The sequence below is a fragment of the Glycine max genome, chromosome 2 (assembly GCF_000004515.6).
Source record: "Glycine max cultivar Williams 82 chromosome 2, Glycine_max_v4.0, whole genome shotgun sequence".
Taxonomy (NCBI): Eukaryota; Viridiplantae; Streptophyta; class Magnoliopsida; order Fabales; family Fabaceae; genus Glycine; species Glycine max.
Window position 1 is genome coordinate 13,029,352 of NC_016089.4, and position 71,817 is coordinate 13,101,168.

General features: G+C 34.5%; 6 protein-coding genes across 9 annotated transcripts in view; 3 read left to right on the plus strand and 3 right to left on the minus strand.

The window, feature by feature from the left end:
- LOC106794138 (uncharacterized) overlaps window positions 1-1,640 on the minus strand; it is a 1,736-nt gene extending 96 nt beyond the window's left edge. Inside the window, exons 1-2 of the mRNA NM_001370696.1 lie at window positions 1,320-1,640; window positions 1-814 (exon numbers count right to left, since the gene is read on the minus strand). The exon at window positions 1-814 is cut by the window's left edge and continues 96 nt beyond it. Of these exons, the coding sequence (NP_001357625.1) occupies window positions 1-814; window positions 1,320-1,612 (1,107 nt within the window). The 5' untranslated portion in view covers window positions 1,613-1,640. The remainder of the gene's footprint in view (window positions 815-1,319) is intronic.
- A 5,598-nt stretch (window positions 1,641-7,238) lies between these two features.
- On the plus strand, window positions 7,239-15,396 carry LOC100795980 (tRNA(adenine(34)) deaminase, chloroplastic). 3 transcript variants are annotated; one of them, XM_006574941.4, is made up of 6 exons: window positions 7,240-7,524; window positions 8,467-8,519; window positions 8,695-12,241; window positions 12,350-12,437; window positions 14,026-14,153; window positions 14,991-15,396. In XM_006574941.4, the coding sequence occupies exons 3-6, from the start codon at window positions 8,733-8,735 to the stop codon at window positions 15,253-15,255; spliced, it is 3,990 nt and encodes a 1,329-aa protein (XP_006575004.1). In that variant the 5' UTR covers window positions 7,240-7,524; window positions 8,467-8,519; window positions 8,695-8,732; the 3' UTR covers window positions 15,256-15,396. The 3 variants fall into 3 exon arrangements, with proteins under 3 accessions (XP_014622358.1, XP_006575004.1, XP_003520156.1); XM_003520108.5 differs by lacking the exon at window positions 8,467-8,519; XM_014766872.3 differs by lacking the exons at window positions 14,026-14,153; window positions 14,991-15,396 and having other exon boundaries at window positions 7,239-7,524; window positions 8,467-12,268.
- Window positions 15,397-16,084: 688 nt separating this feature from the next.
- Window positions 16,085-17,280, plus strand: LOC100785574 (uncharacterized). The gene is made up of 2 exons (NM_001254216.2): window positions 16,085-16,823; window positions 16,932-17,280. The coding sequence occupies exons 1-2, from the start codon at window positions 16,110-16,112 to the stop codon at window positions 17,025-17,027; spliced, it is 810 nt and encodes a 269-aa protein (NP_001241145.1). The 5' UTR covers window positions 16,085-16,109; the 3' UTR covers window positions 17,028-17,280.
- Window positions 17,281-22,571: 5,291 nt separating this feature from the next.
- Window positions 22,572-24,182, plus strand: LOC100786101 (lysine-rich arabinogalactan protein 19). The gene is made up of 2 exons (XM_003518776.5): window positions 22,572-23,794; window positions 23,885-24,182. The coding sequence occupies exons 1-2, from the start codon at window positions 23,021-23,023 to the stop codon at window positions 23,981-23,983; spliced, it is 873 nt and encodes a 290-aa protein (XP_003518824.1). The 5' UTR covers window positions 22,572-23,020; the 3' UTR covers window positions 23,984-24,182.
- On the minus strand, window positions 24,131-27,491 carry LOC100786613 (DNL-type zinc finger protein). Of its 2 annotated transcripts, none has more exons than XM_003518777.3 (4): window positions 27,251-27,491; window positions 27,045-27,168; window positions 25,993-26,121; window positions 24,131-24,313 (listed from the first exon to the last, which is right to left on the minus strand). In XM_003518777.3, exons 1-4 carry the CDS (start codon window positions 27,373-27,375, stop codon window positions 24,206-24,208), a joined length of 486 nt encoding a protein of 161 aa, XP_003518825.1. In that variant the 5' UTR covers window positions 27,376-27,491; the 3' UTR covers window positions 24,131-24,205. The 2 variants fall into 2 exon arrangements, with proteins under 2 accessions (XP_003518825.1, XP_014622361.1); XM_014766875.3 differs by having other exon boundaries at window positions 24,131-24,306; window positions 27,251-27,490.
- A 3,755-nt stretch (window positions 27,492-31,246) lies between these two features.
- PHO1-H14 (PHO1 family protein) lies at window positions 31,247-37,817 on the minus strand. The gene is made up of 14 exons (XM_003518778.5): window positions 37,286-37,817; window positions 36,876-37,176; window positions 35,678-36,092; window positions 35,522-35,570; window positions 35,352-35,423; window positions 34,961-35,090; window positions 34,214-34,334; window positions 33,878-34,127; window positions 33,657-33,761; window positions 33,449-33,493; window positions 33,182-33,334; window positions 32,431-32,709; window positions 31,850-31,986; window positions 31,247-31,568 (listed from the first exon to the last, which is right to left on the minus strand). The coding sequence occupies exons 1-14, from the start codon at window positions 37,505-37,507 to the stop codon at window positions 31,478-31,480; spliced, it is 2,370 nt and encodes a 789-aa protein (XP_003518826.1). The 5' UTR covers window positions 37,508-37,817; the 3' UTR covers window positions 31,247-31,477.
- Between the last annotated feature and the right edge of the window lie 34,000 nt (window positions 37,818-71,817).

Sequence of the window (71,817 nt, forward strand, 5' to 3'; positions counted from 1 at the left end):
ACAAGTTAGCACCAATTTTCTATCCATTCTCTTCAATACAAAACTTTCCACCAATGCATAACAACTAAATTTCCTCCACCTGTTTGTTCCTCCAAACTCCTCAACTCTTTCCACTCTCACTTGCCTTTGATTCCCAGCAATCCATCCAACTCTTTCTTGCTCCCATCTCATTCTATCAACAATTTTCAAACTCAGCCCAACACTTGTAATTTCCAACCCCTCATCGTCAAAACTCTTAAACCACACCACCCTCTCACCATTCTCATTCCAAACAGCTTCCCTTCCTGCAATCTTTGCAACTTCTGTTTGAACAACAACATCCACAAACACAGCCAGATTTTCTCCATCATTATTTTCCTTTGAAAATATCTTCTCCCATCTTTGCTTAAGTGTCAACTCATAGAACACTGTCTTTTTCATCTGCTCCTTCAATTTCATTAATCTTTCCTTAACAAACATAAAAGGGCAGTACCACTTTCCAACATCCACTGATTCAGACCTATCATTGGACAGTGGGAATACGTTGAAATCAGGAAGCTTGGCACGCAAGGAATCATCAGAGCCTAAAGCTTCACCTAAATGATAATCTGTGGGAGTATGAGCATAAACACGCCACCCTTTTCTTCTCAACAGACCAGGAAGAATTCCATCTGGGGCAACGGATTTTGCTTTGAAATCATTATTCACCCTCTTGATGATTTCAACCTGCTGATAATCGTCAGAGGGATCCAAAGGTCTTGGTTTAACATCTTGGACAAAGCTACAACATAAAAACGTCTCCATGTCCTCTTCTTTTGAACTTGTGCTAGCTTGACTGAAATCAATTCAAGTTTCAAAAATATTAATGTTTGGACTAAAGTAGTAATTATATTGCATGTTTTGATAAACCTCAATAAACATTTACAGGGAAGAAAAGTACAAAGGTATTGGGCTTCTTAAGCAAAAATCAATTCATGTATGTACCTTAAATTTTGGAGAAGTTAAATGAAAATCTATAAAAGTTAAGAATCAATCGATTTTACTTGTCAAAATATTTAATGTATTTTATATCAATTTATATGTCTTATATTCTTCTCCTATAAATACTTATCGATAAGTTTATATATAAACATGTGTAACATTATCTCTTCCACAAATTATGTATAAACTGAACAAAATGTGAAAAAAACATGTGATGCCTTCTTGTGTACTAATGTGTGTTTGGTTAGCTTATGTTAAAAATATGATTGCTTATTTATATAAGCTTCTCGAGAGAGCTTAAAATAAAAGTATTAAGTTTAATTGATCATAAAGAAAAGTGATTATAATTCATACTATACCCTTTATGCTTCCCCTTCCTTTTTATCACATAGTAGCGGTTCGAAGACAAGGGTTGATTCAATACTGGAACAAACAAGTCTTCTTCACCATCGCTTCCATAGTTGATTGATAAGTTTTTGTTCTGAGGAAAAGGAAGATCCCTTATAGCTCTGTCCTTGAACAAACCAAAGAAAGAGTAAGCCTGGGCTTCTTTATCAAGGATTACAAGGTAACCTGAATTTGGCCCTAGTGGAGGGTCTGAAACAGCACTAGGGTTCCTTTTGTACATAGAAAGGGGTCTTGTCACATACATTGTCTAACCTTAACAATTAATCTTCGATTGTTTTTGTTTCACATATATATATGCACGCATTCCAGGGAAATATAAAATACTTTGTCTTCTTATCCATATGTAATGTATGTGTTTATCAGTTGATATTGACAAAAGGGTCAATTTCACACATTGTTTTTCGGTATATTCTTATTAGGGTATATATGATACACGCTCCTTGGTTCTTTGGAAAAATCAATCTCATGGTATAATTCTCTTGTCTATATTGACTTGGTTGGTCCATTCTATATTTCAATGATGATTTTTTTTAATCAGTCAAATTAAATTCATTAATGAAGGACACAAATCACACCGATAATTTCAAGAAATTACAAAGGGAATTACTCAACTGTCCATATGTTGGTTACTCAATATTAAAAGATAATCAATCAAATAATTAAGCTTTGACAGAAATAATTCTTAATTAATAAAATATTACTTGTTATTTTTGGATTAGTGAAGACATCTTCTCCTTATGAATAAAAGGGTTAAGACAAAAAAAAAATACTAAAAAGCAGTCAATCTTTTAATATGCTGTGACTCACGTGCACATGCAGTATCATAACACTAATAACTGCACAAGTATATCCCCTCCCAAAATCACGCTAATCTCTACGTACGTGCATATATTAACAAACAATTCAGTTTCCCTCTTAATTAGAGACAATTGATATATACAAGCTTCAGGATTGATTACCCACTATGAGAAAGAGTAGCAGAATCCCTCGATTTATAATTTATATAAGATAACTTTGGCGAATCTATCAATTTATAATTTATATAAAAATCCTTTATTGATTTATAATCTATGAATCCTGAAGTAGGAACTGAGGCTTTGGGATTTGATCTCACACACAAAAGCTACATGTATTTGTATATTTTATTTTTCATGGCGCATTACCATGTCTATTAAGAGCTTTATTGATGGACCTGACAGCCTTGACCGATTTTATATGTTTTTTACAAGAACAAATGATCAATTTATTGGTAATGGACCAGGCTAGCTGTTTTTTGATGTAGAGACACAAACATAATTTTTTTTTCCTAGAACACAATTTCCTCTTTAAATAAATCATTCTCACTCATATGAACGCAATAAAATTTTACATCACTGTGTCAATCCTTTGGGTTAAAAACAAACATTTGAGGAAGTATCAATTACTTAGGAGATTCACTCATTACCCTCAATCCCTCACTAATATTTATTTTCATAAGATCTAATTATAACTAATAACTAATTTTAATCATTAGATTTCAAGAAAATAAATCATCAATTCTCAACTTTTTTTTCTTTCAAATTCGACTGCTTTAGTCTCAATCTTCTTGTCTTATTTTTGTCTTTCTAATTTATAAATACTTCAGTTTTTGTCCTTAAGGTCCAAGTCATTGACCCTCTTTTCTTTTTCTTTGGGAAAGCCTTCATCTCTAATGTTATCACAATTAAGCGTGTTGAAGGCCTTTGAACTCATATGGGTCTTAAGGTCAATTACCACAAAAGCTTTATTGGAGCTATTGGGGTTAAACTAATGTCTTGGAAAGGTTCGCCACTATCATGAATTGCAATCTTAATATTACTAAACTACCATTTGTGTATCTTGACATTCCCATTGATGTCAATCTTAGAAGGAAAAATACTTGGAAGTCGGTTGTTGATAAAGTGACTAGAAGATTGAGCTAAAGGAAACATTGATCCTTATCCATGGCGAGTAGAATTTGCTTAATTAATTTGACAATCTCTTCCCTCCCTCTCCTTTATATTTCTTTCTTTAAGATGCCCTTGGGCGTGGGGAAGAAAATTGAGAGACCCCGAAACTTCTTTGGGGGTTAATAAGAGCTCAAATTCTCATATTTTATGATGGTGATGAGTGTAGAGTGTTTTTTTTTTAAAGACACAAACAATTCATATATAAAAGAACAATAGACAACCACAAGTAGTGGCAATCCCAAGCAAGAGTTACAGAAAATAATAACAAAGTTGGGTGACAACACCCCAATAAAACCCCCTATTTACAAAAACAAGACAATGAAGCAAAACAAGAAGACACGACACCCAAAAACCACTCCCACGGATTCCTATTTAGCATAGCCAATGAACTTGAGCCTTCCCAAAATGAATGCTATCGATAACATAATACTGATGACTCAAATAAAGTATCTAGTGTGACACCCTCTACTCCATACATATATGTATTAATAATAAAAGAAATAAAAATTCAAATATTAATTAAAAGTATTTAAAACATTTTTTTAAATATAAGTCTTTCAAAAGGGTAAAAGGCTCACATTCACCTTTCTAATATCATAATAAAATTTGTCTAAATAAATAATAAATTCACTTTGTCTCAAAACAAGACCGTCCAAAACTTTATACAATTAATATAAAACATATACCCTAATGTCATATCCTATCAGAGCATTGTGTTCCCGTGTCCTCTAGTATGAGATTCTTCATAGTCATCCACCTATTCATCTGCTCCCACGAATATAAGGTTCGAGATCATCATAGGATTCAAACACAAATAGCACACTGGGAGTGAGTTATCATATTCCTAACTAATGAAGAGTAACGATACAACATGTAGGTATAAATATCATAAAAACAAAATAAAACTTACTTAAACATAGCTTACATCATTTCACCACTTTGTCATCCAACATCATATCATCACACAACACATTTCATTCATTTTCACAACATTCACGTACTCAAAGATCAAAACACAATGTCATCAAGTCAATCAATATCGATCAATATACAAGTGTTATGCAACATATACACTAAGACTCAATCCTATATGGAATGTGGTACTATGTCAGTGAAAAATCACGTCGAGCGCCTAGGAGTACATGACAAGACAAACCACACACTAGCAAGTTAGGTCACTCTCACTAGGTAAGATCATAGGGAGACCAATCAGGGTCACGGTGTTTTGCGAGAATGCTTCAACCATATGGGATCAACATAGGCTTAAAAGAGCACTCAAACCGGGTGACCCCCAAGGCCTATACTCCAAAGAGTCCGTCAGGGCCTCTCCCTCCTGATTCAGGTTCAACCTAGAAAACATTTTAGCACACAGACTCTATCTATGAACTATACAAAACACACGACTTCTCAATTGTTCTCAAATAGTTTATCTCGTTGCCCTTAAGGGTCTTAGCATTAACTCGTCGTCCTTAAAGGGACTTAGTATTAACTTGTCGCCCTTAAAGGGACTTAGCATTAACTCGTCGCCCTTAAAGGGATTTAGCATTAACTCGTCGCCCTTAAAGGGAGTTAGCATTAACTCGTCGCCCTTAAAGGGAGTTAGCATTAACTCGTCGCCCTTAAATGGACTTATAGTCGTGTGATTGTACAATTCATAGTTCACAACTCAATGCACACAACATCTCAATCACATACATACATAATTTATCACATACACTCGATCTCAATCACAATGGTATAATCTCAATTAACATGTTATCACACCTCATGAATCATATATACTTTACCTATGAACTATGCAATACACATAACTACTCAATTGTTTTCAAAATCATTTTAAATTGTCGGGTTCCCACAGTGAATCCCATCACAATACTCGTCGCCTTAAAGGGTCTTACAATTGTGTGATTGCACAGTTCATAGCTCACAGTTCGATACACACATCTCAATACACATCTATTTCACCATTAATCACAGGTTCAAATTATCACATACTCAAATTTGAATCACCATTTCATAATCTCAATATAACAATTTATACAAAAAGTTTATCACAACATAGGGAGTAAAACCCCTCAAATAATTTCACACAATTATACCAAAATTAATTAATCAAAATCATAGATATAAAAAAATAAAAACACCAAGATCACTCTATTTTATCAACCAATTTTTATCAGGACATCAATAATGTATTTATAATAATAAAGGGAAAATTATAATTTAATAAACATCCCAAAATAAACTCAATTTAGTTTTCTAAGGATCCCTACACTTGTTCATTCTAACCCCAATTGCGATAAACTCATCCTTTACCTCTAAGCGGGCTCACGTGTCTTCCAACAGCAATAGAGGCATCTCTAGCAAGTTCCTGAGATTCTTTAATTTTTTTCTCTGATTGCTTTGATAGGATTCCTAAACGTCAAAGAGAAAAAGAGATCGAAGCCTCCATTTTTTACTGTCTTCATGCGATTCTGTTTTCTCTCTCCATGGATATTATTTCCCAAATCCCAACGGTAAAGTTGTACCAAATTGAATCATGAACCAAATATTAAAAGTTTAAGACAATCCAGCGGTTAAAAAATCCGGGTTCGTAGTTTTACCGAGACAGTTTTGGGTTTTTGCGGGAAAAGAAAAAGGCTATGATGCGAAATGTATTTCTCTCAGTTCCAACATGATTTCAAATTCTCAATGGTGAAAAGGCTCAAACCTGGTGCTTAAATTTCACAACAATCCAACGGTGAATGAGTTTGAGATTGTCTTTTTTTAAGATAGGTTTGGTGGTCGGTGACAAAAAGAAAGAATTTTGGAAAGAGAAGAGAGAAAAATGAAAATGAGGGAAAGAGGAGACATAATATATGACTATTTATACCTAAATACTCATAACTTATTATTTACTCTATTTATTTATTTTTATTATTTTATATAAAGAAATTCTATTTTATTTTCTATCAAATGAATAAATCAAATATATATATATATATATATATATATACAAACAACAAACAATTATTTTCAAAGTATTATTTCATTACAATTATTATTTTTATTTATTTAATTATAAAAATCTCACTATTCTCTCTTAAACTTTATTTATTTATTTATACTAAAAAATCTTTTTAATTTACTTTAAAAAAATGGATTGTTACAATCTAGGTCCAAAGATACTCATTGTATTCAAAGTTAAACTAAGCTTTAGCTTCAAAGATCCCGTCACACGACCTCGAGTCCTTTGGATAACAATCAGACAATGCAAAACCACCCTCCAGAAACATGAACACCACACCCCAAACACCAGAAACCCTTCCGAACTGCAAAAATTAGATGGAATAAGACCTACTCCAGACTCAATATCCTGCTATACTACACATCATAGGATCATCAAACCAACATGCCAAAGAATACGTACTACCGCCTCTATTATTTATCCATTGCCAAGACATAATCTTCACCAAATCAAGATCTCCTCTACCTCTTGATCCTTTCCTTGAAAAATGTGTCAAATTAATTTGTTATAATAAAATTCATCAAAAATTAAAAATTTAAGAATAAAAAGTGTAATTAAACCTACAAAAAGACATCAAACAAGGGTGTAAACTCCTCATCAGACAGACATTTTATTTGGAGTATGGGGATTTCATAATGGACTAATTAAATTATTGAACATAAGTGATTGATATGTTAAAATTAAGATTAAATCTTTAAGATATTATTGAGTTTGATGTTTAACAGTAAAAATTATTAATCAGATTTTATTTATCTTTCCTTGAATTTCGAATTAATTAAGATTATTTTAAAAAAATAATAATAAAAGGGACCAAACTTTGGGAAGTAAAACTGGTATAGCTCCCGAGAAGATAGTCATTATGGACAAAAAAAGTGTTCATAAATGGGCCCATAATGGCTTAGGTTCAATGATTCTGTTCTGTCCCAAACCACGGTGTTCTGTCATCTCTGTTCTCTCTCTCACCAACGAACAAACCAAATCCAACAAGACAACTCAAACAAACCATTTTCATTTCCCTCACTCTCTCTTTGCTTTCCCAATCTCATCTCATCTCTCTCTCTCTCTCTCTGACCCATCATTCAAATCTTAACTTTCATTAATCTTCTCTTCGTGGCTTAAGCCTAAGAAAAATCACACACCCCCATCACTGTTCACGGTCTTACCTTTCCTTCTATTACTCAGGTACACCTCTTTTCTCTTTCATTAGGTTTAGTACTAAACCCTTAAATTATAATGGTTGGTTTCGTTTAATAATAATAATAATAATAATAATAATAATAATAATAATAATAATAATAATAATAATGTAAGAAGATTCTAAATTTTGAAGTGCAAAATGATTGTTCTGTGCTGGTGATAGTTTGATTACATGAAAAGTTGTAGTTTTTAGATTGAAACTTAGGCTGTTTACTTCCGTGGAATTGTGTGGTGCAATGGGGTTTCTGTGTGTTGGGTTGAAGTTTATTGCGGAATCTGAGTGCCAATTGATGAGTTTTTTAGTGATTTCATTTGGCCAATGAACTTGTGTGATGAATGAACATGAATCTGTGGAGTGTGCTTAGTTTTTTTGATGGGTTAGTTAATGGATATGACCTGAGGTGGGTGAGTTCTCTCTGTTTAGATAAGTTCTGTGTAATATTGTATGAGTCTTTTTGGTGGTTGGGATAATATTATAACTGAATTTGTTTAATGTGGTGGAATGAAAGGAATGATTGATTGATGAGACAATTTGAGGCGCTGTGACAGTGATTCTGTTAAGATCTTTTTTAAATTGTCATAATAAGATATGGCAAATATGTTGTGCATCAGTTTTTTTTTTTTAGCAAAGTTTGTGTATGCTTTTTAGTTATTCTCTAAATGAAAATATTGATAATACAGAATGGTCATATGTTTTCTCTTTAAAGTACCAGATGGATCTGCTTTATGTATTTTGGGACTATTGTGAGATTAGACAACCAGGAAGTGGGATGAATGCATCCCTTTCTGAAACATTGTGTAGTGTCATTTTCTGTTTCCATCAGTTCTGAGGTTAAATTATTTTAGATACTGAGATAAGTTGATTTAGTCGTTGAATGTTGATCTATGTCAGTCATTCTGATTTCACTGGACCATCTATTGGTACAGGTGTGAAAGGTTAAAGCAGAGTGTGAATATCAGGTCTTGTTCTTTTTTCGAAGGTGATTCACTATGTCGATTATTCTTGTGCATAGGCTAATACCAAGCTTCTATATCAGCACTTAACAGATTATGGCATACTGATTTTTGGCATTTTAATCTATGCCATCTGATCTGACATGATTTCTCTACTTGTCTAATCTCAATTGTAATTAAAAGAAATCCGCTCTTGTCAAGGTACTCTCTCCCACTCTTGTGGGAAGACACATGCAACTATGAGCAACGCATATGTTAGCTCAACAATATATGCTGTTAGGTGTAAAGAACCATTTTCATTATCTTTCAATGGCTACTCAAACTTCTGTTACGAAAGATTTGACAGAACCCCATCATACTGTTTGTCATGCTGTGGTTGTTGTGATTACTGTTCAGTCTCCACTTACAGAGTACCCATAAAGCCTTGCCTTATAAATGGCTTGAGGCAATCTGCTCTTCTTCAATTGTCAGCTTCTAGAAGGTTGATATTGGGTGGAGGAGACCATTACCTTTCTCGGCTACCAGCTTATGGTGTCCTCAGAGGTTGTCAGGAGCTTAATTCTTCTGTCAATGAGAGAACTGATTATAGTAGTAGTAGTAGATGGAGAATAAAGGGAAGATATATTCGTGCTGCCTCCCAGAAAGGGAGAGAATTTTCCCATTCATTTGGTTCTGATGGTGCTGAAGCAGTTCTCAGCTTGTTGAGTGAGGAGGCAGATAAGGATGCTATTTGTAGCAAATGTAAGAATGCGTCTTCATCAAAAAGAGTGGAAGTTGATAAAAGAAAAAATGTGAGCAGAGAGAAACATTTGAGTTCGAGTGAGAAAGTAGAAACAGAGAAAAAAGGAATTTTGAAACGGCGTGAATCATCCTCCGTAGACTTGAGAAGAGAATATGGAAAAGCCAACCAAGAAAGGGAAGCCTTTGTAAAAAGTGAAAGCCATAGGAAACGAAGAGATGCATCTAGTTGTTCATCTTATTACTCTCTCTCATCAGGAGATTTTGGGAGTGAGCTGGAAGTTCAAGATGAGATTGGTTTGGAAGAGTTGTCACTGGAATATGAGAAGGATGAAGCAAATTGTCTGGAGGAAGTGAAGGAAGAATTCAACAGGCAAGGGGATGACTCAAAGAAGCTGCAGGCTGTTTCAAATAAGGGAAGAATTGCATTTGGTGTGGATATTGATTGGAACCTAAGGAACAAATCTGAAAAGAAGCTGATTGAGGGAACTCTGCAAAACACTGAATCCATAAGAGAACAACAGGATATGCATTCAAGAGAATTTAGAACACATGATTCTGGTCATAAAAAATCATCTATTTCACAAAAGCGAGTCAATAGTGAGGAAGATAAATCTTCTTTTATTGACAATTTGGATAAGAAAGCAAACAAGGCATATATTCAAACAGTAAACAGAAGAAAGCATCAATCTATAGATGTACAAGAGTCTGGTTGTGATGAAGTTGAGACAACTTTGTTATCACAAAAGAAATTCAGTGGCAGGGAAGGGAAGCTTGAGATATCAGAAACAATGTTGAAGGAAACAACTGATGAATATAAAAAGTTTGTTGGTTCAACTTCTACCACAGGAAAGGAAACTTTGACATCGAAGAAGGCATTCAGTGGCAGGGAAGGGAACCTGGCAATATCAGAAACACTTTCACAAGAAACAAATGATAAACATAAAAAAATTGTTGGTTCTACTTCTACCTCTGGAAGGGATGTGATAGATAGAAGTTCCCAGAAATATTCTGGAAATTTAAAAATTGAAGACACTGAAAGGACCTCAAATACTAGGATGAAGGACATGGGAGTGAAAAAAGTTTCAGTTTTGAGTTCTGTTCAGGGAGTGGATAAGCAGAAACACCAAAAAGGAGAGAAGATCATTACACAGATGAAGGATAAAGAGGGGAGAAAAAAATCTGAGCAATTTTCTGAAGTATCAGAAGCTCACAAGTCTAATGTTGAAGATACATCTAGCATAAAGTCTAGAACTAGATTAAAGAACATGGAAGAAAAATCAAACATAAGCTCAGATGCAAGGGTTACGTTGCTCCAAACAGATAAAAGGACAACTCAGAGTTTCCAACACAGGAAAGGATCTGAACTTGTCAGCACTTTATCAGAAGGCTATGTCAGTGATGAAAAGCAAGTTTCAAGTTCTCAAAAAGCTTATGAGAAGGTGAGATTAATTCCAAAAAGTAAATCAACATCACTTGTTAGAACTAGAGAAAGTTCTAGCCAAACTGATGAAAGGATTGCAAAATTTGAATTGGCCAGAGACGACCAAAGATCTTGCAACCTTTCAATTTCTGATGAAACTAACTCAAGAGAGGAATCCAGCTCCCAGGGATCATTGAGTTTGATTTCTGGGGCTGGAAAACATAGTATATTAGCATCAGGTGAAAAAAGAAGGTCTGCAACAATGTTGATCCCTTCCTCTTCTGAAATGGGTGGAGACTCAGTACAATTTGAACTCACTGCAGGAATTGCAAGCCCTGAGATCTTCCTTGGAACTTCAGAAAGTGGTTCTTCTGCTTTGTATGACAATTCAGGAAGAAGTTCTGCTTTGCATCCAGATGCTATCGATTTAGCTAATCGTTTAGAGAAGTCATCTAGACAGTTTGTTGATGAGTTTGCTGAGAGGGTCATGCATGAAGTAACGACTTCAGAAGCACAAGAGATGGAAGTTACAGGAACAAAGTTGACACTTGAAGTTGGTGGTGATCAGATCTACAGCTCAAGGCAACAAGGCACTCAAAATGACGCTCAGTCAAAGAAGCATGATTCTAGTCGTTCTTCTGGGTTTCCTGGGACAAAAGGACCTTCTGATGAGATGTGGGATGTCATGGAACCATCTGTTGAGCAAGGTCAAGTAGCCAAAGAAACGGATATCAGCAAGGAAACAGGGAAAGCAGTTGTTACTAGAACTGGGAGGTCCTTATGGGGTATGATTGGTGATATTGTTCAATTACGTTGGGGTTCACGTGCTGGTTCCTCCACTTCAGCTGGAAGATCAGCTGAGAGAAACTCACCAAACAAGTCTGACAGTGACACATGGTTTTCTGGGCAGGAGCATGAGGAAACCACTAAAACTAATGTCTTAAAAAAAACAAGTGTACCACCACAAGTCATGACTTCTGATAAGTTAAAACCAGGTAAACATTATACCCAAAGTGAGGGAGAGGTGTCTGACAATACAAAACTGAAAGACAGAGGAAAACATCTCGAAGTTGGATTGTCATCCCCAAATACATTGGAAAGTGGATCAATGTCAGTAGGCGCTTCTCATACTTCTGGAGAGGAAAATGTTAGTGGGACTGAGGATAAAAAAGATTTGAAAGCCACTACTTCTGGCACACAAAACATGGAATTACCAATTTCAGTACCTGCCAGAGGGCCTTCTATTGATGGAGAAATTGTAAGCATCGGTGGATCTGACATGTCTGGAGCTGAGTCAGTGGTTCCAATCAAGGAATCTATTGCTCCTGTGCGGTCTGAATTGTCCGGCTCAGAGAGAAAGGATGGAGAGTTGAAGCAAAGAAAGTTTCAACGGAACAGGCAAGTCTTGAGAGATAGGTTTGATGACTGGGAAGAAGCCTATCAATGTGAACTTGAGCAGCGACGCATAGATGAAATGTTCATGAAGGAAGCACTTTTGGAAGCCAAGAAGGCTGCTGATACATGGGAGGTACCTGTTGGTGCTGTTCTTGTGCAGCATGGGAAAATTATTGCTCGAGGCTGCAACTTGTAAGTGAGGATATTATTTCATTCTTTGTAAGTGTAATGGAATTATTTCGTTCTTTGTAATTGCCCTAGTTTTTAATTTTTTTATTTATATCTAAATATCTGTTCCAGAGTTGAAGAGTTACGGGACTCCACTGCCCATGCAGAGATGATTTGTATACGAGAAGCTTCAAAGCTTCTTCGATCATGGAGACTATCAGTAAGTTTTCTAGTTGGAAATTTAAATCTATTTTGATATCACACCGCCCAAAGTTTAATATTCATTGTTGTGATTCTCTTGTATAATTTTTAAGCTCATATGGCTAATTTAACATGTGACAATATTCCACCACTTTTAAGTTAAAGAGTAAAGACATCTATAGCTGCAGGTCTAATATTTATTTTTACAGAACAAAGCAAGTTGCCATTGCAAAGATATTTTTAAATTTAAATAAAATTTATAAATAAAAATAAATTAAATAGTACATGTTTTCATTATTAATAATAAGTATTTTATTATATAAAATAAGAATAAATTAAAGAGATGGGGACTTTTAAAATTGAGGACATGAGAGATCTATCAAAAAAATTAAATATCATCATTCAACTGGGGAAGTTGAGGCTTTTGTTATTGTCGTCATAAGTGCCTATAATAGAGTTTGATAAACTCTGATTTATCATTGATCAGAAAAATGAAAAGGCAAATTACAAAGAAAAGAGTAATCTCTATATATAGAGAGTCTTAAAGTCTAACCGTAAACTATCCCTATAACTGACAGCTCACAGATAATGGAAAACAGAATACACAAAGTAAAAACACTTTTAGTGGAATAAGTATACTCTAATAGCCCATGATTAAATATCATTAGACATGTAGTGCCCTTCATCCTTCATCATCACTGAGTAAACTATTGACCATTCATAATTTTACTTACGAATAGTTGGTTGCTATGCAGCTTTCTTAATTCTTATGTGGACTCATTAATTCAAGAACAAGGTTTATTTGCATGCATGCAATGGTGGATATCATTATCGAAATGTCTAATGTAAAAATATATATTAGCAAGATAGATTCATGTTTAAAGAGGGTGAAATTATTGAAAGAGAAAAAAACATTAGGATCAGATTACTTTATAATCTGTCACTCCCTAGTACTTCTATCTAATGACTGATAATGTTAAAAACCCTTGCTGTGGCAATTTTTTTATTTAAAAAGAAGAAAATTCATTAAGAAAAGTGAGATATACAAAGGTAGAAGGATAAGATATCCCCCATAAGAGAACTGGAAAAGGAAAAAAAAATACAAAGAACAAGCAAAATGGAGCTCAAGAAAATCAGTGCACAATGGCAGACCAATCTTTATTGGAATCTGAAATGGCAACCCCCTTAAAAGAGCTAGTGAGCCACACTCTAAAGAGAAGCCCAAATTTTGATTACTTTATTATCTATTGCTATTTAATTTAACCAGTATTAATAAGTAATGTTACTAAAAATAATGCTCCTGTAAAAATAAAGAGAATTTGACTATAATGGCATGTTTAATAACCTAAAGCAATATTTATTTAGTACAGGGGAATGAGAATTGGAGTGATAGTGAAAGATTTTTGTATTTGGACTTACCTGTGGTCCTGGTAGATGAATCATTTCCTTCCTTTCAATTATTTCTTACCAAACATTGCTTGAAGGATCACTTAGTAATATGGTCTTTCTTGACAAATGGTTGATATCTATTAGTTGTGGTATTTGATACAACTTGATAATTAGGTTGATGGTTCATTTGTTTAAGGACAAAATTTTCCCACTTTCAGGACACTACACTTTATGTAACGCTTGAGCCATGTCCAATGTGTGCTGGTGCTATCCTTCAGGCAAGAGTAGACACTGTTGTGTGGGGTGCTCCCAATAAGCTTCTTGGAGCTGATGGTAGCTGGATTAGGTATGCAGCCAATGTGCTTCTTTTATTTGTTTATCATTATTTTGATAAGGGAGTCTTTATGGTTGTTTGTCAATGTTTCATGAAACTTCACCTATATTTGGCCGAATTGGTCTCTACCTACCTTTATTTTCCTGCTTGTTATCTTCAGTTGAATTGGCCGTGCCATAAAAACACTATGGAAAAAGAGGGATTGCACACATGTGCATTAAAATATATATTATTATAATTAGAAAAGGACCACAATGCCCTCAACCATAATGCATGTTAAACATTTGGTATTTGACTATATGGTCGCAGTTAAAATTTTATGTCTAATCCCATATTTTTTAGATTAAGAAATCATTAATAAGCCTATGAAACATGGTTTTTACTTAGAGAAAATAGTATATACATTAACATGTAAAGATTTTTTTTTACAATGTCATCTAATCACAAATTATTATGTATGATCAATTTGTTGATTTTTATAATAACTATTTTAAAAGTTATATCAAGGATACTTTGTAATTGGTTAATAACAGTTTAAAAACTTTTACACTGACCGTGCTTGTTTATTAAACTCTTTTTCTTATGTTATATAGATGTCATTTCTGTTTACAACTCCATTGTCAACATCTTTTTACTTTCCTCCTAATTTACCTTTTCAGAACCTTAATGAGTTGCATTTCTTCAAATGTACTGGGATTACAACATAATCAGGGCTGGGGTTTCCAATTGTTTTCCCAACTGAAATTGAGTCCCTTTTTGGATATTTTCTTGAAAGCTCAGCACATGAAATGTTCTTGAAAGCTCAGTACATCGAATATTACAGCTCTTTCTTGAACCTTATTTCTGCAGAATTTTCCCTGATGGAGGAGAAAATGTATCAGAACAAAGAGATATGCCACCTGCCCCAGTTCATCCATTCCATCCAAACATGAAAATAAGAAGAGGGGTCTTAGCCACTGAGTGTGCAGATGCAATGCAGCAATTCTTTCAGCTTAGAAGGAAAAAGAAGAAAGAGGAACCACCGAATGGCCCTTCTAGCCTTCCTGTTACTCACCACCCATCCAAGTTACTCAACAAGATACATGACGTCTTCCACATCATGTTCTGTTTGTAAAAGAGAATATTCACATATTTTCCCATGTTTTAAATGAGCTTCTAAATAAAATAATCAAACATGAATGAATGATCATTGTGAAAAGTACAATGCTCAATTTCTTTAAGAGTATTCAATCAGTTAAGCTGTCAAAGACAATAATTTCAGACGTTGCCTACTTTAATTTCAAGTAATGACTTCAAACGCTTAGGATGATGACTAGATTGTAATGATATAGTAAAGCCTGTCTGTCATTGTTCCCTTTCATTTTTTTTTGGAAAGGGTGATTGGGTGAGAATTTGAGATCACTTGCAAGAAACAGAAACCTAGTAGAGTATGTAGAAAGATTGAATTGCTGATGAAACATTACAATCACCATGGTAAGTTGAACCATCAAGTATTTACAGAAAGTGATAGAGACCTGGTACTTACATATAGGTATGTGTAGAAAATAGTAGGTGAAATTATGTTCTCATTAACATGAAACTTTTTTTAATTCATTACATCCCTCCTTGCCTAATCCACCCAACCTTTTGTCCTGGCAAATCTGAAAAATAATTAAGTCTACTTAAAACACAAGTTAGGCCATAACCATAATATTAACTTTGAATGAGTGAGCCTGTGATAAAATTCTAAACGACTAGGACTTATGATTTCAAGGGTCCCCCTTGATGCGAAGGAAGCTACTACTATTTGTCTGTTTCCTTTGTTAACGTTACTTGTTAGATGATTAATAATAAAATGATGTCACAATCACATGAAGGCTACATTTTTCCTTCCACAGATAGTCCAAACCATACGTTTCAACCTTGTGCTGCACATTAGTTCAAATATAAGAAGCAAACTCTTCATTCAAAACCAGATCACAACATACAATGGCTGCAGTGTTCTGGGCTTTGGCTTTAGTAAGCCTCTGCTGCCAGCTACCTTCCAATGCCCAAGCACCTGCATCTGTGCCGGCAAACTCGCCACCTACAACCCTAGCTGCAACATCCCCGTCTTCTGGCACGCCACCGGCAGTAACACAGGCAGCATCCCCTCCCACCACAAGTAATCCACCAACTATTTCCCAGCCACCTGCAATTGTAGCTCCCAAACCTGCTCCAGTGACACCACCTGCTCCAAAAGTTGCACCAGCTTCAAGCCCAAAAGCACCAACACCCCAAACTCCACCACCACAACCACCAAAAGTATCACCTGTCGCAGCTCCCACATTGCCACCCCCACTACCTCCACCACCTGTTGCTACGCCACCGCCGTTGCCACCACCAAAGATAGCTCCAACACCGGCCAAAACATCCCCTGCACCTGCACCAGCAAAGGCAACACCAGCACCTGCTCCTGCACCTACAAAGCCGGCTCCAACACCAGCTCCCATTCCTCCACCGCCAACACTGGCACCAACTCCAATAGTAGAGGTACCAGCACCTGCGCCATCGTCACATAAGCATAGAAGGCACAGGCACAGGCACAAGAGACATCAAGCACCAGCTCCAGCACCAACAGTTATTCACAAAAGTCCTCCGGCACCACCTGATTCCACAGCAGAATCAGACACAACACCAGCACCATCACCAAGTCTGAATTTGGTAATATCTTTGTCTAGTGAAATATCAAATTACATTAAAATTACACACAAATATGTCTCATCTGTTTCACATTGTTTTGATCACATTTTTTACTTCCTCATTTCACAGAATGCTGCACCATCAAACCACCAGCAAAGGAGTATACAGGCAACGGCTGCACTTGCCATCACTGTTTTGCTAGCCGTCACCAGCTACAGCTGCTAGCAGCCTCATGGAGACCATGGATTCACTTTAATGAGTTATTTGGCTTGCAAAATATATAATCATTTAATGTGTATAGATCTGAATCATGAGAATCTATACCTATGATTCTTTTTTTTTTTTTTTATTGTTGTTATCTTTGCTCAGAAATATTAATGGATATGAATTTTTGAATTATGACAATAATCTGGAGATGTTAAACAAAATGTCTCTAGTTTTATAAGTTATTTCATCAAACTTGATCAGTTTCTGAGTCTATGTTTATTTTCTCCCGAAAGTCATAAAACTCCCTGATAAGTCCAAGATTGTCAACTAATTTGTTATGCCTTAGATATCCTGCACACTAGTAAGATGAAATTCCCATCAATTACTTACAAAGAATATGTATTTGCATAACACTAACTTTACAAAATATGTCTATAAAGAATGAAGGAAAGCATGAGAAAATAATATGACCATCATCAATAAGGTTTCCAAAGACAAACGCATACTCAGCAGCACAAGATTAAAATGTAACCACAAAACTGGTCGCTAGACAATGAGCACATATAAAACTTTAACACACTTGCACACATTACCCATTCCATAAGTTAATGAACTTTCAGAACAAGTTGACACACAGCAATGCAATCCAGTTACTCCCTTTGTATGATAAACACCAGACTCAACCAGGAGAGGGTAGATGGCTGGAAATTTATTTTTCAATTCCTGAAGGAAAAAAATTGGTGTTCCATTTTGATATTTTATAGAATAAAGATATGGTGAACATTAATATGTTACATACACATAAACAGGGATCGGATATGGCAAGTTGGCAACTAGTGAGAGGTTGATGAACCAACAAAGATAGTCTTAATTTAAAATACCAAACTTGGCGGAAACGTGATTCCGTTATATACATTTTTTTTGTACTTCTAAAAAGGTGTTTTCAGAATTATGTTAGCATAATTTCAGAAAGGTGTTTCCAGAATGCATGTTATTTTTGTAGAAAAGCTACTATGAAAAAACTTTTCTGGAAATTGATTTTGGAAACTTGTTTATGGAAAACATGAATTTTGTTTTCCAGAAAAGTCTTTCCAGAATTATGCTAACATAATTTTGAAAAGGTGTTTTTGGAATACAAAAATCATGTTTGTGTGGTGCTGATGTCTGTGTGTTGTTTGCAAGGTGTTGGGTGGTATTGGGTGGTTGCAACTGTGGTGGTGGTAGTGTTTGGGTGTGTAGTTAGCTGGAGATGGGTTATGCATGGGAGAGGCAAGGGTATTATCGTTCATTTGAGACTTTTTGGGGGGTGTAGGAAGTAAAAGCTTCCCATGTGTCTTATGTTTTTAAAATTTGACTTAGTTTTTGGATAAGGGAGTTGTTGTTCTCATCCTCTAAAATGCTATTCTCACCCTTTTCATTTTGGAAAATTGTAAGAAGATAATGTTATCTGTAACATCCCATTTTTTTCATAGATTAATTCAAAAAAAGTTGTTATTTGTAAATAAATAAGTTTTATGATAAGGTTTTTGTAATTAAATAAATAAAGAGAAATAAGTGTATTAAAATAATAGTTTGATAAAAAAAATAAAGAGGATATTTTATTTATTCATCTGATAGAGAATAAAATAGAGTTTGTTTTTATAAAATAATAAAAATAAATAAAATAATAGGTTGTGAGTACCCTAGGTATAAATAACGATATGTTAGGTCAGGAAAACGACGATCTCGGACTCATTCACCGTTGTATCATAGTGAAATTTGAGCACCACGTTCGCAACCCAATTCTGAGCATTCTCACCGTTGGGAATTGCAAAAACATGTCGAAGCTAAGAGAAATACCCTTTGCATCGTAGCTTTCTCTTTTCTCGTAGAAACCCAAAACGGTCTCAGTAAAACTATGATCTCAGTTTCATTAACCGTTGGATTTTCATGAAATTTTAATTTGTAGTTTGCAATTCAATTCCACACACTTTCACCATTGGGATTTGCGAGATAATATTCACTGAGAGAGAAAAAGGAATCGCACGAAGACAGTACATATGAAGGCTTCAATCCCTTCTCTGTCTCTCTGACATTTGGAAACTCTATCAGAGCAGTCGGAGGAAAAACTGGAGGAATCTTAGGGAACCGCTAGAGATGCAGCTATCGCTGTCGGAAGACACGTGATTCTGCTTAGAGGTAAGGGATGAGTTATTCACAATTGAAGGTTAGTGAAAACATGTGTAGAGATCCTTAAAGGATTAAATTGGGATTTTATTTTTGGATGTTTATTAAATTGCAATTTTTCCTTTATAATTATAAATAAAATATTGATGTTCTGATGAGAATTGCTTGATAAATTATGTTCTTGATATTTGTATATTTTGACCTATGATTTTGATATAATTGTGTAATATTATTTGAAGGGTTTTAGTCCCCAAGTTGTGATAGTCTTTTGTATAAATTGTTATATTGAGGATATGAAATGATGATTCAAATTGTGATTATGTGGTGGATTGAACATGTGATGAATGATGGAATACATGTATATTGAGATGTGTATTGTGTTGTGAGCTATGAATTGTGAAATCACACAATTGTAAGACCCTTTAAGGGCGATGAGTTTTATGCGACGAGTATTGTGATGTGATCCATTGTGGAAACCCGACAAGTTTAATCACAAGCGCGACGAGTTAAAATGGTTTTGAAAATAATTGAGTAGTTGTGTGTATTGCATAATTCACAGGTAAAGTGAATATGATTCGTGAGTCTGATAACATGCTATTTTGAGATTATACCATTCTAATTGAGATCGAGTGTATGTGATAAACTGAGTATGCGCATGATTGAGATGTTGTGTGCATTGAGTTGTAAACTGTGGATTGTACAATCGCACGATTATTAGACCCTTTAAGGGCGACGAGTTAATGTTAAGACCCTTAAAGGGGGACGAGTTAAAAATATTTAAGAACAATTGAGGAGTCGTGTGTTTTGTATAGTTCATAGATAGAGTCTGTGTGCTAAAATATTTTCTGGGTTGGACCTGAATCAGGAAGGAGAGGCCCTGACGGACTCTTCACAGTGTAGGCTTTGTGGGTCACCCGGTTTGAGTGCTCCTTTAAGCCTGTGCCGATCCCACATGGTTGGAGCATTCTCGCAAAACACTGTGACCCTGACTGGTCTCCCTATGATATTACCTTGTGAGAGTGACTTGACTTGCTAGTGTGTGGTTTGTCTTGTCATATACTCCTAGGCGCCCGACGAGATTTTTCACTGACATGGTACCACATTGCATATAAGATTAAGTCTTAGTGTATCTGCTGCATAACACTTGTGTATTGTTCTATATTGATTGATTTGATGATAATGTGTTTTGACTATTAAGTATGCGAATGTCGTGAAAACGAATGAGACGTGTGGTGAAATAACGTGAGTTATGCTCAAGTAAATTGTATTTTGTTATATAATATTTATACCTATATGTTGTCTTATTTTTCTCTATTAGTTAGGAATGTGATAACTTACTTCCTGTGTGTTGTTTGTGTTTGGATCCTGTGATGATCTTGAACTTTATGTTCGGGGGAGCAGATGATTAAGTGAATTTCTTTAAGGAACCTTGTGTTGAAGGACGTTGGGACACAATGCTCTAATAAGATGTGACATTAGGATATAAGTTACTATATTAATTGTATGAGGTCTTTGACAACCTTGTTTTGAGCCGAAATGATTTATTAATTATTTGAACAAGTTTTATTATGAATTAGAGAAGTGAATGTGAGCCTTTTATCCTTTTGAGAGACTTGTATTTAAATGTATTTTAAAAACTTTTAATTAAATCTGATCTCTTATTTCTTTTATTTATTTATATAAATGTCGGGGTAGAGGGTGTCACATTATCTCTCTTCAGTTTCCCTTCACCTTTCTCTTTCCCTTCCCATTCTTGCTACTGCACCCCCCCCCCCCCCCCTCCAACTCATCACCTTTTTTCGATGTTTTGGTGCCAACAAAAACATGATTTGGTTGTTACTCCACCATGGAATCATGATTTTGTTTTGAGTAGAACATAGTCATATTTTGTTGTACAATTGTATATGCATAATGAAAATTTTTTTTTGTGTTTCTCAATTGAAACACTCATTGAAAATCGTATTTTCATTATGGATTTACAAATGATACATAAGGAAAATATGATTTTGTTGTGTTTTTCAAAATAATTGTATTTTTTAGGAATTAAAATCATATTTAAGCTTTTAAATTTTGGAGAACCAAGAACAAAATATGACTCAACTTTAAAATACTAAAAATATATTTAAATCTTTTTTTAAAATCAGCTCTATTTCCACTCCTTCCTTCTGTTTCTCGGTTGTTCCCTGCTACCAAACATAGAGTGCAAGTCTCCAATGATTTTGACTTCCAAAAATCCCGACCTCAAACTTCTAAAAGCTATAAGCTCTTTCCTCTTCTCATTAAGGCCTTAAGTGGGTTTTAATTCGCACATTTTGCACCTAACTTTACTTATCATAAACTATTTAATCATACACTCAACGCTGAAATACAAGCGCTCGACACTTAAACATAGTAAATTCAATGCTTTGTCAGTACCTGACGCTCTCAAAGGCACCTAACGCTGCATGAAAGACTAGCATGTAGTGTACATTGGCTTCATTTTCTAGAATTTTCCTAGTAAATAAATATAAAAAAAAATACTACTAAAAAGTTGAGGTTACTTTCTTAACGTATAAAATACTAAAAACATGCAATAAAGCTTTAAAACATAGAGACATATGTATAAAATACGCTATAAATTTACATTAATTCTAGCTAGGTTTATCAGTGTAAACATTTTATGTGTTTTCCCTCAAACCTTCCCAGCCACGTAATATGATTAATATCCAAGGTTTTGTGGTGCTATTGAGGTGTTGTCTTACCAAGGAGACATATTCCCTTTTTTTTTTTATCGTTATACTTACATTTCGAAAATACATAGATAAAATGTAAAATATAGATACATTGATTCCCATTTCAATTCAGATTCATTTAATTCAAAATCCACTTAATATAAGTACAAAATGGTGTAACCCTTAACCGCATGATAACTTTGGTGGGTTCATAATAACTTCGGATGACTTACTAAAGATCATGACAGCATTAAAATTGTTACATAATAACAATGATATGCTGCAATGAAAATTATTATAGCTTTTCCATTTTTTTTAAATATTTCAAACCGTTGTACGAGGTAAATATATGTTCCCATCTTTACAAGTTTTGGTTTAGTCTACCTTATTCTTTTCAAGATCAGGAGCCAACTTTGAACCAATAAGGGCTGGCCCCAGAGATATCCTTCTAAGAAAGGGCAAGAGTTAACCTTTCGGATTGAAAACGATTGTGGCAGTGCCTCTTAGAGTGGTTGTCTCAATGCAACACCTCTAGTATGAAGTATAAACCACTGAGAAATTGATGTTTAATTGGTTGAAATAGCTAATTACTTTGTCTTCATCCACTTGTAGTCATTAAGAAACAATTCAACACTTCAATCACAGGTATTCTTTTATGAATTTAGATAAAATCTTCAGAGTAAAGATAATTCTATACCATCATTCAAATTAGTAAATGAAATTATGTTCTCATTAACATGAAACCCTTTATTCCTTTTTACCCTCCTTGCCCCATCCTACATCCACCCAACCTTTTATCTCATTAAACATGAAAATTAAGTCTACTTAAAATACAAGTTAGGCCATAACCATAATATGAACGTTGAATGTGTGAAGCTTTGATAAACATCTAAATGACTAGGACTTCTGATTTCCCTCATTGATGCAAGGGAAACTACATTGTACCTCTACTTTTTCCATTGTTAACGTTCCTTGTTAGATGATTAATATTTAAATTGTCACAATCACATGAAGGCTACATCTTTCCTTCCACACATAGTCCACACCATACGTTTCAACCTTGAGCTTCATCAAAGCCCATAATATAAGAAGCAAACTCTCCATTCTCAACCATATCACAACATTCAACATACAATGGCTGCAATTTTCTGGGCTTTGGCTATAATAAGCCTCTGCTGCAAGCTAGATTGCAATGCTCAAGCACCAGCAACTGTGCCGGTAAAGTTGCCACCTACAACTTTGCCACCTACAACCCCAACTGCAACATCTCCATCTTCCAGCACGCCACTGGCGGTAACACAACCACCCACAGTGGTGGCATCCCCTCCCACCACGAGTACACCACCAACCACATCCCAGCCACCTGCAAATGTAGCTCCCAAACCTGCTCCTGTGAAACCATCAGCTCCCAAAGTTGCACCTGCTTCAAGCCCAAAAGCCCCACCACCTCAAATTCCAATACCACAACCACCAAAACCTTCACCGGTCTCACCACCCCCGCTACCACCACCACCTGTTGCGTCACCACCACCATTACCACCACCAAAGATAGCACCAACACCAGCTAAAACACCTCCATCCCCTGCACCAGCAAAGGCAACACCAGCACCTGCACCCGCACCCACAAAGCCGGCACCAACACCATCACCTGTTCCTCCACCGCCAGCCGCAACTCCAGCACCAGCACCAGTGATAGAGGTACCAGCGCCAGCGCCAGCGCCAGTGATAGAGGTACCGGCTCCAGCGCCTGCACACCATAGGCATAGAAGGCACAGGCACAGACACAGACACAGAAGGCATCAAGCACCAGCTCCAGCTCCAACAATTATTCGCAAAAGTCCCCCAGCACCACCTGATTCCACAGCAGAATCAGACACAGCACCAGCACCATCACCAAGTCTGAATTTGGTAATATCTTTGTTTGATGAAATATCAAATTACAATTACAATTATATACAAATGTCACATTGTTTGATCCCATCTTTTTTCTACTGTCAGAATGCTGCGCCATCAAACCACCAGCAAGGGAGAAATATATGGGCAACAGCCGGACTTGCTATAATTGTTTTGCTGGCTGTCACTGGCTACAGCTGCTAGCAAGTGTCATGGGTGACCATGGATTCACTATAATAAGTTATTCGGTTTGCAAAATATAAAATCTTTTCAAGTGCATAGATCTGAATGATGAGAATCTATACCTATGATTCTTTCCATTTTTGTTGTTGTGATCTTTGCTCAGAAATATTAATGGATCTGAAATTTTGAATGATGGAAATAATCAGAAATGTCACACAAATTCTAGTTTTATATGTTATTACATCAAACTTGATCAGTTTCTGAGTCTATGTTTATTTTCTCCCGAAAGTCATATTCTGTGATAAGTCCCAGATTGTCAACTAGTTTGTGATGCTGTAGACATCCTGCACACTAGTAAGATGGCCATCATCAATAAGGTTTCCAGAAACAAAAGCTTATATAGCATCACAATATTAAAAGGTGACCACAAAATTGGCCCCAACATCATGAACACAGATTAACTTTTAACACATTTGCATTCACGATCCAACGCATCAGCCATTCCAAAAGTTATTGAACTTTCAGAATAAGCTGACATGCCACAATGCAATCATTCATGGAGCAGATATGGCATGTTGGCAGCTAGTGAAATGTTGATGTAGCAACAAAGATGGTCATAATTTAAAGCATCATTCATGAATATATTTGGAGACAACCCCTCATATCATCCCTAAAAAAAGTCAAAATACTTAATTATATGCAAATGTCAAGAAAATGAAGCTTTAGCTTGAGCAAACAAAAACAGCTTACTAAGTTATAAGCAACAAGCAATTGTTAATAACTTTTTATAGAAAACTACATATATGAAGCAATGTATGTCATACTCTCATTCTCTTTATAGTATGTGAAAGCAACGGTAAGAAGAGAAAATGACAATTATTTAATGGAAAAAGTTGCTACATATAGTATAACAGTATAACTGTATAAGAAAACCATTAACTTGCAGCAAAAGTAAAGATGAGCAATGGATATACTGCATTAACTATGCATAACAAAATTATATTTACTCTCTCTCTCTCTCTCTTCATATAATGAGTTTATATAAGCAAAGCTATGAACCCAGGCAACAAAGGTAAAAATGAGCAAGAGCTAGATTATATGAACTATGTATAACATAACGCCATGGTAAGGGTAAGTCATCGTTCAAATCTGATAAGTGGCCTTTCATTTATTTTTTTTTCCAGAAAAAAAAAAGCAGCAGTATTTCTAATTAAGAAGAATAGAAATATTGTTGATATTTGGAAAAAAGTTTCTACCTGTAAGAAAAAATAAAGTAATCATACATTTGCTCACCCTCTCTCTTTGGGCATATATATTGAGAGAAGAGGTTTATTATGACAGTGATAAGATTACATTTGGACTGTTAGATCATACATGTGTTCTATAGCTTAGAACAAAAAATATAATATATTGTTATATTTCTAATCCTAACCATACATGCAAGATTTTCAAGGACCATTTATCCAGTCTTCTCACCTCTCACACATCCCAGTTGTGTCCTTTATATGCGAGTGTATGAACTATGTCCAAAACCACACCATATATTTAACCCTTTGTCTTTTCCACAAAATCAGTTTCATTTCTGCCTCTATTTACTTTCAGATTGTAATTATTTTTTCTATAATTGAAACTCTGCACTGCACTCTGCAGGAATGCATATATCCTCAATCTTTCAATTTTTTTGTCATATTTGTTCTAAAAAGCAGAAACCACCATCTTAGATTTTGTTGGGACAATGCCTGGGGCCATACATATGACATCAGAATAAGGTTCCAGCAGGTCCTGCATAATATGTGTTTTCCCCCTTCCTTCATGAGGAGATACCTGTCCCCTATCCCACACTTACTAATTTACAGAACTCTCATAACTACATAAAAATAAGTTTTAATAAAATATTGGACAAATGCCAACCAGGAAAAGAGCATTAAAAGAAATAAAAGAGAATGCCAACACCATTTAGACATTACTGTTAAATATACAAATTCATCATACATGTTCACTATCAGTAGGACTCAAGAAATAATAGATACCTGTACAAAAACAGCACCCCTTTCATAAGCTAACCGATTTACAAGCCTCTCTGTTCTTTCACCACACAAGTTACATGTAAACTGTACAAGCAAACTTCTTCTTGGAAGATTTAAGTCAATACTAGTACCCTGGAAATGCAAAGTATAAATATATATCAATATCAAAGAACTATAGACAAAACAAATATTTGAGAAGAAGATCATGCATCATGATCTCTACCAAGTACCAACAAGAGAAATATACGATTAAGACCGTAATTCCATTACAACTTATCAAAAACAAGTTGCCTTCAGAATATCATAATGGAGGAAATTAAAAGCTATTCTTCTAATTTTAGATGTACAACTACATAATAAAGTGATAAAAAGTCAATAACAGAATGGGTCACAAATTGAGGCAAGAAAAAAAAAAGTTAAAACAAGATAACATTTTTGTAATTTATTAATAATAACATAAATTACAAGCAAAATAAAACCTCAGTCAGAAAAATCCAGAAACTAAAAACCATACAAATAACCCATTTTTTCTTTTCTTTTTGAGTTTCATTTATATGCACTCTCAGTGTAAAACAATATTACACAGACATTCAATAAGAACTCACTTTATATTAATGTAGTAAAATGATTAAATGTTATTAGATATGTATGTAACACAGTTTTATACTTACAGTGCATATAAATTAAATTCATTTTTCATTTATAATAACAGTAAAATAAGACTTAAATATATTTTTAGTCCCTCAAATTTAAAAGTTTGTTTGTTTTAGTCTCCCAAATTAAAACTTACATTTTTTTAGTCCCTCCAATTCCCAAAATGCTTTTAAAGTCCTTCATGATAGCCACAAATTGTTCATCTAAACCGTACAAAATCAGTCACAAGGACTAAAAAAACCATTTCACGAAATTTGGCGACTAAAAACTGCAAATTTTAGTTAGGAGACTAAAAAAGACAGCCCTAAACTTAAAGGACTAAAAACATATAATAATAATAATAATAATAATAATAATAATAATAATAATAATAATAATAATAATAATAATAAATCACTAACCGCTTCAGAATTGGGTGTTTCTGGTTGTGGGGCAGTCCCAGAATCGTGACCCAGCAAGCCGCGTACTCTAAACACCCGACGGGGAAGCTTTTGGGGTGCCACTGCTGCACCAGAAAACTTTGACCTGAAAGAAAAAATCCAAAATGAATGAAATTTAAAACTGTGTAATGAAAAGAGAGAAAGGGGTGTGTGGATAGAAACCTAACCTGGAGAGGCTAATGGAAGGAGGAGGGTTGAAGCAGCAGAGGGGGTGCATAGGTTTAGGGTGCCAGAGAGGAGGAAGGAATATAGGGGAACTATACAGTGCGCTTGCCGCCATTGGTGCTAGCATCTATCCGGCTCTTCACGGTATGGATTATACTTATATGAATTAACTCAAATCAATTCAAATACTTGGATTGAATAATTTTTATGTTTGAATCTAATTGAAACGGAAATAATAAAATTTGTTGAATTTTGAATTGGATTAAGAATCTTAATATTTAGATCTGTTGATTCACTAATCCAACCTCATTTATCTATTAATTATTATTATTAGGATAAATAATTATTTTTGTCTCTAAAAAATAAAATAAAATAAAATTTAATTATCGAAAATGTAAATAGTAGGACAAATTCATTTGATCGGTAATTTTTGTTTATTAATCTTAGGGAACTCAATACCAAGTAGAGAGAAAAATGTCACGATATTAATGTTTATATGGACATAAAAATGAAAGTTATTAATAAATACATCCTCAATTTAACAATTAATTAATATTTTCATCCTTCAATTATATATCTTATTGACAAATATATTCACAAAATATATAAGTCCAATCAGTTGAAATCAGTAACAAGAGAACTTTCTGATGCTTGTTATTGTAAATATTTATTATAACATATTATAATTAGGATTACATTTATGATGTAAACTTATCACATAGAAAATCAAGACTCAAGAGAAGACAAGGTAGAGATATGTTTTCAAATAAAAAATTGGTTTATCAAATCTTAAATGGATCATTTATAAGTAGAAGAAAACAAACATGAAAGATCTAACAACCGTAATTACAATGTCTTTATAGTTCCTCCTCTTGGTTAGTGATCACTTATGTATTTATAATAAACGTCAAAGAAAAAAGTGAGACTAATCTATCATTGAAAGTATAATTTGTCACTTTTTTTTAGGTCTATTATAATTATATACGTGGTCACAAACTGAGCAGGAAAACTATAAAACATCATAGTTATAGTTGCTAGACCTCTCATATTTGTTTTATTATACCTGAGGATAATCCATTTAAGATTTGACAATCTGATTTTTTATTTGAAAGTCTGCCCTTGTCTTACCTCCACTTAAATCTTAATTCATCTATGATAAATTGACATTGTAAATATAATTATAATCATAATACATTATAATAAATATTTGCAATAACAAAATTAGAAACTTTTAAGTCTAATGTAATGTTGGTGCATGTATTTTGTTACTGATGTCAACCAATTAGGTTTATATATTTAGTTGATATATTTGTCAGTGACTTATCTCATATGTCCATGTGAGCATCAATTTTGTGATATTTTCATCATTGCGTGTCACGTAGGCGAGTTTCCTAATATATTTATTTAAAAAAATTTATAAAAAAAACAATTACTAATTTAACTAAGAGAGAGTCCTCTCTTATTTTCTCACTCATTTAACTATTTGAGAACATTGGAATTTTTAAACTATAATACAATAGTTATAGTTTTTGAATTTGTAGGTTTCGTTGTGTGATTTAGGGTTTAGGGTTTCATGGTGTAGTTCTTGTTTATTATATTTTAATTTTTAAATCATGTTCAATATAGTATGTTGTTTATGTGATGACCATGATAATTTTCCTTACTTAAACTTTTCTTCCACCATTTGGTTACACGCAACAATTATAAATAATGCATTTGGATAATTAAAAATATGAGATTTTAAAAAACAATTGAAAAATTTAATGCTTTGACCTGCTGACTCAATCCAACCCTAATCGTTTACTAATAGGTTGGTTTGGGATGAGTTATATTTTTTTTTCTTGGAAAATTAACTAAAATCAACCGGTTCAAATTTAATTGAATTTGATCACAAATTTAACTAAACTCAACAAAAATCGATCCAAAAACACTCCTAAGAATCAATGTGTATAATGTTTTTGGTAATTTTATGGTCTAACTAAGATTTAAGTCTAACAATTCCTGCATAACAAAAAATAAGATTTAGCAATTAAGATTACTTTTATTTTTTACCCTTATGTTATAAATTAAAATATACAAATTAATTAATTGATTTAGCAATCTCTGTATAAAAAACAAATACTTTCTCATTGAAATTAAATTTATGTATCAATCAGTTTAAAATAATTCACACACATTATTCAATTAATTAATTTGGAGGTGATTGATAATATATAAGTTAAATTGTTGATGGAGATATAATATTAGTTAGATGATTAAAAAAAATTATAAAATATCACGAATTGAATCCTCCTTGTTAATAAAACTAACAATACAAATATCTAAATCTTTTTAGACTAACTCTCCCACTTATATATAATGCACTAAATTTACACTATGACTTTCAAAGCCCGAGGTATTGATTGGATCCAAAAGTGTGAGAGGAAGGTGATTGCGAAGTGTGTGTTACGAGCATGCATACGCTTCAACAAATTATACATGAGATTCAAGTCATCCAAAATCTAATTTACAAAGTATTTACATATGTTTACAACAAAATGTTTAAGAAAAGGGTAAAATAAATAGTAGATTACTTAATTTGTTCAAATAAGCGAACAAGCTTGATGTCAATAAAGGCACTACCAATTTTATTTAATTGGGATGAATCAGAACTACATTTAAGGGTCTATTTATTCACAGGAAAAGATGGAAAATAATGAATACATGTACTAAGTTAATTCAGCAATCGCTCGGGGTGTGTGGAAGAGGCTGAGTCAAAAAAATTATACACTTAAAGAAAAAATCGAATATAAATTTTTTTAAAATAAATTATTTTTCACATGTGAATATAGTGAATCTTTAGGCAACTGTATCAACTCTTTGAGTTATGCTGTCTAAGTGATTATCAAATATTTTATTTTATCCTTTTTGTTAAAAACAATAAAAAGAAAAAAAAACAATTATGAATTTCCAATTTTTTAGCATTAAATTTGTGTATCTATAACAATAGATAGATAGATTTTTGACAGGACAATAGATACTAGATAGATACATTAAATGTGGAATATCCGAATATATATAGATTGATTCTCTTTCAATTTCGATTGGATTCATTTAAATTCAAAATCCACTTATTAAAAACTAAAAAACTAAAAAGTACAGAATGGAGCAACCCTTCACCGCGTGATAACTTTGGTGGGTTCATGATAACTGTGGATGACTTGACTGAAGTCAAAATGACAACACTGAAATATTATATTATGTAACAAAATGATATATATGCTACATTGGATAATTATTTTTTGCCTAAAAAGCAAACATCGGATAATTATTATAATTTTCTAGTCTACCTGAGAATTATATTCAGACCAATTGTACGAGGTAAAGAGCAATGCATCTTGGGTCGTAAACAGTTGTGGACTTATTTGTGGTAGTGTCTTCAAGATTGGTTGTCTCGGTGCAATGCCTCTTGTATGAACCACTTTAAGAAATTGATGCTTGATTGGTTGAAATAGCTAATTGTACGTTCTGTATTCATTTATAAACAATTCAACACTTCAATCATATGTATTCTTTAGAGCTTAAGTGGAACACATTTATACTTGAAAATGATTGATTTTCATCACAATTATTTCAAAACTTTATCTAAACTGATCTTTAATTAGTTAATTAAGAATATTTATACTAATAATGCACCAAAATTAATTAACCTCATTTTGTATTGAATGAATATTTACAAAGCTTTCTTCTTTTTTTTTTCTTAGAAAAGTATATTGTCTTAGCATTGCTTTTTATGTTGAATATAGTATTTTAATTAGACCTTAACATGAACTTAGCAAGGGAATACTGCTAACATAATCAGTTAATCGGCAAAGTCATTTTAAGGAATAATTCGCTCATATTCCCAAAGCATGTTAGACCTCAACAATTTTATTGGAGAAAAACATGCGTTTTCGCTTTTCCCTCTCTTTAATTGTTGCAATTTTACATAATGTGGGATAAAATAAGGGATCTGAAAGTGCATGAAAACAACAGTTGAACCGCACCTTTTTCATTAATTTTCTATTTCATGTTAATGAAAAATTGTGTATAGAATTGAGGATGATATCTGGCAAATCATCAACCCAATGAAATAATCAAGTTGATCAATAATACATCAACTTGACTAAAAGACAACAAAATCTTCTCCTTGAAATACTTGTCTGGAAGCATCCCCTACCCTCGAATAAATCACCCAAATGACCTTATTATTAGTCTTCTTCATCCACTTCATGAAAAGGAAGTGGTACTATCTTCACTGCTCTAAACTTGCCAGCATTATTTAGATGCTCATTCTCCAATCTGCACCATAATAAAATACTATTTGTTATATATTTGTATGTAAAGTTTACATCATCGATTAAAACAAAAATTACGCTTGAATGATGTGTGGTGAGGGAAAATAAATAGTTAATGTTGTATACATTATTATCAAATCACAAATCATGATATCTGAAAAGTTTATTAAATCTAGTAAAAGTCATAACAACAATATAATTTTTAATTAGTTGATAGCATAAATTTTTTAATTCTGACCGTGCATAGAAATTAAACTAAAAGTAAGATTATGCTAACTCATTTACCTGAAGAAATTCCATAGCCCTCGTCTAATAACTTCAAGAGATGCTAAAAATAAGGATGTTACTCGATAATCAACGTTTTCAAAACTTGAATGAAGGACAGTTTGCAACCAAGCAAGCCTCAGAACAAGGTTTAATCCCTGCATAAATTGCCAAATCTTTTCATGGTCAAGGTCTAAAAGTGGAGGACGACCCCATATTTGTAAATCTCATGAAAAGAAATAAAAAAAAATTGCTTCTACAAAGTGTGCTTTTAATTAGTATAATTATTAGGCGAAATATAATCTTCTGTTGTTATATTTTGTCCTTTTTTGATCTAGATTTGGAATCTCACTTTAATTTTGTGTAATGGCCTTATCAGCATTTCTTTTGAGAATATGTTTATTCTCCACTTTGTGGCATTTTATTATCCTGAAACACCTAATAGTAAGGTTACTGTCCTCTTTGCTTTGACTATGATAAATATTAGCTAGTTTGTCTAATTTTGATAAGTGAAGCTACTAGCTTTTGGGGTGCCAATTGCATGCCAATGGCCCACACCATAGGCTCCTTAGTGAAGAAAGAGAGAGGGGCCTGATATGTACCATTGACAAGTAGTAAATGGCTTTTCTCTGAAGCATTAATTCATTCCTTAGCCATGGATTCTTTGAATTCATTTGGAGCAAACCCCAGTCTTTTACAAAGTCCCAGTACAATTGGTACATAGTTGCTGCACTTGACATGACCACAAGAACACAAAGCCATCCTACACTCCCATCTTTCTCATAAGCCACTTTTGCTCCTGCTGCTAACATTGCTGATACATATTTGCCTAGATTCACAAGGTGGCTTGTTTGCCCTTCATCAAACCATCTCCTAGCACACTGCAAAATGAATTAGGAGACATTAGTCCTATCCATTTCTTAATTATTGGATTGGATAATATGCTTCAAGGGAAGGAAAAGAGAAATATTTTGTAGCAAACTAGCATCGGAACCTGTGCATTGCATGGTTTTTAAGAAAAACAAAAAACAAGAAAGAATAATAAATGTAAAATAAATAAAAAAACTTAAATTGTCCAGCCAACACGATGACAGCTGAACAGTTTCAATAATACTATTGATTACGCTGACATCCCATGAGGTTTCTTGAGATTACACATAATCACCCTGCTTTTTTAACCAATAAGCAACCCCCTTAAGGATTACACTGTATAATGTGTTTCTTGGGTAATAGGGAGTGTCGGTGTAATGTATTTTAAATAATTGAGTAGTATAGGGATAAAAGAGTAAGGAATATTAGGAGAAATTTGACTAAATCTCAAGAAGTATAAGTTTAATTTACTCAATATTTTACCTGCATAGCCCTCCAATAATAGGGTAGAAATGACACTGCATAAGCTAGATCTCTATAGTGCTTTGTCCTCATGCAATATCCATAGTCCTGAGTTTTGTAGCTACCAGTTATATAGTAACATGCCACGTACTCAAGGTTCCTGAGCATTGGCACCTACAAAATAATGATACAATTATTAAATAAAATACTAATACAATTATTAAATAAAATACTAATCTGTTCCCTTAGAATAAGTTATTATTTGTTAGTAAAAAAGAGATTTAGTACCTGACTACAAAGTTGATCAGCCATGAAAAAATCCAGCATGACAACCTAAAAAGACGAGAGAAACCATTGAGGATATGTCCACTACAATAATTATTTTTGCTCAATATTTTTTTTCATTAAATTTCTTTTCAACTTTTTGAACAGTTAGTGGTAGTGTGTTTTGTGCCTGATGACATGATGCTACAATGATGATAGTGGGAAACACTACCTTGTAAAGGGGTGACAAAATTATGTTCCTTATCACACAAAGGAAACGGTAACGGCTTGACCGGTATATAATGTTGAAGGGGCATACTAGTATTAGTAAGAAGCCCTGCACGTGTAGTAACAATGTTAAATTTTCAGTTGAGCTATGATCTAAGTATTAGACATTAGTCTAGTTTCAAAAAAATTGCAAAAGTGAATGTAATATGTAATAAAACTATTTACCAGAAGAAGAAGCCCGGGAATGTCTTGAACCCTGGCATATGAATACCCTTTTGTCAGTAGAGTCAAATGAAGAAACATTACACCAACCACAGCACTCATTGCCATTGTGCAAATTAAGAATATGTCTCTATACTTGAGTTCCTTGGTAGGGGTTTGCTCAAAAATGAAGCTGTAGTTTATGCGAGTTTTTCTCCATGCAAGAGTGTTGCAACCATAAAGAAAGAAATGTAGGAACACAAGGCTGAACATGCTGCAAAACATAACATAAGTTATTGATGTGAAAATACCATGCACATTTGAATGAAATTTTTAGCTATGAAAATCAGGTTTATTTACCTAAGCACAGGGTAGACAGTTTCCATGTACACTGAATTTTGATGTGGTCTATACAAACCAGTCACATGAGCCATTATAGCATATCCCGCAAGAAGTGCCAAGAAGGTTCCAGTAAATAGTCCTGATTTTATTTGAAAGATAATCAGTTATGTTAGAACTTAGAAGTAACTTTCTATATAATCAACACTATTTATGCAAGAATGTTTGGCAATTTTGTATGGATTCACCGGTTAAATTCACCAAGAATGAATTATTATGAACAAGGAATTTCAAATTTGACCATTTTTTCCATGGTTTTAGCTTTGCCAGCAGGATCAATAGGTTTAGCCTTTTAGTTTTGCACAAACAAGGAAATGAAACTGATGTTATCATGATTATGTACAATAATTGCACTAAAAGAGGTATCATATTGTTAGTGAAACCCACATAGGCACCATAATGTGATGGTTCCCTAATATGTTGAGATGGCCTTTGTAAGGTTCATTCTTCATAAGGTAATGTATGGTTTAAATATGATAGAGTAGCATGGGACCTGTACTTCCCTTCCACCAAAGAGTGGACCAGTTCCTGCCATTCCTTTTAGCCTAGTGCCTTAAAAGGTTCCATATTGTGGTTTCTTTAGATACTAATGGTCACAAAGCAAACAAGCCTAAAGATCTCAACCAAAATGATTGACAAGCAAATGCAAAAGACATTGTAAAAGGTGAAAAATAAAAAAGACCAAATTCTTGGCTAAAACTAACTCACCAATGAAGAAAGTTACAGCATGAGATTCTTTGCGTTGGCTCGGTCTAAGGTATTTCATGGCCTTTCTTCGGTTGTCTTCAGCAAAATTTTTGATGAACAGTTCCTCAACTTCGTCGGCTAACTTCATCACCTGTCATTTCTCAGACTAATGAGCAAACAAAGCAAAGCTAGTTCACAAATTAAGTTAAAGAAACTCTTGTGCAAGTGACAGACAAGCATATCTAATTTTTATTTTGCATGACTCAAGGTCATCTAGTGGTGCACACATGAATCATAGGATTGTTGGCCACTTGAGATTGTCGGTGATCACACACATATTACATCAAAGTTTGACATGATGGAACTTAGATATTTTTGTATCACACAGTTTTCATTTGTGCCTGAGATTTACCTTGTCTGAGCTATTGAAATAGGAACTCTCAACCACTTTGATATAGATGGGAAGAATTTGTTTTTCAGTGACCTGAAAACCACATAGAAATGTTTTTTTTTTGTTTTGTTAATACACATATAATTGAAAACTAACTTCAACATCAACTTTGAAGCCTCTAATTCACTTACCTTATCAAATTTCTTCAGAATCTTTATAAATGCAAGCAAGTTCAAGTTCCTGAAAGAAAACATAAGATTTTGGCACATTAAATCCTATATATTTGTTAAGTTTATTAAACAAACAAGTTTACAAGTGACCATAGAAATTTGTGACTATATTTTTACCTGTAAACTTTGAGATACCCTAGTCCTTTGTAGAGTTCAATGAAACCTCCTTTGATCATCTTTTCAGCATGGTGCAAATTAGTTTTGTTTAGGTGAATGTTGTTGGCACCTTCTGGACCACATTTCCTTGAAGACTGATTGAGAAAATCTTCCCTGAGAAGGTAGCTTATGGCTGAGAAGGTTCGCGACGGCGTCGTCAAAGGAATGTTTATCCTCAGATTCTTCCCTTGGCAATTGATTACACGGCCAGAAAGTGTTCTCAGTTTTCCATCTTCTCTTTTAATCTGCATAGACTTGGCAAGTTCTTCTACACGAGGGAAATCTGAAAATGGAGCTTCATTTTTCTCAAAATCATCTGTGCTAGTAGTGTCTAGCATTTCTTCTTGTTGTGCTCTGCTCCTAACAGAGTCTTCCTCTGTTTGCAGTGAACAGAGTTTGAGATACACATAATTACTCATCATTTCCTCATATTATGTTTCATATAAAAATGATAAAAAAAAAGTGTTTAACTAGTTTCTTTCATGATAAAAAATTGTTTGTGTTTTGTGCTCATTTAGTTTGGTTGAATATTATATAGTACAAGTTTTTTTTCTCTCTTCCATATTTGACTATAATAAGCAAAACAAGAAAAATGCTATTTGCTTTGAAAGGATTTTTGTCAAACTCACATGAACTTTTTTTTTTGTCTAATCTCATTTTTCTTCTTCTAATTTTTAATTAATATTTATTTAAAAAAGAGACTATCATTCCACATTATTTTTGTGCAATTCGTACACATGTTCTACTAAATAGCATCACCGGAAAAGATATATGTTGTTTAACCATGCAGTGCTACTATTTAGTATGAATAACGTATACACAAAAGTAACATAGAATGATAACCCTTTCTCTAAACAATATTGATTAAAAAAAAATTAGATAAATATACAATAATAGAAAACTCTGGTTTGTTTGATTTAAACGAAAACCGTTTTGTAACATTTAACATTTTTCTTAAACATTTGATAGAAGTTAGGTGATTTAGTTATGATAAAGATTCCATATTGAAATGCATATAGGTTGACATATGTGCTCACATGATACAGAATGCCAATTGTAAGAAAATAATTGGAATGCAATAAAATTGTGAATAAATATTCAAATGAAGGACATTGAATCATGAAATATCTAAATTTAAAAGACAAGGTTGGTTATGTACCATTAGAGAATGTGCATGAGATAGATTGATCTTCCTTGGAGCCATGGGAAGAGCCTGCTTTGCTCTGCTGCTCCTTGAATGTGGTTTTGAGCATTAGGAGAATGTCCATTTGTTTTTTCAAGGAATCTCCTCTATCCATGAACTCTTTCTCCTTTGTTCTATAGAACTTGTTGACCTTGTTTAGTTGCTGGTCCAGACATGCAAAGAATTCTTTAGTAGCATCAGTGTCAGAAAATTGCTCTAACAGTTCAGTCTCGTACATGTCCCCATTAAAAGATGATGAAGCAAGTTTCCTATGGACCTGAAAAAGACCAAAACAAATTTCATGAATCAACCAAAATATTTACACATCAATATTATTGAACAAAGTTTGTTCCATATGTCTTAAGAGAAAAAGATTGAATAATTACTTGAATTGGTCCAGGCTCTCTATGTTGGTGGCCAAATAGAGAGTAGTTTCTTATTGATGAAAAGATGTACTTAGGTAAAGAAGTATTGTTGGGTGTATTGTTGGTGTTATTAATAAAATAATGGACATTTTTGAGGTCCTTCTTGAGTTGCCAGTAATCCACAAAGGCCTCTTTCCATTCTGGAATGAGTTGCCCCTCAAATTGCTTTGAGAACTTCACCATCTTCTTTGTTTGTTGTTCTTTGAAGAAACCTTAGAAGAAAGAAGCAGTAGTAGAGGCTCTAGTAGGTGATGCCTTGTGAATGCGTAATGGAAGTCCAAAATGACATTATATATGGGGCTGGAAAAGGTATTTTTTTTTTATTGATGTTGTGGTACTGATGCTCTTGAGCACATTCTATAATATACTTAGATCCTATGCTTCTCCACTACTGAGGATTTGGCATGTAAGAAATGGCTATGCTCGCCGGAAAGTAAACCAAACCACCACCGGTTAGGATCACTTCTCAGCCAACATGTCTTCATGAGGATTTTGAAAAGGGTGGGAATTTAAAGTGGTTGGTTCTGTCTGAGTAGGGACATATTGGACTATTCAGAATACACATAAGAGGATGATGACCATGCTTTTTCATTTCATAAAGTTTGCCACAATAATTCGCTAGCGAAAATCATTTTTAGCACAACGGTTGTTATTGTTAATTGTTAATTTGTTATTAACAAACAAACAAGCAATCAAGGGCATTTCTGATTTTTTTATATATAGATTTGTATTTAATGTGATGGTGTCCTATAAGTTAAGTCAAGAAATTGTTCAATAGTTAAAAAGCGAAACATATTGGCTAAATTATTTGCTAGCACACAAAGGTGCACTCTAATTAGCCCAGCCTGATTTCCACTAATTCAGGATAACTAAAAGCTTTTTCACAACCTCTCCACTTTCATTAAGCAACCCCTTTTGTTTTGTTTCATTGTAAAGTTGAGTCCATTGCTCACGTCTAAACCTAGAAGTTACACTCATGACTTTAAGAGCATCACAATTTCAATTTCGTCAATTTTTGGCAATTCAGTTCTAGGGACCTTTATTGATGAGTGGCAATGACAGGTCAATTTTGTACCACAACAAACCATAAGAGAACATAACCACCTCTTGCTTCCCTATTTCCGTGCCAAGAAGAAGAATATGTATAAAAATATATGGAAAAAAAAAGTAGTATAGTGAAATTTTGTATATCCAACACGTATTTGTACACTCTAGTGGCAAATCTTCATTCTTTAAATTATTAGAGGCATAGATTAGGCAACTTCCATCAGTTACATGTTGGAATCTGTGTACATGGGAAATAGTAGATAAGTTTCACTTTAATACGCGGTTTTGGTATGGAATAATTCCTCCCTACTGCATTTCCAATGTACTTAGGATAAGCAGCATATAATAGTGTGATGACATCTAATAAGGCTGGTAATATATTTGGCATACTAGTACCTTGCTAATAGCAATAGTGGCTGGCTGAGTGAAGGAGCTTCGGTGTTCTATTCCTTGGTTCTAAGCCCACTAGCTAGCCAACTTTTTGTAAACATGATGTGACCTTCCATGAAAAGCTACAAAAATTGTAACCATTAGTGATTTCAGTCAATGTTTAGATTAAAGCTGAGAGATATCAAACGTATTTTTACTCCATAAGTAACATTTTTTTCCTTCTTTATTCAATGTATATTGATTTTGTAATTTTAAATTAGAGTTCGTAAGAATTACTTTCCAAACTTTTAATCCAAGTATAACTCATAATTTTGAATAATTTTTATTAACTTTTTTTATATAAATTAAAAACATCAATTACGTGTTAGGTAAAGATTAATTAGGACCATAAAAATATAATAGTCTTGGACTATGTAATAATTTCGGGATCAAACAAACAAACAAAGGTGCCATCTTTTCAGTTTTCTTCCAGGACATGGATTGCAAAATCACCATTATAATTGTGGAGAACTGACAGCGCCCCTAAGATGGGTGTCTCAAAGATACGCTATTTTGAGGTTTCCTTTTTTTTTTTTTATATATATATATATATTTGGGGCCCCTCTTATGCATGAAAAGATATTTGCACAGAGAAATAAAAATCGTTTCTAAACTTATTATTAGCCCATGAAAAGCATATTATCAATATCATTTAACACTTGGCAAAAATAATCTAAAGGACAAGTAGGTTTCTAAGGATGGATTTGATTGGTAAATTCACCCCCTCCCGTATTAGCTTATTTGGATTAAGGATGAATTTGATTGGTAAACAATCTGTGTAACATGCACAGTTAAGGCAAAATCAGACAACTCAAAAGCATTAAGTACCAGCTACAATAAATATTCTTTCTCATCTTTGACATGTGAACAGAACTTCGTACCATCTCACTTAAATTTTGTATAAACTAAAATATCGGGAATTATGTGCATATGGTATTCAATCATGGGCTTCAATTTATATAAACATTAGTGGAAAAAATTGAAGAGAAAGTGATAGTTTCTAATGATAGAGGAGCTAGTCTAACAAAGTACCCAATTTGCGTGCTAGAACAAAAATAGTAACCCAAATTAAAACTCTATCTCTTGCTTATACATAAGCCAATAGTAATTAGTTAATTAATATTGATCTTGATATAAGATCAATTTGCATGGATAAGTAAATTAATTAAGAAGGAAAAGTTAAACAGATATACTTCACCTATTATAGGAAAATGATTTAATAATTAACATTTGTAAGAGAGACATGTATTTCCACGTAGGAAAAGATAAAGTTATCTACGAAATCTTAGGGGGTTCAGGCGTGTGGCGTCAATGACAGGGCATGAAAATGATGGTCTGATTAGGATAGCATATAACATTTGGTGCGCCCCGGCAAGAGCCTCTACCCAACCCACCAGTGTGTTCATTCAATTTTCCTTGTGCATCATTATTTACATTATCATGTTACCATATGCAACGTTTTTTTTTACACACAATTGCATGCATTTGACCCTACATAGGCCTTTTGATCTTGACCAGTGTTTGAACAACGTGGGCCAGTCACAAAAGCATGTCTACCAAACAGTGATAATAGTTTCTTTTCTTATGTTCATTGCACAATATTAGAGACAACAGTTGAGCAGCATAAAATGAGTATGTTTTAATGAAATATCTCTAGAGTGTGGCATTGTAAACTTGGATGAATTAATTTCTTCCTTTTTTTATGGGGAAGTCATCGAGAATTCAAGTTATGTTTTTCTGAATGGGAATAAGAATTGGTCAGATTTTGACTTGCTGAAACTTGTTTAATCAAACATTGAGTATACTTTTTCATCATGTTATCGGTGTAACGATTTTATCATTTTTATAAATGATTAATCTTTATTTGAAATCTTAATTATCATTAATAGGATCTTTCTTTTCTTACCAAGAATCAAGTATGAGAAAAAAAAAATGTTTCCATGCATATTTTTCTTGCACTAATTTATCTCTTTACCATCCGCCAGAATTTATTATCTTTTAACATGTACATATATAATTGAATTAAAAACTTTATTTCACTAATTAATGGATGATTTAAGTGGTACACGTTTATTTTTCTTTAAATAAAGTTTCAAATTCAAATTATATATATATATATATATATATATATATATATATATATATATATATATATATATATATATATATATAATCTCATGAGAAGAGTTGATTATTGGTACGATATTGTAGATGTAAAAAAAACAGCATATTGATATTTTTGTCTCAATTAAAATTGTCTTTATCGACCATAACTGTAGTCTAATCACCGTTAGACTTTATCTCTCCATGAGAAGAGTTAATTAAACCATGTTTAGATATGTTTGCCTCAATGTACAAAAAAAAGAAGATATTTTTGTCTCAATTCAAATTTTCTCTATCAATCTTAACAATAGTCTGATTAAAATTAAACTTATATCTCCCAAGAAACTTTCCCTATTGGATGCATAGATAAATATGAGGACTGTTATCCACTTTAATTAGTTGTTGTGCCTTAGCATTTAATATATTTTTTTTTGTGAAAAAATCTATTAGTTCTTTTGTTTCTCAAAATTAAATTTAAAGATATTATCATATTTTATCATTTAATTTTTAATTTTTTTCTCTCTTATCTTCTTTCGACATTTTTTTTCTCATCTCTTCGTTACAACTTCTCTTATATGATATTATTCTTTTTTTTCTTTAAAATTATCGTTAACACATCACTATTATCACCATGATCATTGTCATATTCACTGTCATAACCGTCATCATTGTCATGACCACCATCATTGGTGGAGGCTATGACAACAATGACAATAATAACGATAACAATGACAATAATAACGATGACAATGACGATAGTAGAGACCAACCAGTATAAATCTCTTTGTACATTTGTCTTTTGCCCTCGTTTGTTTTTTCTTTCATGACCGTGGGTTTTTTTATCTCTTGTGAAAACGTGTTTTAAATTTGTTAAGTATGGTTTGTCTTATCACATTTGTTAAAACCTTGTTTTCTTATCTTTAGAGGCAGACGATAATCTTTCTCTCTCAAAAAAGTTCCCAAAAAATTTTATATCTCAATTCAATTCCCTCTTGTAATTTTTATCTTTACAACAGCTATATACTTGATATTATGATTGGTATATTATTCCTTAAGTTTTGGATATTATATCTACCTTTTTCTATTATGTGTCTACAACCTTTGTATAGTGTAAATATGACACCGAGAGTTATACTAATCCTATTAAGATGATTATTATCTTTTTAGAAATCTAAGACGGTTTTTGCTACCTCTTTATTTTGAACTCGAAAGCTAGTTCAATATTTTGCTATGTCCCGAAGGGTCATAATTTTATTATTATAACTCTTTTGCACTTAATATATTAATATGAATTTAGGGTGGTTAAGTCACCACCAATAAAGTTAAGGTTAAACACTTTTTAGCTAAAGTGCTACAACACTTCTATTTCCAATTAATATTTCCAAAAATCAAAGCATTTCACAACAATTGAATCCTAGGGTAAATAGTCATTTTTGTCCCTAAATGTGTAATTCACTGACAAATTTGTCCCTGAAAGATTAAAATTCAAAATTTAGTCTCTGAAAGTGTAAAAAGTGTGACAAATTTATCCAGTCGTTAACTTTCATTTGTTATTGTTAATAAAATAGCCTGTGTGACATAGAAGGATGAATTTGTCACAAAATTAATTGCCAATGTGGTCATACTGAATAGATTGGATGAAAATGTCAGTAAGTTACCATTATTGGATGTTAATAATTTTTTGTTGGACAAAAATACCAGTGATTTTTTTTGAAGGAAAATGTTAATAATTTTTTTTGAACCAAAATGTCAGTACATTTCCGTTGGACCAAAACTTCAGTAATTTTTCATTGTATCAAAATGTCAGTAATTTTTTATTGGACGTAAATGTCAGTAATTTTTTGATAAACCTAAACATTAGTATGTTTCTATTGGAATAATTTGTTAGATACCAAATTTCATTTCATTTAAGGGTAAAATATAATTTTAAGGTAAATTTTTGCTCTTTTTTTATTGTTACAAGCAAACATCACAATAATCACTTAAAAAAATATTTTGGCAAATATAATTTAAAACAAACATAATAATAACCATAATATTGATTAAAAGTCATAATTTATCTGTCACAACAGAAATTATCTAAAATAAATATTATACCAATTTATCAAAATAGACATTGTAATTGTGTAATTTTTCTAAAATAGACATTGTAACTGTGTAATAATCATTACAAATTTATCCAAATTATAATAATTAGTCACAATCTACTGTAAATAAAAGATAAATATATCTCATATTTCACATCTTCAAATCTTGACAGCTGGACAATCGTGGGCTTGATTTTAGTGTTTTTTTATTTTTTATTTTCTATAAATAATTTTTATTTTCAAATTTTCAAGATTTAGAAAATATGTATTGAGAAGAAAGTACTCTAAAATATCATTGTATTTTCACTTCTTCCAAAAATACTAAAAACCTTGATTTGTTTGTTCTCAGTTTTAAAAATATTTTTTAAATTATAAACAAACATATTTTTATTCTTATTTTTTATTTCTTTAAAAATAAAAACAGAAAAAATCAAATCAAATTATACCTAAAAATAACATTTTTAAGCCATAAAAAATGCAAGGCTGGTTCTTAGAACCCATACAATTGGAGATTCCATCTCCCAAAGCATAGAAAAGATATAACAATTGAAAAGACTCTTCATACCTCTTAGGGGTCACGGTGGTGCTGTGGAGGCCTGAGGCTAAGTGTGATGGTGCAAGTGAGGGAAGGAAGAAGAAGTGGTTGCCCGAATTCGAGGAAGGGATCCTCCTGAAGTCTAAATGCAATGCTTATTCTCATTATCAGTATCGTAAGATCCAGCAGTTTATATACCGCAAGGAGTACAAGCACGAGGCATCTAACTGCCATAACGGAATGCGTAACTAACTATAACAAACTAATAAGCACGTGTCTTATTGCTACTAATTTGCACGTGTTACTCATGGGGTTACAACGAATGGATAGGTTGTTAGCTGATATAATCTTGCAGATAACTGGGTTTAGTTACTGCGCGAGTAGGCCTCGTCGTGGCGGTAGCAGGCGGCGTGGGTGCTAACAATACCTTCTCCCCCAGACACCACCTTGTCCTCAAGGTGGTAGGCCTCTTGTAGTTCGGGCCATGGCTCCCAGGAAGTGTCCTCTGGAGGTTGCCCAGTCCATTGGGTTAGAACCAGCTGAGTTGGAGGGGATGTAGAAGTATCCAGCTTGCTGTCCAGGATGCAAAGAGGGCGTTGTAGGGGTTTATGGCCGATGATCTCCAGGGGCCAAGGTTCAGTGGCTGAGGGCAGAGCTCCGTGATAATGGCGCAACAAGGAGCAATGGAACACAGGATGAATGCGTGCTTCAGCCGGAAGTTCTAGTCGGTACGCGACCTCACCTACTCGGGCCAGAATCTTGAAGGGCTCAAAGTAACGTTTTGACAGTTTCGAATGGTTGACTCCGGCGACTGATCGCTGGCGATTTGGGCAAAGCTTTACGTAGACCCATTGGCCCACAGAAAATGTTATATCCTCGTGTCGAGCATCTGCATATTTCTTCATGGAATCTTGAGCCTTTTTCAGTCTTTTCTGCAACTTAGCGTGCATAGTTTGACGGGATTCAACTAGTGACTCAACAACTTCATTGTTCGTTAAGCCGGGAATGTAATGAGGTATTGACGGTGGAGGTTTGCCATATATGACCTCAAACGGAGTGAGCCCCGAACTGGAGTGTAGAGAAGTGTTGTAGCACCACTCTTCGAGAGACAAATAACGGAGCCATGTCGACGGTTGGGAGTGTACGAAGCACCTGAGGTACTGCTTGAGGAAGCGATTCATTACCTCAGTCTGGCCATCTGACTGAGGGTGATACGCAGTGCTTAGCCGAAGACGAGTGCCGCAGAGCCAAAATAGTTCTCTCCAGAAGGCACTCAGAAACACGGGATCCCTATCGGAAACGATGCTCTTAGGGAATCCATGGTGCTTACAGATGATGTCGATGAATACTGTGGCAACCTTGAAGGCTGAAAACCCCGTGGGCAATGCTCCGAGATGCACCCCCTTGGAGTACCTGTCAACCACGACCAAGATGACAGTGAAGCCGTTGGATGGAGGTAGATGGGTGAAGAAATCCATGGAGATGTCTTCCCATACCCCCGTCGGAACTGGTAGCGGTTGCAGAAGACCTGCCATGCGCCTAGTGCTGGACTTATTCTGTTGGCAAACCTTGCATTCTCGAATGAATTGCTTAACATCGTGCTTCATTCCCTGCCAGAAGAAGCTTGATTCGAGATGATGTGTGGTCTTGGCTATCCCCAGATGGCCACCAAGTGGTGTGGCATGGAATTCCAGTAATAAGGAAGGAATATAAGGGTTGGTTTTATTCAACCAAATACGACCGTTGAACAGCAAATATCCCTTACTAAGGCGAAACTGAGGGTGTGCTGAAGGATTCGCCTTAATGTTGCGTACCAACTCCTGAGAACTAGGATCATCCTCAAGCGTTTGTTGAATATCACGCATGAAATCCATTTGCGGCACAGAGAGGAAGAGCAGTTGGCCTGAATCAGGTGGCCTACGTGAGAGCGCGTCTGCGACAACGTTAGTTGCACCAGCCTTATATTGTATGGTATAATCAAAGCCAAGCAGTTTAGAGAGATAGTAGTGTTGTTCAGGGGTTTGGATCACCTGCGACATGAGTTCTCGGAGACTCTTGTGATCGGTGAGGATAGTAAATGGACGGCCGAGAAGGTACTGCCGCCATTTGCGCACCGCCGCGATGATTGCATAAAGCTCCCTCACATACATGGAAGCGTGTGATAAACGTGGGCTGAAGTTCTTACTAAAAAAATGCTAGTGGGTGTCCTTGCTGCATGAGCACAACCCCCATGGTGGTGCCAGATGCGTCTGTTTCCACCGTAAAAGGCTCGTTGAAGTTAGGGAGAGCTAACACCGGCACACTGGTCATGGCGGTTTTGAGTTTGTCAAAGGCATCCTGCGACTCTAGTGACCATTCAAATGCGTCCTTACACAACAAATTGGTGAGTGGGGTTGTGATAGCTGCGTATTTCTGAATGAATTTCAGGTAAAACCCTGTGAGTCTGAGAAATGCTCTAAGTTCCTTGGCTGATGTCGGAGTTGGCCATTGGATGATAGCCTGAATCTTGGACGGCTCGAGAGCTACACCATTGCCAAAAACGACATGCCCAAGGTACTCTAGCTGGGTTTGAGCAAATAAACACTTTGTTTGCTTTAAGTAATACTGACATCGTAGAAGAGCTTGGAAGGTTATGTCGAGATGTTGAACGTGGGATGATAGTGAGTCGCTATAGACGAGTATGTTGTCAAAGAACACAGTTGTGAAATGACACAGGAACGGCACGAGGAGGTGATTCATGGCTGCTTGGAAAGTCGAAGGTGCGTTACACAAGCCAAAGGGCATAACGAGGTATTCGTAGTGCCCATGGGGAAATCCCTGCCTGAGATCGAGCTTGGAAAACCACGATGCATGGCCCAGCTCATCCAACAACTCGTCAATAGTAGGGATTGGAAAGCGGTCGCGAATCGTAACTGCGTTGAGGGATCTATAATCTACACACAGGCGCCATGTGTCGTGCTTCTTCTTCACCAAAAGGACTGGAGAAGAGTATGGACTCATGCTCGTCCTTATCAGGCCCGCGGACAGCAGTTCAAAGTCTTGCTTCTCAATCTTTGTCTTCTAAAAGTGAGGATAACGGTATGGTCGCACATTTACCGGTGTCGTGGTAGGAAGAAGAGTGAGGATAACGGTATGGTCGCGTGAGGGGGGAAGGTGTGTCGGGGACTGAAAGAGCTTATCATATCGGCGGAGAAGCCTTGCAACAAGTTCGGCTAGAGGGGGAAGATGACTCACGGTGGAAGCTGTGGAATCATTAGAAAAAACGCATAAGTGAAATAAGGCTGAGGTCGAACCTGTGTGGATCAAGCGTTTAACTTGGGCTGTTGAAGCAGGTTCTAGTCCAATAGCTACATCGGCTTGCAGGGATATTTCCTGGCCCAAATGGGTGAACCTCATAATGAAGGAGGTATAGTCAGTCGTGACCGACCCAAATTGTTTTAACCAGTCTATGCCAAGCACTGCATCTGCCCCACTGATTTGAAGTAAGTGGAAGGTGACTGGAAAGGAGTGACCCTAGATCGAGAGCTGAGTATTAGTGCAACGTTGGTTGCAGTCTAACACAGACCCATTCCCGACGAGGACCCTTAGAGGATGTGTGGTTTCGACGGGAAGGTGAAGGAATTGCGCAACCCTCGGTTAAAGGAAGTTGTGGGTACTTCCACTGTCTATGAGGATGGTGAGGCGTGCGTTCTTGATAGTACCATAGATGCGGAATGTCTCTGATGATGGTAGGCCAGACATGGCGTGAAGACTGACGTGGGGAAAGCTGGTGTCCATGGCTGGTTCAGAATCACCTCCATTGTCTTCCAAGCAAGAGTTTGGTGTTATGGAGTTGGGGTCACCATCGTTCGGTGGTAAGTCATAAGCAATGAACAGTAGTATGCGTCCCTTACAGCGATGGTTAGGACTCCACTTATCATCGCAATTATAACACAAACCTTTCTCCCTACGAAACGCCATGTCCTCCGGTGTACGTTGAACGTATGGTGGCTTAGATTTAGGGTTGAGGCTGGTTGAGGAACTGGATGGGGAAGGTTGGAAGGGTCGTTGGAACGAAGAGCGTTTGTCGCACAACTTATCTTCTTGTAGCTTGACGAGAGCAGTGGCCTGTAGAAGAAAGATTAGCTGGAGAGCCAACACCTCGCATCGAAGTTCTGGATTTAATCCAGAGATGAAAAAACTTAACAAAAATGGTGGGGGAAGTCCTACCACGCGGTTAGCCAATTTCTCGAATTCTGTTAAGTAGTTGTTAACAGAACCACGTTGCACAAGCTTGAATAAAGCTCCCTTGGGATTGTCGTAGAACGTCGGAGCAAACCGTGATTCTAGAGCTTGAAGGAATCCTTGCCATGACGTTATGAAGCCATTGCTAAACATCCACTGGTACCAGCTGAGGGCGGCACCATTGAGGTAGAGTGAGGCTACGGTGATTCTCTCTTCCTCCGGCGTGTTCTGATACTGAAAGAGTTGGTTAATCTTGAATATCCATCCTAGAGGATCGCGGCCATCAAAGCGCGGGATATCAAGCTTAACAGAGTTGCGGTGGTTGTTCGAGTTGTTAGAGGAGGGCTGGTTTTGGTGCGCATCACATATCCTAAGGTGGTCCAGGATCGAATCGACCCTATCGGAGAGGTTCGTGTAACGTTCGGTGAGATTTGCTTGGCTGTTAGTGAGGCGTGGGATTGCGTCTTCCAGATGGTTCGTGGTTGTCTTCCTGGTTCCATGGTCAGCCATGGCGATGGCCGCAACGGCAGGTCGGACCAGTTGTTAGGGGTCAAGGTGGTGCTGCGGAGGCCTGAGGCTAAATGTGATGGTGCAAGTGAGGGAAGGAAGAAGAAGTGGTTGCCCGAATTTGAGGAAGGGCTCCTCCTGAAGTCTAAATGCAATGCTTATTCTCATTATCAGTATCGTAAGATCCAGCAGTTTATATACTGCAAGGAGTACAAGCGCGAGACATCTAACTGCCATAGTGGAACGCGTAACTAACTATAACAAACTAATAAGCACGTGTCTTATTGCTACTCATTTGCACGTGTTACTCGTGGGGTTACAACAAATGGATAGGTTGTTAGTTGATATAATCTCGCAGATAACTGGGTTTAGTTACTGCGCGAGTAGGCCTCGTCGTGGCGACAGCAGGAAGACGACGTTCATCGTCGTCAAAGGCGGCATGGATGCTGTGGGTGCTAACAATACCTGTGTAATTCAAAAAATAGCAAAGTTTGTGTCTTTCAGCTCCTTTCTTGTAGCTCAAGCTAGAAACTAGAGTAGAATTTCAAAGTGTTGATCTTGGCAAGAAAATAGTGGAGAAATGTCTCAAACCCACTCAAAAAAAAAAAAAAGAAGCAAAACAACAAGTTCCCTCTCTCCCTTGATGTTTTCGACTCACATACCCAGGGGAGGGGTGTGTTGTTTTATTAGGATTGGCACAACATGTGCCATGTGTTTAGGGTCCTTTAATCCTAGGTTTAATTAAATTTAATTTTTAGACCATTAATTACTTAGGTTTAACTCTTTACAACTAATTAATTATTTAAGTTTACTCTTATTAGTTATTAACATTCTAATTTTTTTAGCCAATTAACATTCTATATTTAGAGGCCTTAAATTCTAATTTTAGTGACTAATTATTCATTTCTGACATATTTATGAAAATGCCATTAATGAGTTGTTTGATTTTTCCTTCTCTGTGATCATAGTTTACCAGAGTTTACTGCCTTTGACCATGCTTAAACACACTTATATTAATCTTTTCTTGGCTATTTTTCTTGATTCTTATGCCCTAATAGTTCCCTAGGTAATTTATTGATGCTTAACTAATTAAAACTTATTTAACAAAATTATTTGGATAAAACCTTTTTTTTATCAATTTTGAATACATTCTTAACCATGTGAAAGTAGCACTGCTGCTCTAAATTAAAAGAATTTAAATAATTAGGTGGTAAACATGAATATTAATAAGAAATGAAATTCAACATATATATTGCAAAATTGGATTAATTTAAATAAATTTATTTCAACTTCTTCATGTAAACTTTATATTGACAAATCTCTTCGACTCAGACTCGATCGTTTTCTGAATTACCTATTAAATCAAAGTTATTTCTATCATTAGAAAAAAGTGTCAGAGAAGATTATATTTATGACTTCCACCAATTCAATGAATTGTCACATTTATTCGATGCTTCCATGACCTATACTTCGTCATCCCTGTGAATAAATTTTGCATGGTAATTTGGAATAGGATGCCATACTGAGTTATGCACCCCTTCCCTCCATTATGTATCCGTCCGGTTTTATTTCCTCAAAACAAAAGTTTATGTATTAGGTGTATTGACTGAATTCAAACATGCATATATTGCATTATAGTGGAAATTTCTTAGAATATGATTCTCCTGATTATGGTTCAATAAACCGAGAATTCTCGAGAAAATTAAAATTTGATCTGAGGAATATCCTATTAATTAATTCACTTCTACCCCCTATTTATTAATTTTGAAAAATTGAGAGTGATTTTTTTATATACAAAGTTAACAATAAGAATTCAACTTAAGTCTTTATGCATCTATTTAATCCTCCACTACTAAATCAACTTTAGTGAATCATTTATTGAGATTGATTGAATCGATCAACCACATTGTTCTTAGTTATCTTTTAATCTTTAAATTTGAATTTTTTAATCTATATTTTATATGAAGATTTAAAAGTATTTATGCATGTAATTGTTCCAATTTAATTAATAATTTTGAATTCAATCCTCGTTATTGAATATTTAATTGAGTTAAATAATCTTAACCAGTGATTATTACCTACTAGTCTAACCCGACTTGTGGGCCTAAAAAAAGAAAAAATTACTTATAAATATATGCAAATGAGAACTAAATATTAATTAATTCAAAATTTCCCACGCTGTCTCGTTTGACGTGGATAAGATTTGAAGTAAAGTAGCTATCATTTCATTATCCATCTTGCAGACATGAATGTTGATGCTTTAGTACCTGGGCATATACTCATTTCTTAAATGCTACAAAGGTTCTACCATATATGACTTAAATTTGCACAACACTACATTATTTGCCACCATGAGGTTTAATAGCAAGTATATGCCATATTCTTTGCATGTGACGCTGTATTATAATATTTCCATTAGGGTTCAAATAATGCCTACCAGGAGGTTCGGATTCCCCCTACAGATGTTAGAAGCCATTGAATTCCAAAGAGAATACATAAATAGCCATGTTGATGTTGACGTTTAACCTGAAATATAACTAAATTAGCTACTATATATCGGGTGAATTTAATCTAATCTCTTACGCTCATTGTTGCATAATATTGGCGAATATAAGCCTAAATTTCTATGAATTTAGAAAACTCGTTATTTGAGCACATGGTATCAGTTCATAATTCATTTAACCTTGTAAAGATTTTGATTCCCTTGGCGTTTAGAGAATCAAAATACAAATTTATCTCAATTCCAAAGTTGAGAGAGATAAAATAAACGGTCTAAAGGATTCTTTTGAGCTCATTTTTTAAAGATCTACTCGAAAAGACGAAAACAATAGAGAAATTAGTTTAATCTGAATATTCCCACCGCGTGAAATTTCTTTTGAACATAAAGATGGACATGTTGATAGATGGAGATCGTGATTAGATAAAAAATGAAAGCTAGAAACGAATGGTGAAGATGATGTAATTTTTTGCATCCAGATATGACTACATATTTAACTCAATAATAAACCAAATAATATTATAATTTGTTTTGGACTGAACTCAGCACAGCAGCGATCTTAGGGTTTGGAATGTAGGTTAATTTGTTCCATCATATGATATGTAAAGGATAAATGATCCCTTTTGTCTTTTAAAAGTGTAAAATAATGACAATTCAGTTCATAAAATAATAAAATTTTGATAATTTAGGCTCCGTTCATGATCGTAGTGAATTTCTAATTTTTGGTTTTCGAATGTAATTTTTAAAATAAAATACATTTGACAAAAATGGAACTGAATTGATTTTTAACTCAATTTTAAAATAATTTTACATTAACTATCAAAATCAAGAAAAAATATTTTATGAATTTGGTTTAGTTTTAAAACACATTCTAACCACACTTCCATTACTACCACCGTCCTTGCCATTGTCACTGCTTCCACTACCACTACCATCATTCTATCACCATTGTCATTGTTACTATCACTACAACCACAATCTGCCATTGTCACCTCACCATCACACCACAGCCACCACATCATTATCGCCTCCATGATGCGTAAAATGTGTACTTGCAAAGGGCAAGTGTACTCTACGCAGTAGTATCGTGAACTTGAAAATCTGGATATCATACTCTAGAGACTAATAGTGTTTCCAAATAATCTAAATCGCATAAACTAAATATTTTCTTTTGTTTTTATCTTGAGTTTGGGGGTTATTTGTGTTTGTGTTTAAGAAAATAAAACTTAAGATAAACAACAATTTCAAATAAGAGATATGTATGAATATAAATGACTTAGATTATGATTTCACATGTACCGTATTTCCCCCGATTCCTATTTTAATTAAGAATTCTCAGTTACCAATTAATCATTTGGTACATCTTATTTTAATTATCAACTTATTGTCAAGGTCTGAGAATACTCTTCCCACTAAATCAATACAAGTTTTATGAATCATATTATCTTACAAGTAAGTTAATTACAAGAAGATGGTTACTAGCACATAATTAACTAATAATTAAAGCAGTAGAAAGATACAATCAATTGAATAGCATATAAGAATTTTATTAAAAAGAGGAATTAGAGTACATGAGTACAACTACATCACAATCTGAGTTCTAAGAGGTTTAACCAACCATGGTCTTAGAATAGGCAAACAACATATAATATTGCATTAGAAATAAAAGAGATTGAAAATCCCATACAATTTTTAGGTTATGCTTTTGTTTTATTTTCGAACAACAAGAGCTTTTAAAAGGAAAACTACACTGGAACAATTGAGGTATGAATCTGTAAGGGTTTTTGCTTCCCCATTTTCACTCTAGCCTACCTAGAGAGGTTTGCAATGCAGTTTAGTTCGTTTTTAGACAAAATAATCATCTGAACCAAATATAAAATAAAGGTGTGGTTCAGTTTAAATATAACATTAAATTTGAATCAAATCAAGCCAATCTTATACGGTTTGGTTTGGTTTAACAGTTTTTTTAATATAATTTAAAATTTATCAACTAAACTTATATGATTATTATGCTATATAATTTAAAAAATGGAATTTATTTTTTATTAAATTTTGTTTAACATATTTTAGTTGAAAACTATTATTTTCACTTCTATTTAGCATTAATATAAAATGATATTACTAACTCTTTTTGTAACATAATAGTAATTTGTGCATCACTTGATATTTAACACTATTTTTTAATAATAATGCTATATTTTTTTAACATATGAAAGTAAAATATGCATCTTGATTATAAAATAAAAAAATATAATAAATTATTTAATACTTATTATTAATTATCACAACAAAAAATTTCATATTACAAACTTATTATATAAAGAATCACACTATAAATCATATATTATAACAATTATATAGTTAAAATAAAACTAGCTACATAATGCTAAACATCTATTAAATAAAATCAATATAATTATAATATACTATTTAATTCAGTTTGGTTTGATCTTTATAACAAAATCTGAAAATTGAACCAAACTAAAAAAAGTATGTGATTTTTAAAATTTTTATTTTTGCGATTTTTTGTTTAGGCAATTTGCTTTTTTCTTTTATTGGATTTGGTTGGCAGTTTACAAACGATTTGATTCAGTTTTGAACATCCCTAGACCCAACAACAATTTTGGTGGGGTTGGGCTAGAACATAATAGAATGGAGCATTCATTGGGGGTTTTAGTCGAGTGACAAAGATGTGTGATTGGGTAAAAAACATGACAAAACGGAACATTATGCTTCATGGGGATTCAACCTAACGATAAAGTTGTGTGTCTAGGCTAGAAACATGATAGAATGAAGCATTCAACTCTAGGGAGTTTCAACTCAGTGAAAGAATTAAGTGGTTGGACCAGAAATGTGACAGAATGGAGCATTTAGCTCAATCTATAGGGGATTACATCTCAACGACAAGGTTGTGCGGCTAGGCAAGAAAGTGTTGGAATGGAACATTTGGCTCCAAGGGGGCTCTGACCCAATGATAGAGTTAAGTGGTTGGGCTAGAAAGTGTTAGAGTGGATTATATACCTAGGTGAGCTCTGATTGGGAGCTAGTTTGTTGTAGTTGGGTGAGAGAATGGAAAAAGATCATTTCTTGATGCTAGGCCATGATTGATGCAATCCTACCCCGCAAGGGTATTGGATAGAAGACTCCAAGTAGATTGGGCCAAAGATGCAAGAGAAGGCCCTAGGGTTCTTATGAGCCTTAGGGTAGATTTCGGGCCCATGGGCTAAGTACGAGCCCACTTATCTTTGTACATATTAGAATAAGGTTTCATTAATTTTAGGTCTTGTATTTTGGGCTCCATAATGTAGGTAGGGTACCCTAGAAATATAGGATTTTTCAGCCCTTGTATTTTAGGGCACCTAGACTAGTTTTTGTATTAGGGGTAGTTTTGTAATTTCACATGCACTAAGTGGATATTTAATGTGTGTGGTTGGAAATAAATTTAATTGAATTGGTAGAAGCCCAATCCAATTAAATTTTAGAGGGGGAGGTGAGCATTTGCTTACTACACCCCATTGCCACATCATATAGTCACACTTTGTGCATGTCCTTCATGCTTTTCATGCCTCATGACACCTAAGCACACTTAGTGGAGAATCTTGGAATTGATCTTGGATTAGTGGGCTGAACCATAACTAAAATTCACTAATCATAATTAGTGAAATTTTGGCTCCAAAGTTTGGCTCCACAAATTCAATTTCAAATTCAAGTGAAATTTGAATTTCCCTCCAATTTTGTGTGACACTTAGGCTATAAATAGAGGTCATTTGTGTGCATTTTTTTCAACTTTGATCATTTGAATATTAAACTTCAGATTTCAAAGCTCATTTAGAGAACAAAATTTCGTGTTCTTCTCTCCCTCTCCCTTCATTCATCTCCTTCTTCCTCCAAGCTCTTATCCATGGCCTCATATGGTGGTGAGCTTCTTCTAGACTCATCTTCTCCTTGAAGTGGCGTCTCCTCTCTCTCTTCCTTCTCCATTCCGCTGTCATTCATCTTCCAAGAAGTAAAGGAATCCATTGATGAAGAAGATCCTAGGCCTACAAGCTCCAATGGAGCTTACATCAATGATGTTAAGTGTTCCATTGTTATTAAGATAACTACATTATTGGAATAGTTATGGTATTAATTAAAAATGAAGTTTTATCTTTATGTGATGTAATTTAGTAGTTTTGATGACTATTTTACTGTTGAGAACATCATATTGTATTTTCATTGAGTTGTGCATGTTCTTGATGAGATGATGATGTGTGTGATGTGATTTTGGTGTTGCACTGGAATCGCCCATATATATTAAAAGGAGTTAGTTGTGTTCTTTTGGGAAGATTTTATAGAAACTAGCTTATTTAGGAAAAAGGTAAGTTCCACGCTAGGACTACGCTAAGATTGGATATGAATTAGATTCTTAAAAATCAAATCCATGCCCACCCCTATCGCTTGGTTATATGTATTTCACTTGGTTATAGTGATGAAAATTGTTTTCTCAAAAGGCTTAGTTTACTCTTTTAGTGCAAATGGGATGGATTGTTGGTGGTGGTAAAAATTGGATTGTAGGTGAGATGATAGGTAGAAGGTATCATATCTCAAACCTCAAGTGAATCTAAGTTTAGTTGTTGTTGTTTGTGAGTAAACACATAAGTTGAGGATACTCTAGAGGTCCTCAACCTAGTGTTGGAAGTTTTCCTGGTGGCTAACACCTAATGCGCCTAAAGAAAAGATGGGTGGGAGAATCTCATTACTTTCAATAAATCACACTTCCTCTACAGGGTTAATCTGGGTCTTCCCCAATGGCTAGGAAGACGATTGTATTAAGGGATGCACTTAGGTTAATTACTCATGCATGTAGTATAAATCTCCATGAAGTAGTGTCTGTCTTTGGTTGTTGTGTTTGGTGTACTTGGTGATGATGATTGATAGACTCATGATGATTATGTTAGATGATTGACTTATGATCTTTATAATTGATTATGATTTATGATAATTGCACATGATATATTTTTTATATGAGTTACATGTTATTATTATTAAATTAAAATATCATGTTTAAATTATTTTTAATTTGTTGAAGTTTAAATTGTTTTAAGTGTGTTTGTTTTTTTTGTAAGCTTACGCTTAAGTTATGATGCATGTGATTGTTATTATGTTGATCTCAAACTTTGTATTTGCGTGAGCGAGATTACTAGGATGTGGATCCTTCCCTTAGGAGCACTGTGGATGGACATGCATGGTTGTGAAGATGTGACCCCCTTTTCTTATCTTTGATTAGTTTTATGTATAAAGTTGATCTTTTATAATGTTATAATATGATTATATTTACTTGCATAAGGTTGTTCTAATGTATCTTTTGATAATATGTTAAAGTGTCATAAAACACGTGATTTTATTCGGTTAATCATTATTGTCATAGGTGTTTTATCTTGATGTTTTGAGTTTAACTTTTGACTTTTAAAATATGAAAAAATTTATAAACATTTTTATAATTAAATAAATTAATTGAAGAGTTTAAAATAAATTAAAATGAAATACTCTACTTTGATAATTATGTAGTTATCATGTAGTGATAATGAATCGTTACACGTATATTTACGAGCTAGAATATAACATGGATAGTTTCTACGGTATAAATGTTCCTTGTGTTTAGGAAAAGCATTGTAAAACAACAAGGAGGCTCCAAAAATAAGAGTTGTTCCTGTCGCATGCTAGGTTGAAGAATAATCTTTTATTATTTTTGTGTTTGAAAAAGAATCCGAATCACCTTTTCTAGATTTTGAGCATTTAGATGACTGTTAGGGCATCTAGCATTTTGGATTTAATTAGTTTATTCTAATTCCCTTTGTCTTCTCCAAAGTAATATTACAAAAGTAAACACAGTACTACAATTAATGAGACAATAGGAAATGGTTGCCACGTATTTTGGTATATGATCAAGTATCTATATATACCTTGAAACTTTAGAGCCACCGAAATTAAAAGATTGGTTTAAGGATAAGAATTTTACCGTACGTATATATCTACACTACTTCGAAAATCATTGCCACTTTCCATAATATTAGTTTTTCTTCCCTCACCCCCTCTATTGGATTCAAGGATGAAATAAAATCAGCTTGTCAAATATTTGTCATCTTACAATAGAATCTTAATTATTTGGCACACCATTTTACAGTCATATTTTGGTCTCTATGGTAAACTTGTTAATAGCAACATGTTTTACATGCTTGCATATGTAGTAGTTTTGGTTTTATGTGCCTACAAAATATAGGGACTTTTGTTTTAAATCCCTGCAAGTATAGCAATTTTGTTTTTACTCCGTGCTTTTATGTCTTCAAAAAATATAGCAAATTTTGTTTTAGCCTTTAACGTCACAATGGAAACCAAAACGTACATACATCATATTTTAACTTTTAAAAAATGACGACGAACTTGAATTTAATGAGTTAGTGTCACATTTATCTATATTTTTATTCTTTGGTAAATCTGAAAAGAATTTGATTTTGAGACATTTGAGTGAAAGAAAATGTTTACACGAAATTACATATCTAATGAGTAATGATGTATTCTCGAATTATTCAACTAATTAATACAATATTTTATGTATGTATTAATACAATGAAACTTATTACATTATATATCAATATAAGATTAAAAATAAATTTGATTAGACCGCACGTGCATTGTGCTATTCTATATACCATTCAAGTGACACAACACTTGATGATATTCACATTTTCGTCAGCACAACAGATATCTTTTGATAGGACAAGATTATTTAAAATAAACGTGCTGTCGTAGAACATAAATAAACCAAATAAAAAAATGACCTTGTTCATGAAATGCTCTCTGCCTAACTCTTTTAATATGTGAAGTAACGAATGGTGTGAAATAAAACAAGTATGATATTCAAAAAGATAAAGGTATATATAACTTTTTCTTTAGCATTGATTTTGCTCTTCTTGTGATCTCCTATACTTTAATTGAAAGTTGAAACTAGAAAATACCTATAACGAGGAAAAGCCAGCACAGACACCTCAATCGTGTGTAATGACAATATATTCTGTGCGTAGCAAATGCAGAATGAACAAACATTCAAGTCGGATAAGAAAACCCAAAAGATTAACTGAATGGAAGTGATCCCACTGGGGACTGCCCCAATAATTATATTTATTCTACCTAAGATATTATTCAATATCTTAAGTTAATGTGTATCCATCAGACATACTTATCAGAATAGTATTTCTAAATATAATATTTCTAAAAATATAATGTTATTACTAAAATCCAGAACCTTAGCATGTCATGGTGTACCTGGCTAAGTGGGTCTCGAACTTCACACGTCGACGTTGAAGGTGCAGGAGAGCGAGGAAAGACTTACAAAACAAATAACTCTAACACTCAAATAAGAATGCATGTAAGAAGAGTAAAACAAGTAGTGCTTGTAAAGTAGTTCGTATGAGCGAGATAAAGAGAGAGACACCGACTTGTTGTTGTGCGCTGAGTGTGTGAGAACAGGTCATGTATGACTGCATGCAGAGGGGTTCGATGAAATCTGTATTTATAGTATATGAGCGAGGGTATTAGTCATTGTTTGTAGGAACTGTTTGTTAGCCTTTAAATAATTCCTAGCTTATAGATAATAATCGGGAGCTTAAAGATAATTGTAGAGATAAACATTTGAATTAGAGATAAAGGTAAAAGATATTCGTATCTTGTAGATAATGTGACGTTATAGATAATTTAATACCTGCCAATAGATAAGATATTCAAATATATTTGAATAGTAGTTAGGTTAGAGATAACCTATTTGTTGGGGAGTCGACTGCTAAAAGCCAATCGTCTGCGCTCGTGGAGCAGGGCTGACGTGAAGAGTGAACACGTGTCTCTGAGTGCCTAAGATTTGTGGGTCCTGAATAGTATATATACTATGTTAGGTTGGCAGTTTCATATTGAGTAAAATAAATTATTTGATTGATGTAGTACTTAATGATATTCTCTCACTTAATGAACTTATCTTTTGGGTTGAGCTTTTTTTATATGTTTAATTCTTAATTTGGTACTCCCATTGAGAGTCGCACAACAGACAAGACTATGTTCCAATAGGCTGAATTATAAGATGTAAACTGAAATTGAGTATTTTTATTTTAAAATAAAAAATCAAAATTATAAATTTTACAAAATCGAAAAACTAAAGTTGTAATTAAGTTTAAAATAAATTACTTGATACTTAAGTCTTAAAGTTTTTTCACCTAATAGATTAGTTTTTTAGATTTGACTCTTCTCTTTTATTTAAGTCCTGAATGTCCAAAAATGCAATATTATATTTTGAAATAAAATGCTCCCTATTTCTTAACCAAGCGAGTGCATCTAAACCTAATAGTCCAACTTTTAAATCACATAACACCACAATGGGCCAAGATGTTTGTTTGTAACGGTAGGCCAAGGCTCGCATGGGAACCCTTTAAGGGTGTTGCACGCTGCGTGAGGGGAGTTTCCAAAAGGGATGCCCTATGCGTGTGGTTTTTAGACCGTTAGATGTAAATTTAAAATATTTAACGATGGAGATTGGGAGGGTGTAATGTATCAATAGAATATGAGATAACAACATGCATTATTTTGTAGTCTTGTATACGTATGCGTCCAATCGTATTTCTTCTCCGAAGATGCGAAACTAAACCCATAAGTCCGCACATGGTTTGTCTTTCTCCATGACAAGTTGAGTCTAAAACCCTTGCTTGACCCCGCTCATACCTTGATTTGTGCATGTTTGTGGTGTATCACCTTCCTCGTTTCACCATTCTAGTTTATTCTTCACGTTCTAAAATTTTTGTGATTTAAGATTTTTAATCCAAATTGCAACCATAAAACCAAATAGAAATCGTTTTTCAAAAGTTTTTTGTTTCAAAATATTTATGTTCAATGTTAAAATTGGTACTAAACAATCAGATCTCTACTTGGGTTATAACCAGATCTGATTTGAGGATCAAAATAATCAAAATGTAAATCATTTTAATATTTTATATATCATAATACACACAACCTTTTTTATAAGGTGAAGTGGTGTAATGGCATGGTTTTGTTTTAATATTGTCTCATGTGAGTGTTCTATCTCACTCACCCTCTTAATCAACCTTTTTTTTTTATATCAAAAAGTGAAAATAAAAAAATTAAATAAAATACCAATGATCAGAAATCGAACCCATGTTAATGCATTTAAAACAAGTTAAATTTACCACCCTTCCAGCAATATTAAAAAAGATAGAGCCAATTTAGGATTTATATATACTCACATTATTTGTTTAATTGCACTTTAAAATAATGATGAATAATATGTAAGTTTTGATTAATTAAGTAATTTTTAAATTGAATATTTAAAATTTATTTCATCATTCATTAATATTTATTTCATCATTTAACCTTGGATTTGTCTCTATTTGAAAAATTTGTTTGATTGAAAAGATTAGACTTTAGGCCATTTAAAAAACCTTTTAGGCATAACATGCATGCCTATTTAAGTAAATATAAATTATAGTCACTTGCTTAGTATTATTATTATCATATTAAAATTGTTATAATGCATCAAAATAATACATTTGTTTACCTTTTTAAAATATTATGAATGTTAACCTACATAAAGAGTCAAACAATATAAGTTTATTGAGTAATAAAATTATGTTTAATTAGAGGGCTTATTACAACAGATTTTTTTAACTAAGTTATATTGAAGGCGATACACTTAAATCATAATAATGTGTTAGACTTGACTCTTATAAAACATAGTTTGCATATTTTCACCTTTGTCTCTTGCTTTGAGTAACGAAAATTTTGATTTTTATAGATTATAGTTTGGTTCACATAAGGTTTTTCCCAATGGTTTGTGAGTCTATTGTCCAATGTAAAGATGCCAGAAAAGTTAGACTTATATAAAAACTTTAATATGACAAGTCTTTAAGTAAGTTAACAAACAAAATTTCAAAAATAAAGCCTATGACAAACAATGAATCAGGTTTAGGCCTTGAGATTTTTAAACAGGCTAAGCCTATCTTGTTCGACCTAGTCTATTCCGACCCCTCGATCCAGGTAATAGGATTTTTTAAAAGGGAGGTTATAGGAACAAATACTATAATATTCTACCAAGTCTCTATCCATTGTCATTCCTACTCAGTCATAGTATCTAAGGTTGTAAGTGGGTCACACCCAACCCAACCAATTACATTTTCGTGGATTGGGATGGGTCATTGGATTAGGTTGGATATATTTTAGTGAACCCAATTAAAAATAGATTAGATAATGGGTTTGGATTTTTGGACTCGAATAAACTGATAACGGCTAATTATGAGTATATTTTTGGATTAAATTATATAGGAATTTATAATTTTTCTCTCTTAATTCTTCCTTTTTGAGCAAATAGTTGTTAAATTAATATCATTTAAGTTTTTGTGCAAAGAATATTAAAAGTGATGAATTTATGATGCTTAGTGAGTAAAATAAAATCCAAAAAAGCAGAATAATTAAGGAAAATAGAGCTAATTAGGGAAAGCATGATAATTAAGGAAAGTAAAAGCGGATTTAGCGCAAGAAACCCGCTTAGCACTAAGCTAATCTGCACCTATAAAAGAAGAAAAGAGAAGAAGGAAAAAATACACAAAAATTCCATGAGAATATAATTTCTTGTATAAGGCAAATGCTAGAAGAAAGAGAAGCAAATATTGGGAGTCATTCCTTTCCTCAATTTCCTTTCTTATCTTTTCCCCCTTCACTAAATATTCCCCTCTTGCAATTCTAAAGACTTCATGGCAATGAGAGACTAAATTCCCTTTGTTGAGAACTTGACAACCAACTATTCTTGATGTAATTTCTCTTCCTATCTATTTAATAATATTACATTTACATTATTCTTTCATGTGGTTAATATTATTGCTTATGGCTTGATCACCTATTTTGCATGATAAGTTTTAGGGGTAGTGTTGGAAAATGTTATTTTCTAATAGAACCAGGAAATAATAGCTAAATAAAGTCATCATTAGGGATATGTTGATTTTTGTTTAGCCTATTATGCATCTCTATTCTTGATGCAATTTACTATTTTATCTCTATAAAGAGATTTGGAAGAGAAAATAGATAAATTAGACTCTTTCATGTGAGGGATCAACGTTAGAGTATACTAGTAGATGCAAATGTAAATTGAAATAATTATAAATAGAGAAATCATTAACATTACATCAAAAAGTAACTTTGGTAGGCTAAGTTTCCAACATTCTCATATTTTGAATTTAACTTCTATAATAATTGGTTTTTTTTCCTTTATGTTTTTAATTAATTATTTTAAATTCTTTTTTAATTCTTCTTTTGTTTGATTTAATTTTCTGCCAATTTAAATTACTATTTTCTCATAACCTTTCAAATCATATTTTCTTTAACTTCTTTTACTAATAAAATATTCATATGCTAACGTACAAATAAAGTTCATGTGGATTCGACACTCGGACTTTCATTTTAACTTTATTACTTGAGACGAATTGGTGCACTTGCTAATCCATCAACACAAACCCAATCCAACCTGAATATACAATAACATATATAAAAAATTCTATTTGTTTGTCTAGTATCTATTATTATAGATAATCCAAAGGCACAAAGTAAACTCTCATACCTGGGTCACTCTCACTCACAATAATTGAACATGTATTAATGCTATTTGGGACCATGTTTTATGATTATTGTTTACATTATTTATGTTTTTATGCTTATTATTGACTTGAGTATTATGAATGATTTATTTAACACAAGTCATAGGTGTATGGTTTACTTAAGCACATGATGATTTTGAAAATATCCCTTATTGTTTTTTAATTTTTAGTTTGAGATATTTTTCAGGAGTTAAAGAAGTGACAATTTTTTTAATGACTCAATCGATACACCCCTAATAGTATCTATACATTTGCCTCGATTAGATTGTCTTTAGCTAAGCCTCATTAAGAGTATCTTCACCTCAATTTCAACTTGAGTATCTTCAACGCATACTTAGCAGAGTATCTTTGCCTCGGACTTGGCCTTAATCAAAGTATATTTGCTTCAGACTCAGCCTTAATCATAGTATCTTTACCTTAGACTCTATCTTAATCAGAGTATCCTCAACTTAGTCTCAACAAGAGTAATTTAACCTTTTTTCTTGGCCAAAGTAATTTGAATTCGACATAAGCTAAAATATCTTCACCTCTAGTAATAAAATACCTTTAAGGTTATAATAGTTATACATTACTGCTGACCTACACCCAAACAAATATGAGGAGGCTATATAGTATACAACTTGGAGAGTTAGACTTTTAATTTTTCTTGTGATTTTTTAAATGTCCTAAAATTTGAACTTTTTAATCAAATAAGTTTTTTAAATAAGAACGAATCTAAGGTGGAATGATGAAATAAATAATAAATTTAAATTAGTAATTTTAATGAATGTAAAATATTTAATCTAATGTTTCATGATGAAATAAATTTGTAACATACAATTTTAAAAAATAATTAATTAATTAAAACTTACCAAATAATTCATAATTATTTTCAAGTGCAATGAAATATATATCATAAGTATATATAACTACCTAATCGTTCAAGTATGATCCACTTATTGGAAGGGTGGTAGTTCCAAGCCTTTTCAAATCGATCAGCCTGAGTTCGATTCTTCATCACCCGAATTTGTTTTAATTTTTTCTATTCACTTTTTGATAAAAAAAAATGGCATCATGGGGGATCGAGCACTCACCTCGGATAATGTCAAAACAGGACTAAGCCACTAGACTTCGCTTTACAAGACATATTGTATGTCATATAATATATAAAGTATCAGAATAACTTATATTTTCATCATCAACCTCGAATCAGATATTTAGATATGGTTATAACCCAACTGTAGACTCTGATCGTGTTAGTATCAATTTTAACATCGAATAGAAATATTTTGAAATCAGAAACTTTTCCAAAACAATTTCTATTTGGTTTATGGTTTCACACGTGCATAATATATATGTACATGTTTCATATATATTTATCTCATTTTTTTACGGAAAAAAGAAGAATACATTTATCTCTCTTATTATGTATAGGGTTTTACTATGATTTTATCCCGAGAAATTCAAATATAAAATCTATTCTTTTAGCTATCTCCCATACTTCAAAATTAAAGTTCATTTTTTTTGCCGATAATTTCTTCAAAAGTTAATCTTACTTACATATCATTTTTTTAAAACTACATTTTTTTTAATTTATAGGCCAACAAATAATATTAAGGGGAGTACAAATATGCTCCAATTCTTTTATGACAAGGTCATAGACTTGCCCCCTCAAAAAAGAAGAAGCTCATAGACTTGCTATTGACTTAAAATCCCAATGCAATTAATGAAACGACAACATAATATAAAAAAACAACATATTCTTATAATAAATTAGTAGCAATAGTCAAATCACACCTAGATATACCCTCTTTTACAGAGAAAAAATATTTTTCTTGTATTCAAGAAAAAACCTTATTTTTTAAAACCCACCTTTGGGAGGATGTGCAAAGATTAAATTATCTTTTCCCAACTAAACGGCAACTTTAATCGTGCAATAATTAAACTCTAAAAATAACTTCAAGTTGGCGACATTCCATACTAGCTCAATTTCTCTTATCCCCTCTTGGCAATCAATTGATCTATTTATGTGCTGCTCGTGATCACTATATATGCCATGCCATGCCATGCCATGCCAATGTCACTATAAGGCGCAAACATTGATTTTGCACACATGGATAATCTAAGATTAGGGCGTTTTCACTTGTGATTCTTACTTGTTATAGAGACATGATAAGCATGAAAATTGTAACACGTAGTTGTGACAATAAGCACCTTATCCTATGAAAATCCATGATCATGCATGGTAATTGTTCCGTGCACGAATTCATGGACAAGCTGCAACTCAATTATCTAGGCTGTGTTTTCACAGTATAAGTGCTCAAGCTTCAAAGTAAAAGCAGAAGTACATTTCAATATCTAAGCTAATTAATTTAATGCTAATGCTCTTTTAGGCACGATGAGATCTTGTATCAAGTTTTCTCTATTTATACTTCACCAAAGAAAAAGTTTGCTCGATTTATCTAGCAATTAGGCATTATCTACTTCCGTAAGAAGGCTGATCAAGATTTTATTTTGTCTGCTGATTGATTTACATCATCGGATATGCTATACATGGTTTTGTCTTTATAAAATACTTTCCTTAATCTGAGAAAATTTAAAACTTTACGTATATGAAATACAAATTTATTCTCTTGGTGTACATGATTTAATTATACATATGCATGCTGCAAAAATAAAAGAGATCTTTAAAAAAAAAAAAACTATCATATTTAGTGCATCTTCATTAGTTAAAATTTATTGAAAATAAAAAAATTGTAAGCTCCACATCTTATTTAATAATTTTCTTTAATTTTATAATTTTCATTAAATTCTAACTTAAAGTGTAGAGTTTGTTAGAAAAAAAAAATGTGTTGATATAGGAGAGAAGAGGTTCTTTCTTCCACATGTAAGTGTCATCACCTTTGGTTTGTTGGAAAAATCTAGGCATTTTTTCAGTTTGGTTTCTTATATTTTGGTTGAGATACCATAGCAATTTCAATCTGAGACAACTAAGAGGAAGGTTTTGTCCTTAACAACAACATTGACGACCCTCTCTTGTTCCCTCTTCCTTCATCGCGAACCATCACCCGTCATCGAGAATCTTCTGCAAACAATGGTGTGCGGCTTCATCGTCACCAATGCACTCAAGCTTGATCAATGTCAAGACCTCTTCGAGAGAGTTAGTGAAAAAATAAAACTTATTAATAGTTGCAGTTAAAAATGTTACTATGTTAGAAGTACTTACCCTATATGTGTTTAGTGGTATTTTAAAATTAAACTATCAAAAGTGTGTTAGCACTGTTTGAGATTTAACATAGATATGACGGAGGGAAAAATCACAATATTTTGAAAAGTAAGACAAAAGGTGCGAGAAAAAAGTTGGAAACAAAATTTAATTTGTGAATAAGCGATAAATCAGAAATAAAATGTGCAATTAAGTCAAATTGAAAAAAAAGACGAGATTTTCCCTTTAATATCATGAGCCGATGTTCTGTTTCTTTGGAGGATTTACTGTGTTCCCCACTTAACGTAATAAAGCTGTGCAGGTAACGCCAATTTTAAAGGGCTAAAAATCAAATAATGCATTAATTGGCAATGGAACAATCGTAAGGTTGTTGTCCACTATCAAGAACTTTATATTGAGAATATCATAATTATATGGTGTAGTATATTCATATTTAATTTCTCGGGTTTCAAGCTGGCAACCAATTAAATAGATGTAGAATTATTTCATTTATGTCTCTACAACCAAATCATATTTGAATTATATATATTTGCTTCCTCAAAAAAAAAAAAAAAAGAAGCAAATTAAGTGTATGTAGTACTTGAGAGAAGAATGCCATAACCTGGATGACTTCGAATCTTTCGATCATCTGTGACGACCATTATAGCTACAAGGAAAAAAAAAAGTAGTTTTTTAATTGCATTATCAATTTTTATAGAAAGAAAATCTTTATGATAATAAAAAATCGTTTCCATGCGACTTTCCTATAAGTAGTGTTCATTAAACACGTCATTTTTTCTCATAAATCTTCTCATCTATATACAAACACATTTAATTTAAGCTCACGTACGTCTTCCAAATTATAACATCGTACGTGGACTAGATATATGCCACATATTTGTCTAACTAAACTTTGAAATTGCATGTTTCACACGTATATACAATTTTGTTCTTAACTTTGTTGATCATAATATATATATAGAAACGAAAGAAATTAAAGGAAACAATTGTTATACGCTTTTGTTTCAAGTTGGGGTCATATCCATCATCTTCTCAAATATAACAATGTATACCCAACCTTTCTATAGCATCATATCTCTTGATTGCGGAGTTGCTTTGTACTTGTTGACACTACACCAGTCCAAGAATCTTTTTGACTGAAACTTAATGTTTCATTATCTCTTCGTATCGATCGTCGATTAATTATTAAAATAAAAATAACTTTATGCACGAAAAGTTAAGAGGCAATTGTAGGATGATTGATTTACAACTTTGGCATGCTTAAACTTTGGCTTTACATAAAAGTGTTGACTAGCTTTTAGATAGCAACAGAAACTGACTCATTAGACACTTGTCTAATGAAAGTTACGAATTGAATTATAGTCAAGGCACCATATGTTTTGCGCCTCAAATAAATGTTTTAAAATTTAATTAGTTTTAAGAAAAATGTTAGGAATATATACTATTTAATACATTCTTTAACATAATTTTTAGATTAGTTGAAACTTATTAAAAATTAAAAAAAAAATTGTAGATCACATTTCTTATTTAATGAATCTAGCTCTTTTTTTATTTTATAATTTTTAATAAAATTTAATCAATAAAAAAATGTGGTAGGAAGTGTTCTCCTAGCCTTCCTCTAGTTTTAATACAATATTTATGCAATGCTCTAGGCCATAGTGTTGATTCTCCCCTTGGCTGTTTTGGAGTTTTGTTTAAGTGTTGATTCTCCCCTTGGCTGATTCTTATAACTAATCGCAAAAGAATCGAAGTTTGTGGAAATTATTCGAATTCTTATCGAGGGAGTAAAAAATTCTAATTACAAGCTTATAACAATTATAAAAAAAAACAAAAGAGATTAATAATTGTGAAAGTGGGTGTTAGGTGCAGAATTGAGCTAGCTTCGAGGGCCAGTACCTCCAGAAGCTTAAGGAAGAAGAAGAAGGAAATTGCACAAGGTATTATTCATATGCTTGATTGATTATTACATGGCTATATATAAGAGTTTCTACTAACATAATTTGTACTCTTCTGCCTATAGAATATTCTATACGGTTATATTTGTCTAGCTGTGAGGGACAAGATACAATCAAGCAGTGTATGGTGCTAAGCTGAGCTTTGGGCTGATGATGCTTCCCATTTTACCCTTACGCATAGTCCTTCAAGTAAGCTGGTCTCGTAACCTTCCTTTTGGGCTTCTTTGCTATTTGCACCACTTGTACTTTCTTCTGTTGCTTCGTGTCCATGTTCCCTGGTGTTCTGTTTGCTGCTTCTGATATGCTAACACTCCCCAGCCCTTGGAACACCACCTTGTCCTCAAGGTGGTGAGTTTCACACAGTTGAGTCCAATCTTCCCAGGAGGTTTCATCTGGGGAAAGGCCTTGCCACTGAACCAGTACCTCCCATGGAGCATCATCATCTGTAGAGCTACGACGATAGTCCAGAATAGCCAAGGGAACTACTAAGGGTTGACCATTGATTGCTTCGGGATGTAATTGAACTTGCGGGACTGAATCAGGAGAGCCTTGGAATGCTTTGAGAACAGAGCAATGGAACACCGGGTGTATCCGAACACCTTCAGGGAGCTCTAATCGATATGCCACTTCGCCTATACGTTCCAGGATCTTAAACGGGCCATAATAACGCTTGGCCAGTTTGACTGAGGAAGTGGGAGTGCCTTTGGCAGTGCTTTGCCGGTAAGGGCGGAGTCGAAGGAGAACCCAGTCCCCCACTTGATGAGTAACCTCTCTCCTCTTCGTATCAGCATATTTCTTCATGTTCTCTTGCGCCTTAATAAGCTTCCAGCGAATAGCTTGGAAGGTGGTGTCCTTCTCTCCAAGCATGTCATCTACTGCCGCGATATTAGAAGAGCCGACAATGTATTCTGGGAATGAAAAGGTTTCCGGCCATAAGTGATTTCGTAAGGTGTGGAACCTGTACTCACACTCCACGAAGAATTGTGCGACCACTCAACCCAAGGTAGCAATTTGCCCCACAGCCCCGGCCGACGATGAACGAAGGCGAGTAAATACTGTTCGATCACTCTATTTAACACCTCTGTCTGGCCGTCACTCTGTGGATGATAAGCCGAACTCATCCTTAACAGAGTGCCACTTAGGAGAAAAAGCTCTTGCCAAAAGCGGCTGATAAAAAGTGGATCCCGGTCGGAGACCAAGCTCTGGGGAAGACCATGCAGCTTGACCACGATGTTGACGAATAGTGACGCCACCATGTGAGCCGTGTGGGATATGGGTAACATACCAAGGTGTATCCCTTTGGAGAACCTATCAACTACTACGAGGATCACCGTGTTACCCTGGTATGCCGGAAGGCCGACAATAAAGTCAAGCGAGAGGTCCACCCACGGCTGATGAGGGACCGGAAGGGGGCAGAGAAAACCGGATGCTTTCTTAGCTTCATACTTAGTGAGTTGGCATTCTAAGCATTGGGCCACAAAACGGATAACATCCTCGCGGATACCAGGCCAGTGGAAATTCTCTGATAAGCGGGCCAGGCGTGGCCCCCAGTGGGGGTTGCATGATATTCGATGAGTAAGGTTGTGATTATCAGCAAGTTCTGACACAACCAAATGCGCACCTTGTTGAGAACTAAATTCTGAGTTACTGAATACTCAGGGTGCTCTGCCGGAAAGTCCATGATAGCCTGACGTTTGTGGCGATAATCATCATTAGTGTCCAATTGTTGGCGTAATTCTGCGAGGAAGATCAAACTAGGCACAGACAAAATCATATGCAAGTTCGTCGGAGGTTCTAGTAACCTTGATAAAGCATCTGCAACTTGATTACTCGAGCCGGACCGGTATTGATATCGTAATCGTACCCCATGAGGCGCGCAAGGTACATATGTTGTTCAGGGGTTTGAATTACCTAAGAGAGAAGTTCTTTCAAACTCCGGTGGTCGGTGAGGATCGTAAAGCGATGACCTAACAGGTATTGACACCATTTCTTCACTGTTGTTGTAATGGCACATAGTTCCCGAACGTACGTGGAGGCTCTGAGAAGCTTGGGGCTAAAGGGCTTGCTGAAAAATGCGATAGGGTGGCCGTTCTGAGTCAAGACGGCGCCCATGCCTGCCCCCGAGGCATCAGATTCCAAGGTGAACAAGTTATCGAAGTTGGGAAGTGTTAACACAGGTGTTGTGGATAAGGCAAGCTTGAGGTTGGCGAAGGCACTCTGAGCTTCAGGGGTCCACTTAAACGGGTCAATGGTGGTCACCTTCATGAGTGGAGCTGCAATGGTAGCATAATGTTTTATGAACCTGCGATAGAAGCCAACTAGCCCCAAGAAGCTTCGTAGAGCTTTGGTGGACTTGGGCACAGGCCATTGTTGGATTGCGGCAACCTTTGCGGCGACTGGTTCCACTCCCTTATGTGACACGATATGACCAAGGTACTCTACCTGAGGCTGCGCGAAGAAGCATTTAGACAACTTAAGGACGAATTGATTGGCAAGCAGTACCTGGAATGTAGTGTCTAAATGGCGCAATTGATCTTCGAAGGTGCTGCTATACACAAGAATATCGTCAAAGAAGACGATGATAAATTGTCGAAGATAAGGTCCGAATAGCAGGTTCATGGTTTCCTGGAAGGAGGATAGGGCATTGCAGAGCCCAAATGGCATTACCTTGAATTCGTAATGGCCATGATGGATCCTAAATGCGGTTTTGGGCACATCCTCAGGATTCATACGAATCTGATGGTACCCCTGAAGCAAATCGAGCTTTGAAAAGCAACGTGCACTGCCTAGTTCGTCAAGGAGTTCATCCACGGTGGGGATGAGGAACCTATCCTTGACTGCGTTTAAATCCCTGTAATCCACACAGAATCGCCATGTTCCATCGTGTTTGCGGACCAGCAGCACCGGTGACTAGAAAGGGCTGATACTAGGTTGAATCAGCCCTTTCTGAAGCATGAGATCCACCTGGAGTTCAATTTCGTGTTTCTGGAAGTGGGGATACCGATAGGGCCGCACGTTCACCGGAGTAGCTTGGGGAAGCAGGTGAATATGATGATTAGTCGTTCGCGCTGGTGGTAATGAATGAGGAGGTTGAAATAGGACGGCGTACTTGGTAAGTAATGATTGGAGTTCAGGGGCCAACGTGGAATTATCTAGAGAAATGGCGGTATCCATGATCATGGAAATATGAAAACAGTATCCCTCCCCCTGACGGTGACATAACCGGCGGAATTGTGGAGAAGAAACTAGACGAAGGTGAGCATCATTGTCCCCCTTAAGCTCGATCAACCTACCATCATAGAAGAATTGCATGCTGAGGGTGTTATAATCAGTTAACATAGACCCAAGAGATTTGAGCCATTGAACTCCTAGCACAACATTTGCTCCCGATATAGGAAGGACATGGAGGTCCGCGGTGAAGATCATTGATTGAATTTCAATGGGAACGTCAGTACAAAGACAATAGCAATCGAGATGCTGACCATTGCCCACCATTACTTTCAACGGGGCAGTATGTTGACATGGCAGACCCAATTGCTTCACCAGTTGTTCCTGGATGAAGTTATGGGTGCTGCCACCGTCAATCAGCAGCACCACTTGGTGGTTGTCAATAGTTCCCACCAAATGCAGCGTTTCAGGGGCTATGTGGCCTTCCAGAGAATTGAGGCTAATTTGGGTTGGGCTTGGGTCATGGGTATCGGGTGGGTCAGGTATTAAGTCGAGAGGCTCTATAAGGTAAAGGGGTGGGTCGTCCTCTTCAGCGACGAAGAGAAAAACCCTAGAGGCACAACGGTGACCTCTATGGTATTTCTCATCGCAGGTGAAGCAGAGGCCCTTCTCACGGCGGGAAGCGATCTCCTCCGGTGAGAGGCGCTTGGTCGATGGTGGCGGAGGACGTATCGGAAGGGGAAAGGGGGAAGGCAAGGTGGTCGAAATTGTGGACAAGGGTTGTGGTGCGGTGGTGAGGGTTCGAGGGAAGGTTGAGGACAAGGGCAATGTGTGGGGTGTGGTGGTGGAGGAAGGGTGAGGGTGAGACGCGTGACGCTGCTCGAGGAACTTCTCCTCTTGAATACAGGCGAGACCGGCAGCCTGAGCGAGAGTCAGAGGTTGAAGGATCTGCACCTCGCGACGAATTTCCGGCGACAAGCCCGCCACAAAGCACGTGAGAAGGAAGGCTTGGGGAAGGCCCACCACACGATTTGCGAGCTCCTCGAATTCTGAAA

What these genes read in the sequence shown, in the direction of transcription:
- LOC100795980 (XM_006574941.4), top strand. Translation starts at nt 8,733, where the DNA reads ATGAGCAACGCATATGTTAGCTCAACAATATATGCTGTTAGGTGTAAA. An exon ending in ATTGCTCGAGGCTGCAACTT is followed by an intron (nt 12,242 to 12,349) that starts GTAAGTGAGGAT and finishes TATCTGTTCCAG; the next exon opens with AGTTGAAGAGTTACGGGACT. An exon ending in GCTGATGGTAGCTGGATTAG is followed by an intron (nt 14,154 to 14,990) that starts GTATGCAGCCAA and finishes TTATTTCTGCAG; the next exon opens with AATTTTCCCTGATGGAGGAG.
- LOC100785574 (NM_001254216.2), top strand. Translation starts at nt 16,110, where the DNA reads ATGGCTGCAGTGTTCTGGGCTTTGGCTTTAGTAAGCCTCTGCTGCCAG. An exon ending in CATCACCAAGTCTGAATTTG is followed by an intron (nt 16,824 to 16,931) that starts GTAATATCTTTG and finishes CTCATTTCACAG; the next exon opens with AATGCTGCACCATCAAACCA.
- LOC100786101 (XM_003518776.5), top strand. Translation starts at nt 23,021, where the DNA reads ATGGCTGCAATTTTCTGGGCTTTGGCTATAATAAGCCTCTGCTGCAAG. An exon ending in CATCACCAAGTCTGAATTTG is followed by an intron (nt 23,795 to 23,884) that starts GTAATATCTTTG and finishes TTCTACTGTCAG; the next exon opens with AATGCTGCGCCATCAAACCA.
- LOC100786613 (XM_003518777.3), bottom strand. Translation starts at nt 27,375, where the DNA reads ATGCTAGCACCAATGGCGGCAAGCGCACTGTATAGTTCCCCTATATTC. An exon ending in CCTTCCATTAGCCTCTCCAG is followed by an intron (nt 27,169 to 27,250) that starts GTTAGGTTTCTA and finishes TTTTTCTTTCAG; the next exon opens with GTCAAAGTTTTCTGGTGCAG. An exon ending in GGGGTGCTGTTTTTGTACAG is followed by an intron (nt 24,314 to 25,992) that starts GTATCTATTATT and finishes CCATCTTACTAG; the next exon opens with TGTGCAGGATGTCTACAGCA.
- PHO1-H14 (XM_003518778.5), bottom strand. Translation starts at nt 37,507, where the DNA reads ATGGTGAAGTTCTCAAAGCAATTTGAGGGGCAACTCATTCCAGAATGG. An exon ending in TTCTGAAGAAATTTGATAAG is followed by an intron (nt 35,424 to 35,521) that starts GTAAGTGAATTA and finishes TGTGGTTTTCAG; the next exon opens with GTCACTGAAAAACAAATTCT. An exon ending in CCATTTACTACTTGTCAATG is followed by an intron (nt 31,987 to 32,430) that starts GTACATATCAGG and finishes CAATTTATGCAG; the next exon opens with GGATTAAACCTTGTTCTGAG.